At 39.9% G+C, this 71,509-nt stretch overlaps 4 protein-coding genes and 1 long non-coding RNA gene across 6 annotated transcripts in view; 2 read left to right on the top strand and 3 right to left on the bottom strand.

The window, feature by feature from the left end:
• Window positions 1-3,608, top strand: part of metrnla (meteorin like, glial cell differentiation regulator a) — a 5,983-nt gene extending 2,375 nt beyond the window's left edge. Inside the window, exons 2-4 of the mRNA XM_085352542.1 lie at window positions 1-10; window positions 2,863-2,922; window positions 3,062-3,608. The exon at window positions 1-10 is cut by the window's left edge and continues 379 nt beyond it. Coding sequence (XP_085208668.1) covers window positions 1-10; window positions 2,863-2,922; window positions 3,062-3,375 — 384 coding nt within the window. The 3' untranslated portion in view covers window positions 3,376-3,608. The remainder of the gene's footprint in view (window positions 11-2,862; window positions 2,923-3,061) is intronic.
• A 10,373-nt stretch (window positions 3,609-13,981) lies between these two features.
• On the bottom strand, window positions 13,982-19,981 carry atp5pd (ATP synthase peripheral stalk subunit d). Its single transcript, XM_085352541.1, has 6 exons — window positions 19,915-19,981; window positions 16,778-16,916; window positions 16,362-16,458; window positions 15,573-15,644; window positions 15,329-15,391; window positions 13,982-14,241 (listed from the first exon to the last, which is right to left on the bottom strand). The coding sequence occupies exons 2-6, from the start codon at window positions 16,897-16,899 to the stop codon at window positions 14,110-14,112; spliced, it is 486 nt and encodes a 161-aa protein (XP_085208667.1). The 5' UTR covers window positions 16,900-16,916; window positions 19,915-19,981; the 3' UTR covers window positions 13,982-14,109.
• A 2,947-nt stretch (window positions 19,982-22,928) lies between these two features.
• Window positions 22,929-34,583, top strand: LOC146633816 (medium-chain acyl-CoA ligase ACSF2, mitochondrial-like). The gene is made up of 16 exons (XM_085351666.1): window positions 22,929-23,104; window positions 29,944-30,139; window positions 30,647-30,775; window positions 31,350-31,403; window positions 31,566-31,684; window positions 31,830-31,992; window positions 32,123-32,218; window positions 32,754-32,905; window positions 33,001-33,089; window positions 33,176-33,252; window positions 33,343-33,450; window positions 33,536-33,687; window positions 33,772-33,913; window positions 34,088-34,198; window positions 34,286-34,354; window positions 34,448-34,583. The coding sequence occupies exons 1-16, from the start codon at window positions 22,983-22,985 to the stop codon at window positions 34,496-34,498; spliced, it is 1,830 nt and encodes a 609-aa protein (XP_085207792.1). The 5' UTR covers window positions 22,929-22,982; the 3' UTR covers window positions 34,499-34,583.
• A 630-nt stretch (window positions 34,584-35,213) lies between these two features.
• On the bottom strand, window positions 35,214-43,009 carry ndel1b (nudE neurodevelopment protein 1-like 1b). 2 transcript variants are annotated; one of them, XM_085351665.1, is made up of 9 exons: window positions 42,887-43,009; window positions 40,611-40,707; window positions 38,862-39,015; window positions 38,177-38,325; window positions 37,945-38,081; window positions 37,668-37,835; window positions 37,496-37,587; window positions 37,216-37,361; window positions 35,214-37,080 (listed from the first exon to the last, which is right to left on the bottom strand). In XM_085351665.1, the coding sequence occupies exons 2-9, from the start codon at window positions 40,694-40,696 to the stop codon at window positions 36,990-36,992; spliced, it is 1,023 nt and encodes a 340-aa protein (XP_085207791.1). In that variant the 5' UTR covers window positions 40,697-40,707; window positions 42,887-43,009; the 3' UTR covers window positions 35,214-36,989. The 2 variants fall into 2 exon arrangements, with proteins under 2 accessions (XP_085207791.1, XP_085207790.1); XM_085351664.1 differs by having other exon boundaries at window positions 40,611-43,009.
• An 11,942-nt stretch (window positions 43,010-54,951) lies between these two features.
• Window positions 54,952-58,112, bottom strand: LOC146633814 (uncharacterized). The gene is made up of 5 exons (XR_014906163.1): window positions 57,893-58,112; window positions 56,301-56,563; window positions 56,036-56,207; window positions 55,531-55,651; window positions 54,952-55,226 (listed from the first exon to the last, which is right to left on the bottom strand). It is a non-coding gene; the product is annotated as an uncharacterized LOC146633814 (long non-coding RNA).
• Window positions 58,113-71,509: the final 13,397 nt, after the last annotated feature.

Here is a 71,509-nt window from a genome sequence, read left to right as displayed (position 1 = left end):
TTGCTCGTTGGTAAGATGCATCTTTGACATCTTTAGTGATACCCCTGAAAACTGCTGCTTCTTTGATCTGTGTAGCTCCTATAAAGGCCTTACTTTAGATTCCCTCTAGAACTGAGTGCCTTTGTGCTCTGCCCCTGTGGTGCACACCGAGCACTAAATGCAGCCATCTACTGGTGGAAACTTTTATTAGGTTGGACTCTAATAGTAGGAAACTTAACATTTGCTCCAGCACACTGCAAATACTACATCCAAAGACTTTTTTTTCTAGTAGCATTGTGTTTACATTAAGGATTTTTTTGGGGGGTGGGGGTTCTTGTCAAACTCATATTTTCACCGTGAGGATTAAAAGGTCAAAATCGGCTTTTAAACTTTAGTTTTTCGGGATAAAACGTTCACCTCTCAGCTCATGGATTTGACTTGAACGTTGCACTGTAAGCTTCTATTGTTTTCTTTTTTCTTCTTTTTTGCCTGGCTTGTGTGTGGAGGGGCACAGTCAAACAGAGGGCCTCCAATGGAAAAACAGCCGTGTATTTTCACGCTGCGTACCTGCCAAACCTGCACATTTTCAAGCTGTGCAGCTATGTTTTTTTTCCCTTCTCTTCCACCTAAAGCAAAATATGAGCAGTATCAGGCCCACATCTGTTTTTACGGCTCTCTTGGTTCACATATTCACATCCTGCGTCATTATCTGGCACAGCAGACAGAAACAGACAGAGAGAGGGTTAAACGTAGAGTAGGAGTTGTTTTGACCGCATTAGCTCGCTCGGCTCAGCTCTGTAGTATAATCTGCTGCTGTAATGTGGCCTGAGATAGCACTGGGACGATTCACAAAGACATTGGTCTCGTGTCATCTGAAGCCTGGAGTCACAGATTGATTGCTGCTGCTCCTCCTTCTTTTTCATGTTTCTTCCTTTCCTCTTCTCTCTGACCTACTGTGCTGGGATTGAGTTGCTCACCATCAAATTGGAATGTATCTCCAACCAGATGTTGGGAGGAACTTCTAGGACCATATAGGCTTGTATTTCCCTTGCTGTCACTCCCTTAACCTCCCTTTCAGCTCGCTTGACTTATTCTCCCTTTTCCTGTCTTCAGTCTCACTATTTCCTACTTCTTAATTTTCTTTCTTGCCTATTTATCATTCTCGTATTTTTCCTTTTCGTTCCCCCCCCCCCCCCTTCCTAGTTGTTTGAAGTGGGTTTCGTCTCTGCTGAGCGGTATTAGCAAGTTGTGCTCCATTACAGTGGAATGCATCTGGTCCCAGATGTTTCAGGGACACTCTAATGTGCCCCTCCACTCCCTCCTTTGCCACTCCTCCCATCCCTCATCCCTCTGTGCTCCTGTGAAGTGGTTCTGATCAGAGTGGCGCTGCATGTGCAGAGGGCCAGAAAGAGATGCTGACTCGGTTCTCAGCCCATTCCTGCGGTTCTATTTCATGTTTGACTTCCTTGGAGAAAAACATAAAAAAAAAACCAACCTCTGCTCTGGGTGAGGTTGGCCTCTCTGAAGTCTTGGCTCTCCAGCTGCTACTAAGCCATCCAAGCTTGTGGCTGTTTGACCCTTGAGCCCTCTTTAGTGATGTCGCAGTGCCTTGTGTTGCTACACTAGCTGACCTCAAAGATCCCTCACCTCTGTACACCCATCATCAGACAATCCAGCTAAAAGCTAAAAATAAGGTTAAGCTGCGCTCCTAAATATGACCAAGGGTGAACATCACCGCTTTGGCAAGAAGTCTTATTAGATGTATTGCACACACCAAATTAATATTTATGCTCAGTTTTATGACTGGTTGTGCAAATTAGGGTGCTTTCCAGTGCACTGGGCCCACCTGAGTTAACATTTTTTAAACATTCTTCCACTTATTTTGTGGTCAGACGACTGCTCCTTCCTCACCCTCAACCCACTGCTGACTAGACAGTCCTCTTTTTGCTCCCACTCCTCCTCCTACCCCCACCTGCTTCAGAGTACTACTAAGGAAAACCAAAGCAGGTCTAGGGGTTAATAAAGGCATTCTGGTTAGGACAGCCACAGGACCACCTGAGTCAACTAATCACGGAGTTGACTGCTCTCATTAAGGGCCCTTTCTACTGCTATAAAACAGTCTGGACGAGGGGGCAGGCTGAGTTGCTGCTATGCAGACCCCAATCAAAGGTGAAATGGTGCCTGGAGCAGACTTTTAAATAATTGATGTGGGCTATTGTATTTAATTCACATTTTCTTTTTGGAAACTAAATTACCTGCACTTTAATTGCCCTGTGCCTGTGTAATGCAAGATGTGCACGAAACCGGCAAAATCTATCCTCTGTTTGCTTCTTCTGAATGTGGGCCCCCCTTGATGTTATAGTTGCAGTCTAAGTAGGCCTGCTGGAGTGCTGTGAGAGCTCAGGTCAGATGTAACCTCTACTAGTTTTGCTGTTCTTATACCCGTCATCTGGTCCTTGTTTGTCATGGGGTGTCAAGGGGTTCCTGTTTTGGCAAGGGAAGCTGACTGAACAGCTCCCAGGAGCATTAGACATGCGCACACACACACACACACACACACACACACACGCACACACACACACTTAGCTTTTTGAGTTGTGCTTACTATCAGCAGCGTGCCTCTGTCTGGTGTATAACTCTGAGCTCAGCTGAATCCTGGTCTCTCATTTCTAAATAAATATTCATTTGTCAGGATGGAAATGACTGTGACCCTAATTGTCTGTATGTGAGGAACACTTACTCAAACACAGCCACAGATGTGTGTTTACTGGAAGTCTGTGGGCCTGTTAACACGATTTTTATCACGCCACATGCATTTTTTAATTTTATTTGCACACCATTTTTCTCTGAACTCATCCACCCTCTTTCTTTATTTCCACATAGCGTCCTGTCAGCCCTGCAGTGACACTGAAGTGCTTCTAGCTGTCTGCACAAGTGACTTTGGTAAGTGCTGTTTTGAAGAATTATAGGCTTCCTGCTTCCTGCTGCTGCATGGTTGGCGTCGATGTCCAATACAAACACACAGTTTGAAATATTGCTGTTACCAGTCTCTAAATCCCATCTTCCTGCTTGGTTTTTCCAGTGGCACGAGGCAGCATTAGGAAGGTGGATCAGGAGGAGGAGCACTCATCTGTCACTGTGGAGATCAGTCGCCTTTACAGACAGAAAACCCAGGTCTTTGTATCTGGGGGTGTCAGGGTACGGAGCTGGACTGGCCGTATCAAAATGCCCCTTCAGTGTGGGGTGAGGTCCGGTGAGGGGGAGTTTTTGTTCACTGGGGCCGTGAGGTTTGGGGAAGCCTGGATGGGCTGCGCACCACGCTACAAAGACTTCCTGCGGTTGTATCATGAGGCACAGCAGCAGGGCACCAACCCCTGTCACGTGGACACTAACTGAGCAGGTCATCTGCCCACATTTGGAGATGGAACAAGCCCTCAGTAACTGAGGAGACTGGCCCAGTGGCCCAGAGCCCCTCTCCTCTCCTGCTGCGCCGTGACTCTTTGGAGACAATGGCTGGAGCTGCTGGATGTTGCCAAGCAGCGTGCTAGCCGAACGCCGGTGATGCAACGTGGAATGTGTTCAGACCGCCTTTCTCACGCACGAGGAATCGCAAACTTTTAAATGTAGCAGACCCCATTTGGTTTTTATGTGTATAAAATGTGAATGAATATTGTACATTTTGAAGCTCTGTGTGCTTTGTTCAAAACAAAAACAAAAAAAACGTGATGTACAGTTCTGAATTTATTTCCTATGACAGATGTATAAAATGAAAGACTCTTATTTTGTTTAAAAACGTATTGCAGTTTAAAACCTGAGTTATTTTTTTTCAGGTTGTACAATTGTTTAAAAAAAAAAAAAGAAACCAAAAAGTTTTTTTTGTTTTTTTGTCACTGAGAAGAATAAAAACTTTTATTCCCATGTGCATGCTTACATGTGTGATGTTTGCATACTCTTCATGTATACAGATGTGTGTGTGTGTGTGTGTGTGTGTGTGTGTGGTGGCAGATTTTAGACAAAAGTATTAGTAATCGGAAGATAATTATTTAACTGCTTTGACTTTGACTAACTTGAGCTTTTATTTCTAATTTTATATTTTAGATAAAACTATGGTGGCCTGTAGGTACAAATACAAAACACAAAGGAATGAAAAGCAAAGCAACATTTGAGAAAACAAAAAAGTAAAGACCTCTTTTATTTAAGAAGTGTATCAATATCTAATCTTTAAAAAAATGTTATAAACCAAATTATTAGAAAATAATACTCATTGATAATATTCAATCATTTTGGCCATAATGAACCTAATTTAGGGACACAATAGTGCTCTAAGCCTAAATGCTGCAATTTTAAAGAAACCTGGTGGGTCAAAGTAGCTCAAACAATATTCACAAAGCTGTTAAAGAGTTTCATTTTCACCTGATTCTCCATTGGAATGAAAACGCAGTCATACGGTGTGCATTAGCTTCTTCACCTCAGCTTTGAGCTGAGACTCTCTGCCAGGGGTACAGAGAGATTGATATCAGAGAGTTGGGGTGGATTCCTCTGCACTGGTTCCTGTGGTGATGGGGTGGCTGTGTGTCAAGGTCGATGTGAAAGGCCCCTTTGTTCCAGCGCAGCAGTCTAGTATGGGAGAGACGACTGAAGACAAACCTGAATACAACCCTGTGACGGGGCACGCAGCATAAAGTCGCGCTCTCCAACCACGCTAATTTTGAATGACGTGCACAACTCTGCTCAGGCACCACATTTAAATGAAAGCCTTTCATTTTCATCACCTCTAAATAAAACACAAAGAATTGGAATATTGGAACTTGTAGCTGTGCAGCACCAGCTGATGCAGCCTGTGAGCCAAGCCTGTTGAGATGACATCCAGTTCATGGCCAAGGCTCCTTTTGTCTGACTTTTCACTTTAAACGGAAATGCACCTAGAATGTCTTTCAGTAAGGTGCCCCACACGGACAATAGCTTTTCCAGACAGCACTGCCCATTGAAATGAATGTCTGGATTCCAGCTAAAAAGCCAGAGGTCCTGGAATTGCTCACTGGGAAATGCAAACAGAGTTTCTATGGTAATGATTCCTTACTGTGAACATTTTTTTGCTCTGGCTTTAAGACCAGGAGCCATGGAGTTAGAGGAGCAGGAGGAAGAGGAGGGTAAGTGGGTATTATTTGACTGCTGGGTCCTTCACTGGTTCTCAAAAGAACCCTCTCTCCTTTTTCCCGGGCCAAACGGCATTTTCATTTCAGGTAACAAACACAGAGTGTTCAGGTGTTTCCTACGCACACTTACATCTCTACATGACTGCTGTGCTGTGTACCCTTTCATATAAATTTCATATAAGTATCTATATCAGGCAAGCTGTACACATCCTGTGTGTTATGAGGATATTTTCAGAGTTTGTATAATTTGGAATATATTCTTTCTTTCTTTCTTTCTTTCTTTCTTTCTTTCTTTCTTTCTTTCTTTCTTTCTTTCTAGTACACATTGTTTCTTATCCTTTAAAAGTTAAACAATTAATTAAAGGGGAAAAAAATCACAGATTAACCAATATCAGGCCAGGGTGCAAAGTTCCACGGGATGGCTTAAATCAAAAAGTGTTTGATTATACATTAGTGAAGCAGCTTTGCAAAAAAAGAAAAAAGAAAAAGAAAAGAAGCTATCAACAATATAAATACAATTATGATGACCATCGTGTATATTTTCCAGTCAGTGTAGCCAGCTGGTGAGCAGTTCTTCAGAGGCTCTCGTGTCATGAGGGCGTGCATTCAATTAATGCATTGCACACATGCAATCGGTTAAACCTTCTTGGGCGAGGTCAGATTTTGTTGTATTACCAGTTGAGAAGGATCAGTCTCAACCAGACATAAATATGTGGAGCCATTGTGCTGTCTGCGTGATTCAGCCAGAAGTCACTGCATGGTCATCTTGTGGGTGGAATTTTTTTAAAAAGAAGGGAAAAAACTGCTGTTGAAACTACAGCCAGGGTGCAAAGTCAGAAGGAAGGGCAGTCAAGTTAAAGAGCAGGAGAACCCCTGCAGTAGGATGAGGCCGAGTTTCTGAGTTTCGTGTAGTGGTTAATATTTCGGTGCCTCTTTGGGAAGTGCTGGAATGTGGGGAATGTGTTGACTTCACACACACATGCATGCGCGGCAACCCCCAACACACCGCCGCCTTGATTAGCCGGAATCAATAGAGTCTCTGTGGTTTTTCTGTTTGCATGCATGTGTGCGTGTGTGTATGCTAGTGCGTTAGTGTGTATGCCTCCACTGTGCACGTGGCTCTAACCCCAGCACACATAAACACACCGCCCCAGTGGCCAGATAGCTGCCACCCACACTGAGCCACAACTTACTCTGCAGCTGCAGTCCCAACGCCTCCAAGCTGACACAAATCTGCCGTGACACTTCTGTAATGCAGTCACATGTACACGGTGAACATAGTTTATCCGATTTTAAATCCATTTAAAATTTGCCCTTTTTCCTGTCTATTTGTCATGTGGAATATTATTATGCCTTTTATATTGTTTAGTGTTCATTTTATTTGATGAAACTGACTTCAGTTTATGGATTGTAGATGTATGTTTATTATACAAAATTACAGTTCAGCTGTGTACAATTTTCTAAAATTGTACATTTGTTTCGACCGCCTTGTTTTTTGACAGCTGGCCTTTGCTGGATGGGTTTTCCTTCTCTACTAACTACTTTAAAATGCTGCTCCATAGTAAATATACTGCATTTCTATAGTGGTTTTCTATTTCATTCTTCTTACAAGGTTCATTCACCCTTTCACACACACATTTTTACAAAAACTTTTTTTTCTGTGCCTAACCATTTTGCCTAACATTCACACACACACACTCACACTTAGATGGAAATGTCAGGGGCAGCTCGGTGTTTAGTATGTTGCCCAAGGATGCTTCAGCATGCAAACTAGAGACGCCAGGGATAAAACCACCTTCTGGTTATTATATGACCAGCCCTACCTCCTGCCCCAGCTGCCCCAATTGTCAGTCACTTTTTATCTTCTTTGAAAATTTCTTCTTCTGTGATTATTTAAGTGGGATATTTATCATGTTGGAAAATTTACCTTGTGCTGTTCATCAATCTCCTTTTCATCGTATCTTACAATATTTAATCTGTGCCCAGAGCTCTGGTTTCCTTGTGGACGCTGCCTGAGAATTAATCTCTTCAGTGCAAGGTTACATAAATCAAGAAATGCGTGTGTGGCTGTTTTCAAGGATAGCTGATAGTTTGTGTTTTACATAGTTGTGTCTTACTGCTTCATTTGTGATGTCTCGCATCTTTCTGAAATCTCACAGTTCAGTTTCTGACTTGTTTAGACCGTTCCTTTATATGTGCCGTAGAGGTAAAGCAGATCATCAACTAACCAGAGGTTGGTGGTTTGATCCCTGGCACTCCAGTCTGCATACCAAAGTATCCTTGGGCAATATACTAAAGTCTGAGTTGCCCCTTTTTCACTGACTCATTCACATAAGTGTGAATGTTAGATAGAAAGCACATAAATGTAGAAAAAAAGTGATAGTATGAGTGGGTGAATGTTGTGTAAAGCACATTTATGTAAGTGCTTTCATGTATTTAGTCTAAACTGCATTTGTACTCACTGTTCTTGCAGTGGTCACAGTGGCACAAAGGTTCTACTTTAGGGGTCCTTTTTGATAAACATACGGCCTGCGGTCCAGAACCTGCCCACCAAATGAACTAATCTGGCCCACTAATTTGAAAAATGTAGAATGTTTATTTGTTACACAGTAAAAAAAAATCTGTGAATTTACTGATAATTTATTTTGCTTTTTTAGTAAATAAAGCCCATTTTTCCCACAGTGTAAGCCCAGAGAGCCACACTGCAGTCTGCTACTGCAGCATTTCTTCATAATGTGGAAAAACTGAGACATATTGCTAAACACCTGCTTCATCTTTTTAAAGATATCCCAGGGACTGTATGTGTAGTTAAACACATTTTACATGTTAGCGCTTAAACTAAGGGAAGCAGGTTTTTTAATAGCTTGTTGGGCAATAGCCTTACTGTTCCCGCGCACTTCAGATGAAACCGGGCTGTATGTGGCAAATTATAAACGAGTTCTCACTCCTGGTCTAACCTGTTTGCTTATATTGATGAATAGAATAAATTGCTCAGTTTTGCTGCACTCTGCATTGTTGTGCATGATTGCAATCCCACTTCAAGACATACAGAGATGAAACCTTAGAAAAAGTGGTTCAACAAGCTGTTAAGGCCCCTCCCTGCATGATTATTAATCCCCAGTGGGTCATGAGTTTCCCAGTCATAAAATTCCTTGCAGTCACCTCCCCCAACAAGGCTGCATGGCAGGATTAAAGACTAGGGTGTTGGGTGTCTATAGCAAAATGCAACTGCAGGGTCAGAGCATGGCCCTGCATGTCTCAGTATCAGGTATCAAAGAAGATTGGGAAATAACGTGTTCCAACGTACTAAATGTGTAGTATGCATTAAGCAAACCAGACGCTGTCTTCATCAGATGGTTTGGAGATCACCGTAGGTTCGTTTTGGCTGATGGTAGCCTGTCAAGACAAGGTTTCGCTCCATCTTCTAGTTGGCAGACAAGTTTTGGGATCACATCCAGACAAAAATACAGAGTAGCATTGGCCAAAGTCTGCTGATGAAAATAGAGTTCATGCACGTGATAGAAAAACGCCAGACTGCTATGTTTTATCATGTAGATGACTCCCTCTTGGCTGATGTCTGTATTATGACTAATTATTTCTGTTTGTGTGAATGGTGATTTAGTGCTGCAGTCTGCTCCTACAAGACAGCCTTTTGTCCTAAACCGTCCTCTTTCTCAATGAGTGACTGTGCGGCTGCTGTCAGCTCACATGGATCCCAGAGGCAGCGTCGAGGTGCCCCGTTCCCTCGGCAAACATGCCAGTGTCCTCCAGAGTGGGGGGTCCCGCTGCAAGGAGCAACTCTGAGTTCCCCCCACAATGCTCGGCGGCCCAATAAGGGAACAGAATTTGGCTCGGAGGACGTCAAGCAAACATGCAGCAAATGGCACTTTTATTTGCTTGCCGTCACATCCCCTCCCCCAGCGACCTTCATTTACTGGGATCCACAGTGCCATTTCCAGCAGCCCCATGGCAACAGCAGGACTTGTCAACAGGGGTACAACTTTCTCATGATGTCACCGTGCCGTGAATGATTTGCAGCCCCTAGAAAGTTGATGAAACTCCTTGAACTGATATTTTCTTGCAAACACAAAACAACACAAGCTTTGGATTTATAGATATGAAGCTTCACTTTGAACTGGATAGAAGGAGCATATTTTGCATCAAGTTAATAAGAACACGGTCCTGCTTTCTTTCATTCAATGATGCGATACATTGTAACTGGAACATTATAGAAATATTCACAGACCTGAATGACAAAAGCCCATCCTGTCGCTACACCTACCCTGACTCAATCTTGCCTTTGAATGAGCGTGTTGTTGTGTGCTCTATACAACCTGTCATTCATCAGCACTTGCTTCTTTTCTAATTGTGATAATGTGACCTGCTCAGGCCCCATTGCTCTCAGGCCTGTCAGATGCATCGGTCAGAGAGGAAGATCTCCTGTTTGCACAGCCCAGTGAGCACCAGTTGCTTTGCCCTGTTGGTTGACTCCTCCTTGGTAACTGGGCCAACCCACTTTGACCTCTGACCGGGGCTGTGGCCTTTGGATAGGTGGAGAAAAAAATGGCTCCTGCCTAAATTCAGCCATTAAATTCTGGAGTAGACGGGGCCATGCCCTCTAGCCTCCAAAGGAAACACACATTTTAGGGCATTGTGGCATGACAAAGATCATCAGCCCATGGCGGTGCAAGTGCAGAGCGTGATAGATTGCATAATTTAACATGTGACATTTGATGGATGTCCAAATGAGGGCTATAATAGGTTGTGTGAAGGATAGGTAGGAAGTGAACACTTAGATTTCCACACAGGAGCGGATGTGAGCTGTTTGCTCTGAGGACAGAATGATGGATCGATTCTGAATGGGGGACAACGGCACTAAAGAGGATCTAGGTGCATCCTCCCTGTGTTTAATATACAAACATTACTGTTTGTCCGGACAGCGAGACAGTTTCTAAGGCTAACACAATTCAAAGTAATATGTCAACAACACTGAACAAACCAAGAAATGAATGTGGCAAAAGTCACATTTAGCGAGGTAACAAATAAACATGTTTCCACCCTCATTGACTAATGCTCCACTGCTCCATTCGTGTCAAACAATCCCAATAACCATGCCAGAGTCCTTGGATCCAAGATTTCTCACAAAATTGCGTAGCCACCCCTTCTTTTCTTTTTTGTTTTCAAGGAGCCACACTTTATTGTAATATTTTAAAGTGTGCTTGAGTTATAACAGTTCTTCAGGCTTGTAGTTTTTCATTGGTGATTAAATCCTTTTTCACTCATTTTCAAGCCAGTCCTTGTACCTGACTATTTGAAGCCACTTAACGTTGCTCCATGAAGTGTTTAAGAATAAAAAGGCACCACACTCAAAAGTCCAACCAGTGTTGTGTCTACATACAAAAGGCAACTTAGGAAAATTGCATTTTAAATGACTTTGTTGCTAACAGCCTGTTGCAAAACAATAAATTCTTCCCTAATTTTCAAACTTAATCTACAACTAATGATCATTTTTGGTTTTTTTATTTTTATTTTTGCCCCCCCAAAAAGTGACTCCACCCAAAAATTGAAGAAACTGTAAAAGTGTCAGGCCTAAGAACTATCTGCAGTCGATGAACTATATCTGAAAATGATTTTCTTAAGAAATAGGAAAAAAAACTGAAGCATCAGATTCACAATGACTTCATTTTTCAAACTGAGAAATTACAAGAAAGCGAATAACAATACATGGCTGCTCGTATTTTCACATTTACAACATAAAGAATGGAGGGGTGACTTAAGACTTGTGAATAGCACTTTGGATGTTTAAGATATTTTCTTTCACACCAAGATTATGCCCTCCAAGTCATCTTGGCTCAGTTTTTTAATACACATTGGTGTTGAAACATCTTATACTCTGTATTCCAGGTTACATGCCACAGGAGAGCAGAGGGATTTCATTAAAATCATTACTGGCTGTAAAACAGTGCGCCGAGTCCTGAGCCGTGGCAACAGTTAATAAGCAGACAAGTGTTGGCAACAGCTGAATGGTCAGCTGGGAAAAGAATGGCTGAGGCAAGGGAAAGTATAACTACAGGGGGTCATGCACTCACACTTGCATATGTGTGTAGCTGTTTCGCATAGTAGCTTAGCACAGGTGACTCCCACTGACCATTAATCACAGTCGGGGAACCTGTTGTGTTGCACAGCAGAACAAAAAAATAAGAACACAGTTACAGACCGAGAGGGGATGAAACACATATGTTTGTGGTCTCATTTATCAAGAGAAAGAAAGAAAAAAAGCATGTTTTTATTTTCCCCCTGCTTTGTTTTTGCCAACAATTTATCCCCACTGACTTTTTTTCAGACTGTTTCCTTCTCTTTTTCAGTCTCACTCTTTGGTATCTATTCCAGAAAACTGTGTTGAGGCTGTATGCAAAGGTGGCAACACCGTCACGTCGAGTTTGCCCAGTCGCAGACTAAAGAGACAAGCGCTCTGTAGTGTGACATGCTGTGTAGATTTTGTGAGGATTATCACCGCTCCACTGTGGAATGTCTTACTGGGAGAAATCAGAGTGGATGGATGAGGCCACGGGAGCCCACTCTGCTAAAAATGTGAAGCGGGCTGAAGATTTCCATTTCTAGTTTTTGTCTGTAACTACAGCAAGGCCGAAATGTTAATCTTACTCTTCATTTTATCTTTAAATTGAATCGTTTTAACATATTTATTCAATATTCAGGAGAAGACAGACTGAGGTTTCCATATATTAGAAGTTTGGTTTGATTCCCAGCTCCTCAAGTCAACATGTCAAAGTGGGTGATTGTGGCTCTGAGAGCTTTGAGTGGTCGAGCTAGACTAGAAGCATAAATGCAGTCTGCTTACCATTTTGTGTTGCTTTGTGTTTAAAATTAAAATCCTCATGAATCTCCTTTTATTGTGCAATCTATCTGCATGCAATTTTGTGAGTCTTATATTACTGCATTACTCTTTAAGTTAATTACAAGAACTGCTGATGCTCACTGTACTGTAAAGGATCACACTCTTTAGGGACCCATACTACTTACCTCTTATACAAGTAGTTGCAAATTTTAAAATCACTTGTATGCAGATAGCATCCAGCTGTTCTGCTCTTTCCCACCTAACCAGATTTCTAAACTTGCAGATCTAAAGACATATTAGACTGCCATCAAGTGTTGGTTAAAAGCTCATTTTCAACAATTACATTTCTGACTAAACAGTAGCTCAGATATTTAATCCCAAAGATCAAACAATACCTCAGATCTGCGAGATCTTCTGTAGATTAAAATTTTGTGTAACACTGGGGGTTATCTTGGACAGTTACCTGCCTTTAAGGCTTTTATGTCAGGAAGCTGACTTGATCTTTTCATCTCAGGGACACTGCTGAGGTAAGATGAAATGTTTCCAAGGTGGAATTGGAGAAATTGTTCATGCTCTTATCTTTTCCCGCTGAAATATTTGCAACTGTCTACTTAAATGTCTTGAAAAATCATCTTTAAATCAGGTTCAGTCTGTCTAAAATACAGCTAGGGATTTCATATCTCTCATATTTTGGAGTATCTTCACTCTGCCTCCTCTTAGCTTTGGAGTTCTTGTTTTAACTCTCAAAGCTTTGAATGGTTAAGACACCACAGACCCTCTCTGAACTTTTACTGACCTACTCTTCCAAGATGTTTGTTACGTCTTTGAAGCGTAGGTTACTGCTGGTGCCTTGTACTCATTTTACACTTAAGGCATTCTTTTTTGGCATTTGGGAAGTTTCATGTGTGTTCTTTAATATATGTTTTCCTTTTGTGTATTCTTTTAGGTGTCAAGCACCTTGTTACTTTGTCTGTAAAAGGTGCTTTATAAATGTACTAGAATTGCTTGTAGAGGTTTGCCAAAAGTTGGTCATGATTGAGAAAATGTTCTCATTTCATAGTAAATTAGGCTTAAACAGGCAAAAACGCTGGTAGAGCAATGTTTTTACTCTATGTTTCATTGCTGAACACAGAAGGCTCGACTCGCTTCATTATGCTTTTTCAGCCCAATGTCGCCCCCTGCAGGTTCCTCTTAATGCAGCAGCTTTCGTCGGTGTCGTCGAGGTTGGGGTACATTCCCGTACTTATCACCATTAAGCCTGCAGTGATGGGCCGAGTTACATACAGCATTAAGCCACAAACCAAAGCCATAATAATAGTGCAGTGAGAGCACAGAAAGCGGGCTTTATGTTTAAAGTCTCTCTCCAGTCCCAGAGAGACTGCTCGTATTTCCATCTGTGGTGAAATGCGGATTTATACTGTAGTCATAACAAAGCCTGAACAAGACTGACACTGCGTAATAAAAGGGTTGGATGATCATTTGTTCTGCAGACATAGCTGTCCACAAACTGATGGATTGCTTGACTGTCTAACGTAACAGTGTATAGCATGTATTCATACATCGAGGGATTACCTAACGACACACAGAAGTAAATATAGAATAAGGAAGAGCTGCGTCTGCCTTTCTGATGAGGAAAACTGACAAAGACGAGGCATTGCGGGTTCCCCAAAGGCAGCACCGACCCCACGAAAGAGGGAAACTGTACTCTCCTTTCTGCTGAGTGTGACTTGGCCGAGTGTGTGCTTAAAAACTGTGTATCCACAAGGGTCGAGTTTTCAGTGAGAGCCGGGCGATATTTCATACCAAATTTAGAAAGAAAACAGTTAAAGGTATCAAGTTGAGTTCATGACGCCTGGGAAGAAATCCTGTAATAAAATAACAGTTGTTTGCCTGCGAGGGATCTGAGAGGTTGTTTATAATGGGTCTGTGAACACTGATGAACTTTGACGCTATTTGATGACCACAAAAAAAACAAGACAGGAGCCACGATTTCAGGATTTAATTACGCCAAATTACAAAGAAATAAAACACACGATGCTTTCATTTCTTGAGAAGTTGATGTACAGACTTATAGACAGATCTTTCCTCAGCATATGGAATATAAATAGTGTGGTGAATTTACAGATCAGCAATGGGCTTGTGTGGCCAATAAGGATGCTTTTCTTTGTCCAGCTTTGTTTCTGGGAATGTGTCATTCAGGTCTTCAATCGTCATCTGGTCAAATGGGATCATGTTCTTGAATTTTTCCAGCTGGGAAAGGAAGAAAAGATGATCAGAAAAAAGAAAACAAAACAAAACATGGCTTTAATAAACCCTACTAGGCCTTAAGTGGAAATGTCTCAGCCGACTTTTTTCTCCTTCAGAATAAAATGTGCTGCCAGTTTTCCATGAACACCCAATATTCAGAAGCACTGGGTGCTACTGAATATCCACCTGAATCTGATAAATACAGAGTAAAGTGGTTGCCCCATGATCGGAAGGTTGGGGGTTCGAATCCACTGAACGGCTATTCTGAGGTACCCCTGAGCAAGGTACTGTCCCTACACACTGCTCTCCGGGCACCTGCTCAGTGGCTGCCCACTGCTTCACTGAGTGAATGGGCCAAATGCAGAGAAAAAAAACAAGTAATTTCCCCACGGGGATCAATAAAGTATACATCATTATTATTATCATTATTATCACTGACTGTGACTGTGTTCTGGACTGCCAATTTATTTAATATTCCTCTGTCTCTGAATGTGTGCCAGCCTGAAATTAAACTGTGGCTGTCAGAGTTGGTGGAGACACGTATACATAATAATGTATACGTGTATATATACGTATACATTATTATGTATACGTGTGTATATATACATATACTTGTACTTCTGGGAGTATAAGTGTTGAGGGGGGAGCGGAGGCTGCCATTGCAACTTGGATAAATGCTATAATGATTACAGAGTATCTGAAGACTGCCCTTCGCCTCAAACAGGTGGAGCTCCAAACTGCCTTTTCTGCTAATTAATTCTGTGATGTTAACGCTGTGCGCCCCAGTGCACTTTTTCCAGCAGTCACCTGTTGTCTCGGGTGTGGCTATGATACTTTAACCTGATCTAACAGGTGCAAACGTTTTCTGGACCCCTGAGGCAAGTGAAAATCCCGTCATCGCTTCCTGTGTTTCTGCTCCAGCTCCTGACAAACTGCTGCCAGGTACTAACACCTAATGCAAAACCGAGTCAAGTCAAGTAGATGCTAGCGGAAAATAGCCTGATGTTTGAGCTTAAGGAAAGATGGTGTTGAAAAAGTTAAATGTCACTTAAGTTGTCCAAAAATAACAAATGAAAAGTATAAGGCTCACCTGTTTTTCATACTGAGCGATACGAGCCTTGGATGCTTCAATGTAGGCAGTGGCTGTTTTGTTCTGGAAGACAAGTAAACATTACAAAAGACTCATTCATGTGCATGTTCATTATCCGTGTTTATGTTGTGCTTGACTTTTTTTATTTTTTCAAAATTAAACTTTGGATTTTGTCCTTCTCAGCTTTATGTTCAGGATGGGACACACATTCTTACATCCACCACCTCCAAACAGAGGCACTCACCGCTTCCTCCTCCTGAGCATTTATAATTGCTGTCTGAGTGTCTACAGGCTCCGGGACCTTCAGGGCACTGAACTGTGGGACACATTAAATATAAGGTTTATACATTCAAGTAACTGGAAAAAAGGCCACAAGTACGCAAAATACACAAAGCACAGCTGCTAATTTTTTCCCAGTATTTTTAAGCACTGGTTCAAATGTTTCTAACCCCTGTGAAAAACTGTAACTAAAGTGAATCTGGCTGCTGTTTTGGTTTAAACTTTAAAAAATGCTGGAAAAAATGAGTGCAAATTAAAAAGCATGATTATTTTGCCAAAAGCCTGTAACTGGAAAATATCAGTAATATTAATATGACGTTAACATTTTACATTTCTTCATTAAAGCTATCGTAGAGGCACTACGACACTGATTCTAAAAATGTTGGGACACTGTGTAAAATGTAAAGAACAGAATTCAAATCATATTTCATTTGCAATTCGTTGCTAATAAAACATCTCATTTTGTAACTAATTAGGTTAATTGGCAACAGGGCAGTTGCATGCTTGGTTATATAAAAAGCAGCTTAGATAGGCAGAATCTCAAAAGGAAAGGTGGGCAGAGGTTCACCCATCAACAGACTTTTATTAAAAGTGGTAGATTTTTCATATTTGATATGTTTCAAACACGTTTCTAGGTTTTACTATGAATAAAAAAAGGAGCTTATGAGATTTACAAATCATTGCATTCTATGTTTATTTGTATGTTGCGTGGGTGCCAACTTCTTTTGAATCGGTACATTTAGTGCAGGCTTACCTTCTTTTCAAACTCATCCACCATGCCTGCTTTAGCCACAACAGATCTGTAGTAGCTCCAGTCAATAGCAGGAGGTTTCTCGGGTAGAGAGGTGAGTCTGTGAACACACAACAGCTAACTTACTGTCATCACAAGACATGTAAACAGACAAGACATGACAGAAGAGCTCCTATTGACAAAATCTGCACACTTTCACAGATGTATTCTGGGCATACTCATGATGCAATGCCAATAACAGATGCAGAGGTCGTCTAAATAAAGTTAATTACAGTTAACTAAATACTAAGAAATAATACCAAACATGTATGACACGGGTGGCAAAGAATAGCATGTTGGTGACTTCACATCAGGCTATTTTATGGGTGCAATGCGCCTTTGTAAAATGCTGGAACAGGGTTTGAAGACTGAATACACACTTGGCAGCAATGGCATCACTTCGTGTCTTCAGGTTGTTGAACATGGTCCTCTGGTTGGGCGGCACCCTCTCAGCGAAAGCCGTCCAGTCAATGGCCTTCAGTGCAGCTCGTCTCCCAGCCATGTTTGGGAATGTGTGAGCTGAAGAGGACAACAAGACCAGAGACCGGTGTTTCAGATTAACTGGTGTTGGTCAAACAGAACGCAGGGACTGAAGCTGTCACAATTTCAGCTTTACATTTGGATTCCTGTGCTGGTTGTTTTTAATGCAACACTTCAGTCATCAGAAAGACACTAAACAAAATCTGAAAACAAATAAAAGTATTCCATAAAAAGGTTGTACTGGTTTTCATAAGAAACATATTTACATTTGCTTGACTCATTTAAAGATTCTTCTCCTGAAAGTGAAACTCCTACAAATACCTCTGTTCCCAACTTTCAGGTGACAAACTTATACTGAGGCCATTTAGTAAATCCAGCAGCTTTTTAACATCAAAAGAAGGCTCTGCGCTGCTGCAGACATTAGTAAATCTGACCCTAAACTAGAGCTGGGCGATATGAGATTTTTTCATATCACGATATGTTTTTTTCATTTCAGGCGATAACGATATCTATCACGATATAAGCCAAATAACTATATTTGTAAGATTTAAATGTGCCGTTGCTCACAAGTAAAATGTGAAATAATCAGCAGCTTGTTTTTATTTAAAATTCAAATTCAATTTTTTTTTTTTATTTGTCACGTACACAGTCATACACAGTACGATATGTAGTGAAATGTTAAATATTTATTTCCCATAATAAGTTCAACAGGGTAGATGTACTTAAGGAACATGAGACTTTTTCAGATAAATAAAGGCAAATATTGCAAACTACACAAAAGGCAGCCGCTAAAGCGTTTAAGTTTCAAAATAGGACAAACGAAACAGACTAAATGGTCAATTCCACTTAGAAACAAAATATTAATTCTAAAAATAAATCTTAGTTTGTTTTACAGAAGAACAGACAAAACTGACTAACTTTTGTCAATATCAAATAAACTGAGAACTAAAAGGAAATTCTCAATCTCTCCTTGTTGTATAGCTGAGCTTTTCAAACAGTTTTAACAGTTACTTTAGTCTGACAAAAGCCGAATGACGAATTAGCGCTTCCAGTCAGAGACTGAGGCTACGTCCACACGTACACGGGTATTTTTGAAAACGGAGATTTTCCATTTTCGTTTTAAAAAATAATCCCGTCCACACATAAAGGCAGAAATGAAGGAAAACGCTGCTATGAACATGCCAAAGCAGCAGGTGGCGCTAGATTCCTAACCGTGCCTAAATGTTGGCCAATCAGAAGTCTAGAAGCCTCGGTGGGAAAAAGTAAACAAAGCTGGGGCATAGAAGCAGAACCGAGTCGTATGTGTGGAGGGACAGTAACTGTGTGTATATGTAAGCATTTAAACACTGCAGAGAGTAGAATTAACAGTAACAGTATTGTAGAAGTTAATTTCACCGAAACAATAACGTGGCGCACAGTGTGACGCATGCACCAGTTTATTGTATTTCCAGACTTGCTTTCGGCACAGTTTACAGTGCACGCTACTCTGTTTTTTGTCAGACTTGAAATAGCCGAAATACCTTCACACTACGGAACTTCTATGGCTCTTCCGTTTGACAATCTCTCCGGCATTGGAACCATCATCTGTTTTCTCTTCGGTCACGCTCGGTTGATTTTTCTAGTCGGCACACTCATTTCCTCCATTACGCGCTGGCTCCATTACCCGCTGGCTGCTTCCCAAACAAACACACGTGCGGCTTGGCACTTGTGCTGTACATAACAAGTCACGCGACGTGACGCTGCGGCTGTGATTGGTTCGGCTCTGCGCTACTTAATTTGGATTGGCTGACCTTTTTTTTTTTTTTTTTTTTTTTTTTTTTGAGGACAAGAGCGGCGAGGTCTATCGCGATAGCTTAATTTCTCTATCGAGTAAAAGTTATATCGCGATACATATCGTTATCGTTCTATCGCCCAGCTCTACCCTAAACGTTCTTCCATCTTTAAAATGCCAGCCTTTGTAATAAGGGATATTTTTTCACAGGCTTTTCTCATTTAAATCACCCCATAAAACAACAGGGTTGGAACGCAGTGTGCCGCTTTGTAGTCCATCTTCAACACGGCGGACATCCTGAGTCACATCGTTAAGGAGAGACAAGTGTAAGGCTGTTCTCTTTTCCTAAGTCCTGAGAAATTCTCCTATCCACTTTTCCTTGTAAGAGTTTAGGAAAAGAGATTAGGACTAGGATACAGGAGGTACTTTTGGAAAGCATTCCAGGTGTAGTTGTGTCACAGGTTAACCGGGTTTACTGTCACAATGACAGCGTAACATGGGCTGACATCCAATCTGAGTGCAGATACGTGTATGTGTAATTGTATGGTGTAGTTGCAGTGATGATCGATCTCACATCAAAGAAAGCTTTCGGGAATATTTAAAATATCCTGGTATGTTTAAAACACATTGAGCTGGTCATTGTCTAAAAATGGAGAATGAGCACTGAGCATATAGCTGCCGACGTTAGACTGACTGGGTGAACAGCACCATGCAGGGAAACCCGAAAGTCGGTGGAGCTGATCGGTGATGTCATAGGGAAAATATCGGCTTGTGATTTATGTTACAGAAACACAAAGGTGCGCGACCGGACAGAAGGCTTTTTAATATTTATTTATTTGTTTTTAATTAAAATAATGTAATCGTTGTCTGAAGATAATTTTCATACTGATTATCACCTTACAATCAATAACGATGCTGCTTTAACTTTCTGGGTAAAATATTGCTCAGTGAGAGCCATTAAAGGGTTGTTTTTCTTAACAGATTGTTTTTTTTATTTATTATTGTTGTTCTTATTAAAATGTCCCATCCGCACACTTATGTTATACAGCTAACGCAATGTGCCTTCAGTCTAATGAACTTAAAACGTAGCTAAACATTAGCAGCATAAGCATCCCGAGGTTAGCACGCAGTAAACACAGTTTATACGTTGCTGTCGTTTTATTTTTTCTAACATTTTGTGAACAACTTTGAAAAAGATGTCCAAGATTAGACTGTGGCGATTAGTTTTAAGGTTTGTTTTGATAAATCTGAACTTCATGTACATACCAACTCCGCAGGGACAGACCGCCGACAGGAAGCGGAAGACTGTCTTCTTCTTCTACATATATATTGGCGGTTGGCAAACAACTGAAAGGTGCATTACCGCCACCAACTGGTATGGAGTGTGGTCTGGAACATCACTCAAAAAACCCTAAAAAACCCAAACAAACAAAGCCCATCATTAATCCTTTTCCCTATTTCCACCATAAACTCTGGGACCACTACTGCTACACCAGTTTCTCTCCACATCATATTGTAAGCCTTTTCTATGTCAAAAAACACTGCAACTACATTCTCTTTATTTATTTCTGCTGAGTTCATGTTCCAAACACAATACCGGATCCATTGCATTTCTCCCTCTTCGGAACCCACTTTGATGTTTAGATATATAGCCTTTACTTTCTGTATAGTATATTAATCTTTCATTTATCATTCGTTCCATTACTTTGCAGACATTTGATGTTAAAGCGATAGGCCTGTAAATTTCCTGGGTGGACACCACCACAGCCTCCTTCCAGCTTTGTGGCAGTTTTCCACCCTCCCAAACTCTGTTATACAACTCTAACAAAAGATCTTTAGCTGACTCACTGAGTTGGTTTAACATGATATAGCATGCCTGATCTATTCCTGGTGCTGATAATTTAGATTTCTAGAGTACTCGATGTAGTTCTGTCTTTGTAAAAGGAATATTTAATGAATCATCTGTATCCTCTACCAGTTCCAATAAGTCTCCATTCTCTGTAATTGTCATTTCTCTTCCTCATCGCCCTTCCTTACTAACATTGCCTGAACTGTGGATGTTAACAAAAGTTTTTGCCAACACATTTGCCTTTTTCTCATCTCATGTTACTACTCCATCCCTCAAGATTGGATAACGATACTCCCTTTTCATACCATTCATCCTTCTAATCATTGACCAAACATTCTGTATTTTTGTCTCCCTCCCCACTGAATTACAAAAACCCCTCCAGAATTCCCTCTTTGCATTTTTAATGGTTGTTTTTACCTTAGCTTGTCATCTTTTATATTCAGTGAAATTCTGAAAATTGTGATTCTTCTTTAATATCTTAAAAGCCTAATCACTTTATCACACTTCTTCGTCCACCAAGGTACAATTGTCTTCTTCCTTCTACCTTCTTTCCTTTTTATCACCCTGCTTGCCGCCTCTAAAACTGCCTCACAAATAGAATAATTTAACTCATCCACCCCCACATTCATATCAATCTTTTGCATTTCTTGATCACTAACTATTCTAAATGTATCCCAATCAGGATCATTAAAACACCACTTCTTCACCCCCTTATATCCTGTTTCTCTATAATCAACTCAATCTCTGTCATTATAGGATAATGGTCACTTTCAGTACCTGCCAGGAACAATTACCTCCCAATGAGTTTGACTCCAAAGTAAGGCCAATTGCTGATTCGGACCCTGTTATAACATTCACTCTTGTATCACTTCCATCATTTACGGAAGACGGTCAAACAGTTTAACTGCCTACATGGCTTAAAATTGCCATCTGCTGTTTGGTGTGTGTGACGATCGTGAATAGGGACGAAGGACAAATAGTACAATGAAACAAAGAAAAAAAAAGAAAAAAAATAGAAATCAACTAAACATAACATTCAATGCTGAAATGAATTATTCTGATAATAAATGCAAGTAAATAGCTGTAATTTGGCATGAATGTGCTTTACTAATTTTTCCAGCTTTACTCTAAAGAGCTGAATGAAATGAACCACAAACCTGGTAATTTTTACAATAAAGTAAAATTTGTAAAATTTTTAGCTGATTTCAAGCCAAAATAAACCAATAATTAATAATCTTTCAGAGACCTGAAAACAAAACACTACAAGAAGAAATACTGGTAAAATGAGAAACTTTATTTTACAACTGTTACATTTTTTTTTTTTATTAAGAATAAACAAATTATGGCCAAACTTTGTGTCGGACAAATGGCTTCACATTTGGCTCTAGAACACTCTGGTATACAGAGAGGTTCGTACTTGAATCAGTGACTACAAGACTCTAGTTTCCAATAGCTGGGAATCGAATAAGCCGTGCTACCATGTTTCTTCAGAGAGAAGGTGCTTCTTCCTGTTAACCCTTCCAAACAACCCATGGTAATTAGTCTTTTTCTAACTGTTCTAATTGTCATGGACTTTAACATTTGAACTGAGCCCCGTAGTGTCTGAGATGTAGCTCCTGTTTTGTTAGTTTGTTTTTTTGTTTTTATTACAGTGCCACTGAGCATTGCATTGCCTGACCTTGGGGTGTATTTGCTGGGGAAGAGTGTGAGATTGTGTTAGCATACACCTGAATGCTCCACACCAGAAAACTGCCAAAACCTCTACTTTTATAGAGGTGCTCATGCTGGTTTTTAAAAAAACAAAACAAAACAAAACCAAAAAACAAAATCTTAGTAGCATTTCACATAAGATGAACATGTGGATAACTGTGAATAATAAATAATCTGCTCTGGACTGCAGTGAATGATTGCACAGACAAGACAGACTGACATTGTTAATGATAGGAGGACAGCTGAGTTACAAAGAAAAATGTTGAACTTTGAATTTAATACTGACTACATACACTCCTAAAACTGTCCAGATTCGCTGTTGTATAGTGTAGGCTGCTCTGTTGTATCAGACAACTGCATTTCTTCTGACAGACTGAGCGATAAGTGATCAGTGATGACTATCAGAAGATCACTGTAGTCCTGGAATACTCCAAGGGGAACACAAGCAGACAATCAAAATTTGGGTGAATATGCTTTTACTTTGTCTTTGGTTTCATGAGCCTGTGGTGCATCATGCACACAGTTAACACTTAATATCAATGAAATCAAAGATTGCAATCCTGAATGCACTGAAATTAACCACTGACATTCACTTGGAAATGATTAACCCTGAATATACACGCACGTCAGCCAGTGAGGGTGAGTGGAAGTTAAAGATTACACATGAAGTAATAAAATCCAGAGCAAACCAGCAGTCAGCAATATTTATTTACAAGACCCAGCATTTTGCAACCTAGATGTATTTTCACTCTACTTAGATCCAGCTGTCAGTCCAATGCCGACACAGATTTTATCCTTGCTGCTCGGATCCTGTGCCCACAGTCTCAGATGTGTGAATGGACTCAAATACAGCAACACGTGGAAATCATGCTCCGCAGCTTTACTGCAGTGGTGCCGGTAAGTTTATGTGACTAATTTTTAGCACATGTGCAATTCTGAGCAGCATAAAGATTCATCATTTTTTAGGTTTTTTCATTGCATTGGCTCTTCAAAACGATCATTTTAATTGCATTAGTCATTTTATGCCCTGATTGTTCTTAGCTTTTAACAGTGAGACTGAGCTTGATTACTGTGCACTGGTGCATGTTTGAATGCATTTTTTATTTATTTGACTTAAAGGTAAATATTTAAACAATCTCTGTTTTGGAGGAAGGAAGGTTCAGGGTTTAAGTAGTCATCATCATGGGCTCATCTGATTAGAATGAGAATAAGCAGTCAATCATTTACAGGTTTTGTCATTTTATTGAATAATGGGTAAAGGAAGGAAAGACACATGGACTGCTATCTCTAAAAAGGACAAAGTATGATTTAAGTGACTCAAAATGATACATGAACTCAGGCGACTCAAAGAGAAACTCACCTCAGCGGCTGCCCCTTGTGGGAGTGAAGAAAGAGTGAGCGGTAGGTGAGTGCAGTCCTTATATAACGAGTGACAGGTGAGTGCAATTAAGGCCAAGCACCACACCCAATCAAAGGTGAGGAAAAGAAACAAGGTGCATCTGGTGAAGTGAATGTGCTAAAAGGTGAGCCTTTACAACAGCTGCCCCCATATTTCTACTGAGAAATATGTTCAAAGGATTAGAGATGCTCTTTTTCACGAAGCGGGGGCAGAGGAATCAGACATGCTACAGGTCTAATATAGTAGTGATGGTGAGATGAAGCCTCATGATGAACTGAAGCTTTCCATCCAATTGGTCGACTCATGGTTCGAAGCATTGTGATGATTCATTTGCTCTACTGCGCCATCAAGTGGACAATTCAAGTGAAGCGGGCTCTTTGATTATAATGATGTGTAAACCTTATGTACATCTGGATAATGACACAATAGTGTTTGGTGCTTCACTTTTTAATAAACTAAAAGACAGAAATCAGATTATAGGATGTTGTTAAGGTTCACAATTGAGGAGGGAGAGTACAAACCACCCTTGGTCCAGAAGCTCTTGGTCAAACAATGATTTTAATGAATACACACGTGTGGGAAGAACACCCTGTACGCCGACAGCAAGTGATCTCCGACTTACTAAAGCACAAACAATTATTTTATAACATCAGGGTTTGTTTACTGATGCCCCTTCATGCGTCACAGGTACATTTTATACATAGATCAGATCAACACCACAATGACTTTTCACCCAGAAGATCATCTTCTATTTTCATGGCTGGTACTTTCCGTTCTTATCTTAAAGTGAATTGTTCCTCTTTCTTGTCGAGACATAACTAATCTCTCCTCTAAATAAATCTAACTAATGTGTGTGTATGTGTTGACCTCACATGCTCTTTGTGTCACCTCTTCACCTCCAGCCTGCTGTGTCTCGTCCTCAAATGCTCTTTCTCAATTCACCTGTTGCACTTCTGACCTTTCACTAGACCAGAGGCTCACTGAGACTATGTGTATGTCTTCTACTAAATAAATGTTTTAACCAAGAACCTCTACTAAAACCTTAATATAAAATGACCTGATATAAGTGTTTTGTAAGCATGTATTGCAATTCCTTCTATGTTCTAGTTTTCCCTCAGCATGTATCACCTGAACAGTCACGTCAGTGAAGCTTAAGACCTTTAAAGAACCTGAACATCAACTCAAATAAGCACAGATATGCAATATGTATAAAATAGTTATAACTGCACCTGGAATACAAAATTATAATAACTTGTATGCATAAACATCTTAAGGCCATCTTAAAGCTATCTGTTACATTGTTAAAGCAATGATCATACTGCAGATTATATTATGCTGGTCAAATACTTTTCTGTTCATCCCCACAATGTGTAGTGTTGTTTATTTATATTTTGGTGTTTATCATTTGTGATATTTATTACTGTGTGCATACTTTATTAGGAGAGACAAAATTAAAAAAAAAAAAAAAACATCTCTTCCTTGCTGGTTCCATCGAAGAAGAAATGCACAAGTAACTATGTAGCACGTACGTAATCCAATTCCACAACACGGTGTGATGGGGAATCAGCTGTTTTCCTGCCCATGTTATTTCGAATCTGGCGCGAACCGGTGAACCAGTCCCTGAATCAGTCACGTGGTACGGACTGCCCGCGAGGCCTCGAACGTCACTGCCTACGTAATCAAAGCAAGCCTCGATACGCGCTTCAGAAAAACGCCCCCGCGATTACCCGACGCACGATTCGAAGCTTCGACACACAGGACACATCACTATAATATAGGTTCAGGGGGTCGACCTAGATAGTGATGGGCAGATGAAGCCCCATGAAGCACTGAAGCTTTTCATCCAATTGGTTCACCCCAACGCGAAGCTTCATGAAGCTTCATTTGCTCTAGCAGGACACCTACTGGACGTAAAAATAATAGCTGGCATGAATTTGAAGAGTGTGGCATTTTGCACACAGCCTGTAAATGTCAACAACAAAAGGAGTGTGTAAAACATGTATATTGTAGTGATGGCAGTATACTGTGTATATTTATAGTGGCAGTATGGGAAATGATTATTTGGAAATGCTTGAAATGGAAATGATCATTTACTGTGAGGTGAGGTGTGGTTGGGGTGTGGACAGTGGTTGTGCTTTTGTAACGTTGAGGTATGGACAGCTACACACTGAGGCTTTGAGCCTCAGTCCTGCCTGTTCACATTTTATTCTGTAAAAACTAAATTTTCACTGCTTTTATGACCTTTTAGTGGGGAGAACATAGCTAGGATTTAATGATTTAACAAATCTTTTGAATCCTTTGTCCTCCACAATGCTAAATGGCTGGGAGTCCTCAATCACCATGCTGACCAGGTCTTCATCTATTTGAGATTGTTCTCCTGAGGAAAGACAATAAAGATAAAGCACAAATATAAATATCACATACGTAACTTATAACAGTTGTATAATATTGTTATATCATTTAGTAACATTACTGCATCCTATATTATCATTGCATTTGATGGCTCACCTGGTCTTGCTCCACAATCGGTGTCCCCCTTATTCTCATGCAAAGCTCTGTAGTGCCTAAGCATGGATAAGGTGTTGTTGTTGTTATATCCCAGCTCCCTGGCACATAGAAAACACTTCACCTTGTACAAAAGTCAAGACAGCTCAACATAAATTGTATTGCACCATCAGTATTATGAAAATACATCTTCTGTAGAAATTTACATACCTTGTTGGGAGGAATAAGATCAAAATGTTCCCACACAGGGGAGGACATCCTCCTCTTCTTAGCTGGCTCCATTCTCTCCTGACTTTCCTCACTCTCATAAACCTCCAAACGGTCTCCAAACTCTCACTAACCGCAACTCTCCATCAAACACCCACATTTTTGAATGAAGTCTGAGGGGTTTATATCGCTGTCATATCTCGCGGCAAAGTTCGAACCACTTCATGAACCAGTCACGTGGTACAGCCGGGCAGCGAGGCTTCGGACGTCATCATTTTCAGCTCCTCCCATAAATGAAGCAAGCCTCGATACGCGCTTCGCGGAAACGCCCCCTCCATTACTCGACACACGCTCCGAAGCCTCGATACAGAACGTCCCATCACTAGACCTAGAGGTACACAACGCAGGCCAGACAGTTCAGGGGGCCGACCATGTAGCCAGCGGTGGCGGCAAAGCAGATCCAAATGCCAACCACGTGGGATGCAGTGGCAGGCCCAGACCTGCAGACCGTCGGGCAGTTTTGCAGGCGCTGGGGGCAATGTACGGGGCTTGGCAGAGGCAGGACCAGGTGATGCAGGAGCAGGCAGCGCCCTGACCACTGGCGGAATGGCAGCCACAGGCAGTGGAACTGGTGATAGTGGCACTGCTGGTGACGACATAGGTACTGCTGATGGTAGAGTATGAGGTGGCTGAATGAATTCAGAGCCATCAGCGGACACAAGGATGTGCTGGAGCGGTTCTCCTGAACTGGAAGATGTGAACAAACATTGGGCATGCGTGGAACTGCTCTGGGGTTGGAAGTCTGTGATTGGACCTTGGAGTGTCCATCCTAAGCAGGTTTTGACTGCTGCAGGAGATCCAAATGGTCCATGTCTAACTGGTGCAATAGGCTAATAAGGTGGGTATGATCAGAGCCTATGAGCAGTAGTGGAGCTGCTTTGTTAATAAAGGTTAATGGGATACCTTGAAGACGCTTGTATCTCCGTTGAAGAGAGGATACGGGGTAGGTGTGGTCTGAAAGTGCTAAGTGACTTGTAGCGAAGGCATTATTAATTGTGTAAGTTTTCTCTGGATGTGCGATGGGAGAAATCTGGAAACTTACAGAAGAACCTTGAATAGTTTCAACTTCTTGATGGACAGTTCTGAGTGATGAGCTTCTCAGCTTTCCCAGTTAGGTGGAGATGCTGAGCTGCAGATGTCAGAAGCATGGTACGTTGGGAGCCATCATCAAGTATTGCATATGTTTCCAGGGTTCTTTTGCCATTATGCAGGAGCACTTTCACAACCTTTAATAGTACACTAGTACAATCGCTAGGTCTATCAAAGTACAGTGTCCTCACTACAGGATTAGTTCCAGTTCTAGGTCTCTGATTCACCTCACATAGGATCTGTAGATGTCTTTCCATGCAGGTGGCACATGCTTTCCTCAGATCACACTTCGCAGCGTGATAAGTTCTAGCACAATGCCAGCACCATTTGTTTCTCTTTATCCAGTGTATTTTCTCATCTTTTGTCTTGTTAATGAACTTGGGGCACTTGCTAATGTGGTGTTCAGGTGAGCAGCAATATGCACATCTTGCCTTAATCATTATGATGGGTTGTGCTGCCTGTACAGGATCGGATGCATTTGTCCCATGTAATATTGTTGTGAGTGGAGAGGTGTACTTATGGGCAGGTCGTGGCTGGTTAAAGGATGAAACGGCACTGTCCTTTCTTGGTTGACACTTTCATTCCATTTGCAACCAGGATGAGAACAAAGGTAAGTCATACATCATCTCCTTGTTCCTTGTAAATGTGCCGTTTGAAGCAACTGGAATGCTCTGCGGGCAACTTTTCAAGTAGGCGATCGACATGGGAGCCACAATTTAGTTCTGTCCATCCTTGATCACCCATAGTGCTAAGCAAACCAACTAAAGCTTGCACACGAAGAGCAAAGTTATCCAGAGTCCGACCATCACCTGCTCTGATAGGAGGAAGCTCCAGTATATTCCGTAGCTCTTTCAATCCTAGCTGTCTTGGTTGCCCATAATGCTCATCAAGAGCTTTGATGGGTGTATTTGAGTGTATGGGTCAGGAGCATAGGAAAAGGAAATAGCTAACCGTTTAGCTTTGTCTACTTTCAGATGATCGAGAAGGACATGATATTTGAAATGCTTTGTCTCATGAGGGTCAAGCAGGTTAGTAAGGGCCATTCGTAACAGCCTATACTGGATTTCATCTTCCCAGTAAGGTCTGGGAAAGAAGGACCCTCAAGCTTATACACATGTTCTAGTGCTAACAGGGTGACTAGAACTAGCAGTAATGGGTACCGAAGGGTTTTGTGCATGCAAACAATCAGATGTAGCTGGTTGCTGCTTTACAGGAGGGTGCTGCCTTGGTTCTGGAATGCAAACGAGAGGTTGAGCGGGGTCTTCGTCTAGAGGAACAGCAGGTTGAACACATGAAATCTGGTGGGGACCTTGCAGTGGTGTGGCCAGGAAATTAAAAGGAGTCTCATCAGGTGTAGGAAAAACTGGTCTAGGCAAACCACTTGAAGGAACTGCAGCATCTAATATTGTTGAATTAGGGAAAGGAGGGCTAGCAGCCAGAACTGCACCAGAGTGACAGCTAACCTGGGGGGGCTGAGAGGGTGATTGACATGTTGCTGGATCAATCACTGGGAACTGCTCATGATGCGTTTGGGGAATGGCTTGTAAACGGCATACAGAGGATTTGCTTTCATCAGATGAAACAGTGTGAATTGAAGATCTGGAGGAATGGGGAGGAGATAATTGAATCATAAATTGCCTAATCGCCCTCATTGTCATCAGGAGTTCCCTCATCACCTCATCTTGATTTGTGGGTAAAGGAGCAGGGGATGTCTCTGGTTGACTTTCTGACTGCCCGTCAGGATCCTGCAGCCCATGTGTGTCTGTGTCACTATGCTGGCATTCTGTTTGACTCTCTGTATCACATCTAGCACTTCTACTTCCGGGATACTGAACGTCATATACTGCTGCAGGTGGGCAGGAGGTCGCCTTTCACGACCGGAACGTCTCAAATCTTCAGTCAATGGCTGCTGTGTATCCATGACGTTAACACTACTCCGGCTCGGAGGACCGTGTTTTGGAGGAAGGAAGGTTCAGGGTTTAAGTAGTCATCATGGGCTCATCTGATTAGAATGAGAATAAGCAGTCAATCATTTACAGGTTTTGTCGTTTTATTGAATAATGGGTAAAGGAAGGAAAGACACACATGGACTGCTATCTCTAAAAAGGACAAAGTATGATTTAAGTAACTCAAAATGATACATGAACTCAGGACTCAACGAGAAACTCACCTCAGCTGCCGCCCCTTGTGGGAGTGAAGACAGAGTGAGGGGCAGGTGAGTGCAGTCCTTATATAACGAGTGACAGGTGAGTGCAATTAAGGCCAAGCACCACACCCAATCAAAGGTGAGGAAAAGAAACAAGGTGCATCTGGTGAAGTGAATGTGCTAAAAGGTGAGCCTTTGCAACAATCTCCTCATTAATGACAATTACGACCTGTGGATTCCAGTTGGGTATTATCGGCAATAATATCACTAAAAATGCACTAAACTCACAGGTCGTACCATCTGATCTCCGAACCCTGTGTTCTATATCAGGGCTCTTCACGTGGACAGTCCTCCTCAAAACCCATCACTGACCACCAGCTATGTCCACGGCACCTCCTCTTTCTCACTACTCCCCCTGACTGTGAGCCAGAGTCTGGATGCAACTGCCCAACGCTGGCCTGAACGGGAAGCTGTGATCTTTGTGCAGGATGGCATCCGAAAAACGTTTGCACAGTTTCAACAAGACGTACGTGATTTCATCCATTTAGCTTTTGCTTTTTCATGCATTTGACAACCCTTACATGTTATTTATATGTATTTAGTTGTTGTTTTAGTGGTTGAATCTGACGTTTTAATCATATTAATATGGGCTTTTCCCATTAAGATCCAAGATGTAGGACCTTTACTGTCAGTGATGACTTTGCATAAGAATCTGGTTGATTGTTAAACCCGATTACATCATTTTAAGAAAAGCATGGACATAAAATGTGGTTCCTGGAAAGTATTAACCTGGTTTGATAGTGACTCTCTGTGCACCATCTGTAGTTTGTCTTTTGAAGAAATTAAAAAATAAGATTAGCTGTGTTAAAAAGCCCATCTTACTGACATCAGAAAGAGACTTAAAAACAAAAAGAAAAGACAGAAGAAGCTTATTTAAGTTTGCTGCTTTTTACCACAGAACCCTGTTAATCATTTTTAACTTTTGAAAGTGTTGTGTGTATTTTTTTTTTTTTGTCATTTTATTTTTGTGCAGGTTGACAAGGCTGCTGCAGGCCTTCTTGCTCTGGGGCTGAAGCGAGGCGATCGACTGGGAGTCTGGGGGCCAAACACATATCAGTGGATCCTTTTCCAGTTTGCTTCAGCCAAGGCTGGAATCATACTGGTTAGTACAGGAGCTGTGTACATGCCCTTGAAACAGCTTTTACAGCACCGTAGCTTGTGTTATCAAACACAGTCAAATGTAAGTGACAAGGACATTGAACCTGGCAGTTGCATAGAGGAGCTGTTATGTAATCTCACAATTTTATGCTCACCAGCTCAAAAGTAATCTGTCATCATCACCTATAGTATAATGTGCATAATAAGACACCTTTCTCACTCACTATGTGTTAACAGACCTCTCTGCATTAAATCATACTTGTTATTAATCTCTGGCTCTCTTCCACAGCATGTCTTTTATCCTGTCTTCCTTCTCTCGTGTGAGGGAGTTTTTCCTTCCTACTGTCGCCAACCTGCTCGCTCATAGGGGGTCATATGATTGTTGGGTTTTTCTCTGTATGCATTATTGTAGGGTCTACCTACAATATAAAGCATCTTGAGGCAACTGTTATTGTGATTTGGTGCTCTTTAAATAAAATTGATTTGAATGATATGGTATGATTTCTGTAGTCTTTTGAAAAAAGACAGTGAAGCTTTGCATGGATAAAACTTTTGTCTTTGAACTGTTATCTTTGCAGGTGCCCTTGAACCCAGCCTATCAGGTAAAGGAAGTGGAGTTCACTATACTAAAGGTACAGTCAGTTGGCCCTATTGGGACAATAGCCTGAAATTGAATAGAAATGTTTAGCCTGCTTACAATTTCTATGCTGTACTTCCATTGGTTACTGATAATTTACTGGATTATTCAAGCGTAAAGGAATTTGAATGTATTTAAACAGATTTGTTGCATCTAGGTCCAGTGTAAGGCAGTGGTATGTCCAACCAGCTTTAAAACCCAGAGATTTTGTGAGATGCTGAGGGAGATTTGCCCAGAGATTGGCACAACACCAGGAGGCAAATTTAAAAGCTCCAGGTTAGTCAGATTCAAATATCCCTCCTCTGCTGATATTAAGGGACTATGAAATCTTTTTATAACATATCACTTTTAAAAAAATGATAGTGTTGAAGTTGAAGCTGTTTAGGATTTGAGACAAAGATATGGTCATGGTTTTTTTTAGGTTGCCATACTTGGAAATGGTGATTGTGACCGACAGCAGGCAGCCAGGGATGCTCCACGTAGATGATGTGATGCAAGCAGGGGAGAGTCGGCACCACAGAGAGCTGATGGATCTGCAGAGCAAGCTTTCCTTTGATGACCCCATCAACATTCAGTTTACATCAGTAACATTCAGTGTTTCAACTTTTTCCAGGGCACACATGTATCATATTGACCTGTAACAACAATTAGAGCATTGAAAACGATCTAATAATCATTCTGCTCATTGTTGTACAAATTGCTCATTTGTATAAGGGTACGACTGGGAACCCAAAAGGAGCTGTGCTTTCCCACCACAACATTGTAAATAATGCCTACTTCCTGGGCCTCCGCGTCGGTTACGGATGGAGAGTAAGTTCATGTACGTGTTACTAACAAGAAGAAAGCACAAATAATAGTGAATTACTTCCTTATCTCTATTCACTAGTGATGGGCAGATGAAGCCCCATGAAGCACTGAAGCTTTTCATCCAATTGGTTCACCCCAACGCGAAGCTTCATGAAGCTTCATTTGCTCTAGCAGGACACCTACTGGACGTAAAAATAATAGCTGGCATGAATTTGAAGAGTGTGGCATTTTGCACACAGCCTGTAAATGTCAACAACAAAAGGAGTGTGTAAAACATGTATATTGTAGTGATGGCAGTATACTGTGTATATTTATGCTGGCAGTATGGAAAATGATTATTTGCGGCAAAGTTCGAACCGCTTCATGAACCAGTCACGTGGTACAGCCGGGCAGCGAGGCTTCGGACGTCATCATTTTCAGCTCCTCCCATAAATGAAGCAAGCCTCGATACGCGCTTCGCGGAAACGCCCCCTCCATTACTCGACACACGCTCCGAAGCCTCGATACAGAACGTCCCATCACTACTATTCACCATCAGCCTCGGGTGCGAGTGTGTGTGCCTGTTCCATTCTACCACTGCTTCGGCTCCGTGCTTGGAGGAATGAGCATGGCAGTTCACGGCATCACGCTAGTTTTTCCTTCCGCAGCCTACAACAGCTGTGCCAATTTAGAGGCCATTCAAAGTGAAAAGTACAGCACCACTCATCTTCACTATCATAAGTGTCCAGCTGTACGAGAATAAGCACTTTCACAGATTACCATCCATGTCTTTTCTTTTACTCCAGGTGCAATTTTGTGTACGGTACCCCCACCATGTTCACTGATCTGCTAAGCCAAGATTTACAAAAATATGATTTGTCTTCAGTTGAAGCTGGTGAGAGACCAAAAGACATGACACCACATTTAATGGGTTAAAATTGGTGTCATGTCTACCCTTCATATTTGCTACTGCATTTTTAGGGATCATGGGAGGTTCTCCGTGCCCTCCAGAGATTGTGAGAAGACTGACAACAGACATGAATATGAAGGAGATAACAGTGAGATGATACCTCTTCAGATAACACTAAAACTTACCGGAGAAGCACGTACCAGCACATAGCAACATATGCAAATCATTTTTCCCCCAGTTATGCTATGGAACAACTGAAAATAGTCCTGTTACATTTCTTGGGTTTCCAGAGGACAACGAGAAGCTGAAGATTAACACCGTAGGATGCATCCTGGGTCACACTGAGGTATAATTTCTTTCCCACACAAACCTTCATCTACACATCCCTCTAACACAGTGACACGTGGTATTTTTGCATGCCTTAACCTTAGGCTAAATTGGTGGACCCCACTACTGGGGAGATTGTCCCTCTTGGGGCCTCAGGTGAGCTGCTGATCAGAGGCAGCTGTGTGATGCATGGGTACTGGGATGAGCCAGAGAAAACCAGAGAGGTGATCTCCCAAGACCGCTGGTACAGGACTGGGTAAGGTGGAGTTTCACATATGTCCCTAGATACACAATTGTTGAGTAGAGGGCAGTGTGGGAAGTGTAGTTGTTGTCTGTACAGTGACACAGCCAGTCTGAACAGTCTGGGATACTGCTCCATTGAAGGACGCATAAAGGATATGATCATTCGAGGAGGAGAGAACATCTATCCAGCTGAGATAGAGCAATTTCTCTACAAGCATCCCAAAGTAAAGGAAGTGCAGGTAAGATTAAACCACTTGGGGGCAGCATATGAGTACTAAGTAGTGTCTCTGTGTGGGTATAGAGCTTAAAAATACTATTTTGGTTGTTGTAAGCAATAAGCAGCCTCTGAGAATACGCATTAATCAGCTGTAGTGTTCGGTATAAACTGTAACTCTTCCTTCCCGTGCTTTCAGGTGGTTGGAGTGAAAGATGAGCGGCTGGGTGAGCAAGTTTGTGCTTGCATCAAGCTGGAGGAGGGTCAGAGTTCCAGTGCGGAAGAGATAAGAGCTTTCTGCAAAGGCCAGGTAGGAAGAGATAAAACATAAGACTGCTAGCACCTGTAACCACTTTAAATTGAAGCATGACTGTAGCTTGCCCCCTCTTGCTTTTAGATTTCTCACTTCAAGATCCCACACTATGTGTTATTTGTGGACAGCTACCCTCTCACGGTCTCTGGAAAGGTAGGAAACGTTCACACCAACATGCCATCTGTTTCCGCCATGTATTTATATACTCATAACACATAATTAATATGAAATGAAATATTTTTCTAGATCAAGAAGAACATATTAAAGGAAACAATGGAGAAGAAGTTGGGCCTTTAATTTTGTGTCCACAGTTGGAGAGCACCTGAAATGCAGAACAGTGGAAACTGGAACATTTCCATGTTCTTTTTAAATTGTAGTTGTGGGGTGCTATATAAATAAAAATTATTACATTGTTGTTGTTGTTGTTTTTAAACCAACCATAAAACTTTCTTAACCAAACTATGAAACTTAAATTGCCGAACTGTTCTGTTTTTTTTTTTTAAGATCTATGACAACACCAATATTTCACTGAATTAAAAGACAAATTGTACCATTGTGCAGTGTGACAAAAAGAACAAAACAAAAAAACCTTTGGGAAAACGATGCTTTGGAAAAGTAAAAGTAAGCGCTCTTTGTGCTGTGTAATCATGAAGCTCCTTTAAACCACTACCACCCTTCTAACCTGGGACACTGTTGAATGGTTAGTAATGGTGCTTTTCTATTCAGTTTGTGCACTCAAAGTTTTTTCTTATTACTAGTCTCATTTACACAGATGTTCAAATTATTGCTCATTTTCTATGTCGAACAAGTTGTAACCTTGTAACATTCTCACTCCTGATGGATGCGCTGGGTTTAATATCTTGTTTAAGGATACTTCAACACAAAGGCTGGAAGAGCCAGAGATCAAACCATCAACCTTCTGATTAGTAAACAAAACCACTATATCTTGATTCACTACTACTGTGTACATTTCAAAAAAAAAAAAAAAAAAAAAGCAACAACACATCCATCATATCAATCTTTATTTAAACAATTTGATATCATAATACAATGGGCTTAACCACCGTACAATAGTAAAACCCATTATCCGAACACATGCCATACAGAATCTGAAATAAATAGGACCTTATTGCCAAATGTCAATATCCACAAAGTGGTAGGCAAAATTGTCATCTATACAAGCTATACACCAACTATAGAACCAATTTAAGTAACAGGCTCCTATTGTGCCCCAAGTGGCATCAAATGATCAACTAACAATGAATACAAGTCTTTGTGTGAGCCTTTAGGGTGCAAATTGGTGACGCTGAGGAATTAAAGATATGTAAGTGAGGGGATGCAGAGCCAAATATGTAAAAATGTAAGTATTGCCAAAATAACATTATAGTTGTTGTTATTAATGCACCATAACTCCAGATAAAACTGAGGGAAAAAAAAAAATCCTTGAGTCAGTTTTAAGCAGTTTGATTTGTATGAGCCAAAAATGACACCCATCAATAATTAATAGCTGCTAACTCCTAACATGTCACAATGAGGTAATAAGCCTGGAACGACACAAAAAAAAAAAAAAATCAATACATTAAATATTATAAAAAGGCAATACTGTTCTCTTGAAAAAACGTCAGTGGACGTCTGCAGAGGAATACACTCGACAGCAGCAGAAACCTGTAAATTCAGGTTTAACCCAGAGGGGAGAACAAGCTGATATTTCCACAAGCACTCCAGACATCAGCCAGTAACAAGAGGAACAACTGCAGCACGGCTACATGGCTTTAAACAGTCAACATTCATTTCGGTCATTCTTCAATTTAAACACATGCAAGAAAAAAATAAAATAAAATCATACAGGAAAATTTCACTTTAAAGTATACTGTGAGATAAATTAGTTAATGTGAACATATCCCTTTTTAAATATAGAAAAATCTAAACAGAAATTAGTTTAACTGTGCAATGCAATGAAACAGAAAAGGAAGGAAAGTTCAAAGGAAGCTGTGGTCTCTCATAGACCAGTTGTCAAGGATGAGTCTTCATATGAACTGTGGAATCACCTAGGTAACCGTGCCAGTTCAAAGTTGACATCTTAAGGTCAAAACATTGCAGTGACATTCATTCAAGCACAGTGCAGTACAGCTTTAGGCACAAGCAAGAAGAGAATGTGGTAGGAACACACACCAGTCAGCCACAACATTAAAACCACTAAAAGCTGATGTGAAAAATGATGATCACCTGGTTACGAAGCACTGTTCTGCTGCAAAGCCCCAGGTACTAAGCTTAACCTCATGGTATATCACTCCCTGATGGTAGTGCCCTTCCTGCTGGAGGAGAACACACCCAGCCACACTCCAAAACAGCTCCTAAACTGCCTGAGAAAGAGTATAAGGCATTGATCTCCAGAGTCCCCAGCTCCCAAACTTACTGAACATCTGTGTGGGAGGCACCAGAAACATCTGCTTCCCGTGCTCCCCAGACACCACAGCTGCTCCAGAAGCCCACCAGGTCCATGCCCCGATGGGTATATACACAATATAGGAAAGTGCTTTCAATGCTTTTTTGGCTGACTGGTGCAAATGACTGCACCTACTCACAGATGCACTTAGAGCTGCAAAACAGACACAAGCCTCTCTTGCACACACCGAGCTAAAAAATTCACACATCACTCCAGCTCCGTTTTCATTCACTCACACACATACACACACACACACACACATACACACCCTCTGTGTTCCCAGACTGTGTTGAGGAGATAAGAGTTTCTTTAGAGCTTTCTCTGGCTTGAGGAGCTCCTCAATCACACACTCAAAGGCAGCATGCCCGGTGGAGACAGGGCTCTGGATGGTGTCATGGAAGTCAAGGTGCTGGGGTCCAATCCATTAACAGTGCTGCAGATGTCAAAAGACATACTCAACATTAGCAAAGATATACACACAGCCGGGGCATCCGATTTTAACATCAAACTAAATAACAGAAGGACAAACAGACAGGGAAAGGAGAAAAGCACATGCTAAAAGACTTACGTTTTGTCGAAGTAGGTAGCATGTAGTGAGTGAGAGAAATTGGTGGCATTGCTGTTGAGAAGCATGCTTTTGTCTGTGGAGTAGTTTTTTCTTGCTGCCTGGTCTTTGGCAAAGTTCCTACAGGCAGCAAGTTTCGACTCCAAAGCCTAATGACAAAACAGGAAATCTCAAATTAGCATCATCATAATTATCTTTCCTTTTAGCGTCGCTGAAAAGACTTGCTCCTCAGTGCAGAGCTGTTAAAATGTAAAGCCAAAACAGTAAAGTGAGTAACACCTACCCCGACTTTTCTCAGAAGGTCGCCAACAATGTTAAGAGCTGAGATTCTTGCAGAGGGAGTCAGAGACGAGTTACCGCAGCCGTTGGTCAGTGCTAGGACATATAAGCCAGAGTTAACTCATATTACAACTTTTACTCAAACAAGAGGAAAATGGAGTAGGAATAATTCTAACCTTTGGGGCTGATAAAAGAGTGCTCTATATTCTTTCCTACAGGTGTTGCTGGGAGGGATAAAGAGGCTTGTACAGCTGAATCAATCTTGTCTATGTCTAAAGTGGGTGAGCTGGGTGCTGACATCCTGTCTGTGGTCCTTTCGCGCACTGCCAGCTCCTGCCTCAGGTCTAAAGAAGGAAAACAAAAAAGAGAGAAAGTTAAGAAACACCGGCTCTTGCACAAATGATGCACGGCCCAGAAAGGGGAAGAATTCATTTATGTGGGCTTTATCTTTACCTCGTGCTTCATCTTTCAACCGCTGCACAGATACAAGGAGAGACTCTTTCTCATCCAGTTCACTCTCCAGAAAGGCATTCCTTTCAATTGCCTGGTTCAAACGGGTCTCAAAGTCTTCAAGAGACACTATTGTAGCCCTACAAAAACAGTGATAAGTATTTTATGAGTGCTGACATGTTTGAGGTAAATGCTAGAATACAAACAGAATTTGCACATTGCACGTCATTCTCACCTTTTTGCTCTCTCGAGGTCATCGTTGGCCTGTTCAAGCTCTCGGACATATTTATGGAGTTGATCCTTGATGCTGCGAGTCTGTCCCAGGTCGTCCTCTAGCAAAGAGATCTGTTTATAACTCTGGGCATATTGCTGCTCCAGCTTTTCCTGGAAGACATGGAAAATGTGCAGATAAGAGAATAGTGAGTCTATAAAGAGAAACAAGGACAACAAAGACGCTACTTGATGAGGAATCTAGTTTAAAAATAACGTTTTATCCACTACAAAGATCAGCATCAGTCAGAACGAATCTCAGGACGGTCACAAGGTTTCAAAGAACATCGTTGTCCGACAGTTGTTAAAGGAAGGCATAATTTATGAGCTCTCTGGTGTAGTTGTACAGTACAGTCACCAATGTGCATAACCAAACAAGCACACTGAAACCAGTGTTCATGTCTACTGTGATAAGAACTAGGCTTGCCTTGCAGTTTTCTATTTTCTTCTTCTTTATCCTGACATCCTATTAAGAAGTGCTGGAGGATTACCTAAGAAAACCCAGATTAACACCTACCATACAAATGAGGCATTAGACCTTGTGTGCAGGATCCAACAAAGATCAGATAACCTCTTAGGTAATCACAAATGACTTTATTAGTGTTCTAGCCAAAGGTAAACGCTTAATGAAGATCAAAAAGGCCCGTTACCTTGAGGTTGGAAACCTCATTCTTTAGCCTCTCGTTTTCACTCTGTAGGTCTCGAAGACGTTGTTCAGCTTGACCAAGTTGTGCCTCCAACTCAGCTTCCAGTTCTCTGCTCCCCTCCTGGAACTCCTGCAACTCCTCTTGGGCTTCATGGCAACTAAATGGCAAAAATACAGAGAGAGTGGGTAAAACCATAAACGGTCATTGTGATAAAAGCTTTCCTGTTCATCGTCCCCCATTCAGTTCTGCACAGCTAACCGGCTGAATGACTGTGCCTATGAGCTCTAGAAAACTGACAGACCTTTGTCCTGCAAGCTGAGCCAAGCCAAGCATGTTCTAGCAGCTTTCTACCCCACTAATGGCCAGAAATAAACCTGTATGAAAGCCAGTTACAGGTTCGTATTTGTAGTCTGGCCTCTGTCAAAGAGGAAATAAGGGTTCAGCTCAGCATTGTCGAGTTAAGCATTCTAAATATACAGCTCTGAAGAGACAGCTGAACTGTGACAGTAGCTGGTTCAAAAATAGGTGAGAAGAACAGGCATGCTGCCATGCATCTCCAGAGTGGAACAGGTTAAAGGTCACAAGCAGGGAAAAAAAACAGGAGGATAAAAGTTATGAAACAGGATGTTTTTACACACTAAATATTGCATAAAATAGTAATTATTTGTAAATGCATTTATGTAAAGGTAGAAAAGAGAGGAAAAGGCTTCTTAATATAATTTATTTTTCTCCTGCCGAGCTGACACTTGGTAACACTGGTCAGCTGACTCTGTGCTGGGATAATGCCTTCACAGTGGCTCCACAGAGCACTGAAATGCATGAATCAGTTGTTGTGTGTTCGACACATACCAGCATCACACATGGTGCTTGATCAGCAAACACAGGGCCCTGTAACATAACTATGTAACCCTAATAGATTAAATTGGCCAATAGTATTCCATACATCAGAATGAAAAAAAAGTTCTATTAATGATAATGATAAACAATGTTGCGGTTGCCTTGTAAATAAACTCAAAATAAAAAGTTTAAAAATATCACTTCAGTGGAAGGATATTCTGAGAAAATGCATGCCCTAAAAACTGCAACACACTATGGCAAATCTACTTGAAGCCACTTTTCTTTCCATGCACTGATGTTTTTTTCCACCATGTGCCCACAGGAATGTCTCAAAGTAAGCAGGACTTTAACCCCTGCTGTGCACTTTTACACTTCTTCTCATAGACTGTACGTCCACAAATAGGAAAGGAAGACTAAACAAATGTCAAATGACACTCTTAAGTGACACTAATGCCCATCCTGTGGCCTGTGTCATTTCCTATTGAGTAAACCATGAAGTTTGTCAGTGCTGATTTCATTACTCTTTTCTGGCCATTTGCCTTATACGGCTAAACACAGCCTGTGTGGAAACTTTTGGCACAAAGTTATTATGTAATCACATCTTTCAAAACTACTGCGCAAACCACATAGTCAGCAAAACAAAGCAGCTGCTTATTATGCAAGGATGAGCATCTACTGTCCCCAAAAGCTGTCTTTCATCTTATGCTATATTTGAAGAATCGCTGTCATTCGATTTCCAACTCCGCTTTCTTTCAAGACAGTATGTTATGTAACCTAATTTTGGCTTAATATCAAACTGAAATGAAAAACTCACACAGGCCTGTTCTTTGAAGAAATGAAGCCATACACACCAACTCATACCATAAATAAATTCAGGCATGCATTGCTGTCAGATGCGACACAAATGCCACCTACCTTTTCTTATATTTGAGGGCTTGGGACTTCCAGTAATCAACCTCCTCATCCTTTGACGAAAATTTGGGAATCATCTCTGTGTCCATGTCAGGGCAACCTGAGGATTGAAGGCACATTTGTATTACATTTACAGATTTTTTCAGTTAGATTAGAATTAGTAAACGGACAGCTCAGCAGTTTTGCCATTTGCATCCTCTGACATGTTAAATCAAGCGGAGCACATTCCGTTCTTATCTCAGAGCAGAGCCACCATCAAACATTCTCCTCATTCATCACTGGAGAAGAAAGGCCCTATCTCAGCGACAGACCATCCTGACCGCGTAACCCTGTGGGATGAGGTCGTCCATCCTCAGTTACTCATAAATCAACAATGCTAAGAACCCCCCCCAACTTAAGTACAGTTTGAAGCAATTACTTCCAAATACCACAAATAATTGATAATAACGTGTGCTCAGTGTGCCAATGCCTTTATATACCTGGGAAATCTTCAGTGTTATGTGCATTAAATTATTAAGTTTTAACCTCTTAGCTCGCTCAACTCATGCAACCTCAACATGACGAGTTCATTTGCTAAAAAGATCAACATGTGAGTCCAGTTCTTACATTTTTCGCAAGTGGGTACGTTTTTCATCTTCCTTCCTGTTTGCAGAGTTACCACTTTAACAGACAGTCGTTCCTCTTTTCTGGTGAGCAATTCAACTCTGATGTATATGGACCTACGCAGCTGTTGTCAGGGAATCATTAAACACATCTGGAAAGAGCTGCTGTTGGCTTCATGTGTGGGTCTGGTGAAACAGCTGCCAAAACCAGCACTACCACTGCTGTAGCCCCGGGAATATTTATAATCTGGCCCTGGATTTTAAGGATTTCCTGCAGATAGGACCAGCAGCAAGTGGACATGACACAGGAAAACCCTGAGCTGAAATCAAATGTGCTCTGATTTTTGTGTAAACTGCCTCGACAAAAGTCTCCTATAAAATAAATAAATAAAGAGAATCTAGTGGCTTGCTTGGCTTGGGCCTGGGTGTTGCTTCTAAGTCTAGACTCAGAGAGATGATGACTTTGACTGCAGTTTCCTTTACAGCATTCCTCAGAGATGCCGTCATGAACAGCTTCCCGTCTATAAGACCCTCACGTGTCAGCGCGCTGCAGACCATAATAACGAGGGGGTAACAGAAAGGGAAATTTTTCAAAGCTTCCTCTGACAAAACATGCTGGATGTCAGGAGACCAGACACAACACTCTAGGGAAGTACCTAAAAAGTTTCTTTTGATTTACTAGACAAAGATCAAACACTACACATCTCTCTCAATGCTAGGATACAGAGGCTTGAAAGGGATCTGGTGCTTTCTGCTAAATCTTGTAGCCCATCAAAGCCCTACACAGGACAATAACCCAAAGTCATATCCTGTACCAGGTAAAAGCAGAGACAGTCAGAACAGGATAGCTCCTGTTATTTTTCATTTCCTTTGGATAGCTCTCTGGTTCATCCCTGGATCTGTTTGTCTACTGCAACAACACCGCTACAGACATGGCCCGAATCCAGCAAAGATCTGGAAATTACAGACAAGGGAAGGCAAGTAAAGAGAGTGCTTCCTTTTCCACATTTGTGTCTCTGTTGATGCTGACAAAGTCACTTTTCCCCCCTCCTGTACAGAAAAATCCTACATTTTTCTTCAGATTCCTTCTTGAAGTTTTGCTGGTTTGTATAGCTTTATAGGGTGTGGTGGCACAACCCCTGCCCTGGGTCCATATTTTGGTCTCCATGTTATGGATTAGCCCACCATACAGACAAACATGTTTAATGAGACAAAAAAAAGCGTAAGATTCAATAAAAAGCATGAGACCAAGAACCTCTTATCGATTATGTGACGGCTGGTATTGATCTCAAATGTATCAAAAGGTCTAATTCAGCCCAGCAGCTACAGGCTGTGATTTAACGACGCTGATGATTTTTAGACGTTTGAACGTGTCGGTATCTGATAGTGGGAGGTATGACCGCACAGAGGCTCGGGCTCACGCCAAAAACTGTCGGCTCGCTCTCGCGTTACAAGTAAAAATGCAGCACACAGAACGAGCGGGATTTAAAGGTGTATGAAGCAAACATTTAAGGTGACACTTCTCGATATTTATCCCGAAATAACCATATAATCTTCGTAACGTTTAGGAGAGTAGTCTAAAAAACACACACACAAATGCCTCGACAGCTGGTTACACGGACAGGTCAAACACTAAAAACGCGTTAGAGGTCAAATTTAAGAGATTTAAACGGCTACCTGCTCATGTCAAGTCGGTCTACTGTTGTCTTCCGTAGCAGCGAGTCGATTTCCAGCCGGTAAAACACCCAACGATAAGCAGAGCTCCTCTTTGCCGGGCCTCGGGTGATACTGACGTTTCCCAATGAGGTAACTGAGCTCTGTTTAGGAAATTGCCAACGCGTCTCCCGGAACCAACGTAAATCCTGACAGGGGCGTACGTGATGACGTGATTTCACGTTACATCACACGTAGGCCTGCTCCTGAAATCCGGTTGTTCAGTCTGACGTCACTAGCCGTGTCTGGGTCTAAACTCCGCTGCAGGTCCATATATCAAACGATCATATGGCATTACTGAGAGTTGAAAAACTGTCTAAAGTCTTTCATCTTTAATAAAATGATCAGCGTTCTGCTCAGGTGTAACAATTGAGTTTAACATCCAGGCATCCATGAAAACGGAATTTATGACATTTAAAGGAGTTAGAAGTTAGCAGGGAGTTAGCTCGCTAGCTTCTATCTAAATACAATATAGCATGTCCTGACTGCGGGGTTTTGGAAACAAATTAAAACGTACAGCTCTGTTATCACTTCCAGCATAAATGAAGACAGAAAACTAAACAGCAGTGACGTTTGTAGGGTTACTGAAGTTGGGCTAGCTGGTATATAATGATGTGCTGCGTGACCGCTAGCGACACAGCTACGTTAGCATAATATAAACAAGCTAACTTTTTTTCCACTCGATAAAAGTTACCGTGAGTGTTCTCGGTGGTCAGGAACAAATGTAATCGCATGGCAGGATGCTGTAAAAGGACCAAACTTCAGCCAGAAGAACAACTGAGATAATCCATCCACAATACGAGGTTAGTCATTCATATACTGCTGCATGGGCTGGGCTGTAGTTACATCCTAAGGTTTTAAAAACTGAGCTTAAATAAATGATTAGCGGTAATAAAAGCCGAGGGAGGTCAACAGTGATCACTGACTGTTTTAGGAGCTTTTTGAGATCAAATAGAAGAAAATACATAACATTAAACATGTTAACAACACAAAAGCCATATTAAACGCAGACTACTTTAGACCCGGAAGTAGGATCCGTCGCGTCATCACTGAACAACCGGATAGATCTTCGCGATTTAACCACACCACACCCTTTTTTCGGACTGAACCTCCACTAAACAATAACTTTTTTTTTTCTATTCCATGAAATGTCGTCAAATAAATAGGCATGATTATCAAACCCCTGCCTATCAAATAATTCAAGAAGAAAAAACAACAAAAAGGGCAAATATCAAACATAAAAAATAAATAAATTAAAAAACTTAAGTAAATAGCATGTAAAGAAAAAATTGTTCTTTTTCACACAAACTACATAAATGACTGTTAAGCTTAAAGCAATCTCAAACTTACAGTACATGGACAAATATCATTGATTATCATGAAACGAACTAACAAATATATAAGATAACAAATATATGTGATAAAGATATCTTTGATGCTTCGTCAGCTTTATTTGTAAAACTGCTTAGTACTGTGATACCTTAGATTGGCCTCTTGTACACCAAGTGATGTGGCCTTTTTTTAAATCTCAAATTATTATTATTTATAACATTTATGTGAACTGTGGTGATACAAGAGAACGGAATACCAAATTGGGACAAGACAGTTCAAGAAACCTTTTTAATTTGAAATCATATATCTATGTTCGTCTTGATAGGATGTACCTTTGAAATAGGTCTAGGTGACAGGCCTAGGTGGTGTGACCCACTACAATGGTCCTGATTTCTCAAGTGGCACCTTGGGAAAATGAATTGTGTTCCTGATGGATAAATATTGAAAATCTTTGAAGAATACTCATAAAAAGCCCCATATGACAACTGAAACTGGAACAAAACACGCAAACCAAAACTTCACAACCAGGGGAACCAGTCAGTCACGTCACTGTTCCCACTGGCAACAGGACCTGTTTTACATAGCAGCTCGTCTCTCCACCTCAGGGAGGATTCTGATTTGCCTCCACTCCAGGTGTAGGTGAGGGAGAGTCAGGGAACAGGAATCGGAAATGACTATTCAAAACAAAAGCAACCTTGAAAATTGTCTTAAAAAGCACTGTACGTGATTTTAAGGGCTTTTGTAGTGCCCTGTCATAACACACGTGGTCTTACGTAATATGCTGTAAACAGATGTTACATATATACAAAGGAATTTTTAACTAACACTGGTAAATTAAGTTAATTGAGGGTTATACCATCATGGTTAAATGTTTTACATAATCTTATAGTCCGAGTTGCCTTTGAAACATTTACATTAGTATTTCATTCTTTGCTTGTTAAACACAGAATACTAACAGGACTTGTTAAGGGCCCCTGGATCCAACCTGGGGTGGATTTCTTACTTGCCTCTATGTTGTGACCTACCTGCCTTACTCATCTCGATCATGGAGGTGGCACATTTGTGCCAAAGGAATGGAAAAGTTCCAGCAGGGATAAATGCAGTTCTGGAAATTGTCTAAGAATAGACTATGCCTGATTTTCAGACTCTATAGATGTGCCTATAATTTTTAGAGTATATAATTTATTTAATATTTATATACTAGTGTGTCCAATTGTTAAAGATTGCCACACTAAGTAATCCCTGCTGCTACAGATTCCTGACCTCTTTTACCATGCAGCTTTCCCCTCTACCCCAGTGGGGAATTCCCTCATGACAGGTTACCCAATTCCAATGACAACATAAATAATTCATTTCTACACTCAAATACAGCACATATGAACACTTTAGAAAATAGTGCCCAAAATGTAAGAAAACAATGTGTAAAACTGTTCTTTAAAACATAACATCTTTGTTCATTCACAGATTTTGTTTTAAATTGTAGAACACTTGTTAAAAACATAGATAAAAAACAAGAGCTTTTCTGCCATTGTCATCTATTACTTAATTGCTTTAATATGGTATGAATAATCAATCAGTAGGAAAAGGTGTAAAACCTATGAAAGCACAACTGAAAGTCCAAAAGTTTATGCCACTTATCTGTGAGCTTTTTAAAATGTTTTTGTTAAACCCCCAAAAACAAATCTAAGAAAATATCGGGAGATAACAGACCATTCATGACCCTAGTCGGGCATGATGAACACTAGAGGTCGCTAAAATTTAACTCCAAACAAAAGTTGATCAGTTGCTTTTCAGTTTTTTTTAAAAGCGTGTAAAAACAAGTATCAAATTGTATAGATATCTAATTAAAATAATTACATTCATAAACTGTCAGTTTTTCTGATGACAGCTCGTTGGGGACGCTTTTTATCTACAATAAGTCAAATATTAATGTGTAATATTTGTTGAAGACATTTCTTTGTTATGGAAAAAATATTAAAATCATCATGAACAATACGAGTGGTTATTTCTAGAACTTTGTGTATATAATTTGGCATTTATCAAGACAAGATTGTTGATTCTTGCTGTCCTGTGAACATCATCGGCGTGGTGACGTTTATTTGTTTGCCGTTTTCGCGGTCGCCTCGTGATTGAGAATATCGCCAGGTAAACTCGTGACAGTTTTTAATGTTTTATTGTTCAAGTGCAATAAGCCTGTGTTTAAGGTGACCTCACAAATGTTGCAGATTATATATTCAGTGTTTATTTGCTGGTTTGTCGGTAGCGGCTCATGAAAAGCAAGTTTGCCACACATCTTTTTCACCGCCACCAGTTAATCTGAAACACCGGTGTTCCAGATTAACTGGATTTGGTCGAACAGATGTGTGGCAGACTTGCTTTTCAAGAGCTGCTACCGACAAATCAGCAAAAAAAAAAAAAAAAAAAAAAAACCGCCAAAGATATCATCTGTGACCCTTGTGAGGTTAACTCAAACACACCCCGTCAGTCTTGATGCTGTTGAACAACAAAATGTTTAAAAATATTGCGAGTTTACCTGGTGATATTCTCATGCACAACGCGATCGCGAAAACAGCAAACAATTAACACCACGCCGATGTTGTTCACAGGACAGCAAGAGTAGACGATCGGGAGAATCTAGTCGTCGTTATCGTCCCCCTCGTACGTTTTATTATTCTGATTTCAGCGTTTTAACTTCTCAACTAAAGCGTGCAGTTTACTTTGTGTGAACTAACATGGACTCGAATCAACCAGCGCCACCTCTGGCCAAGTGCCATAGCCTACAGCCAAATCAACTTGTGACACATCTGCAGCTGGCTCTATCACCACTTTGAATTCTTTTCATGCACAATACACTTGTAACAAAAGAAAACCCGTTGAACTACATGAAATGCAGTTTTGCTTATTTTGAGCTTATCATACGCTTGAAGATTCCAAAATCAGCACTGCTTTTGTTTATATCATTTCACAGCAAAAACATTTGTATTCAACAAATATATTACAGATTGTTTGACTACTGTTGTCACAACACATTTTGTCAGCACAGTCAGCATTCATATGTCTATCCCTATTGTGGAATATATTTTCAATGACCTTTCCCAGGTATGTCGTGCCAGTGGTGAGAGAAGCTCAGGTGCAGAAACTGATCAGTGTGTAAGATAACCAAATTGATACCATTAGACGGAAACACCTTGAATGGGTTACTTAAACATCACTGGGTGAAATGTCACATTGATGCACCAACAGAAAACGTATAGTTCAGGTAACCTGCATGCCTTTGCACTTTAAAGAGACTGGAGCCCCTAAAGGACACATGAAAATATAGACTGATTCACAGATAAGGCTTTTGCACAGAAAACTACATTACCTGCACATTTGAACATGTTTAATTGCGTCACTCAACAGCCGACTCTGACAATCTAATTTTTCCTGCAGATTGAATGTACCTTCTGTGTAAATTGGTACCATGCAGTGTTTGTGGACTTCCCCTGTAAAGAAGGCGACTACAAATGTGTGCATGCCAAATAAACATGGGGGGGGGGAAAGGAGATCCCTGTGGTCTTTGCTTAATGACTGTTTTTAGTGTTGACAATCTACATTGCTGGCATTACATCTTTCAACATGTCTGTGGGTGAATTTGAATGCACTAGGTGTAAGTGCAGCCACTCAGTCTCTACTCAATGTGACCATATGCAGGTGCAGATGTGTCACAAGTTAATCTAGTAGTAGGCTATGGCACTTAGCCACAGGTGGCAGCAGTGGACTGACGCTCCATTGGAGACTGGTCCAGCTGCTATGTGATAGTGGATCTGCTACAAATTGAAGATCATATGCAAGCCCTTAGCCCTTGCATTATGTTTAAAAAAAAAAATTGATTTTGTTGCGGGTCATTTTGACCCGTAGTGAGTAAATCCACTCAGAATTGTCAAAAAACTGCAATAAAACAATAGCAACTTTATTTTCCATTACATAAACATGTAGGACAGACATACAGTTTGACTTTACATAACTATTTTTAGGAACAATTTGGTAAAGGTTTTTCCTTCCTACAAACACATTTCTTTTGAACTTGCCCGATGTTCTCGGTTTTTCAATGTTCAACATTTTCAATTTTGTCCACATGATGGACAGAATGTAACTGTGTGCTTTCTGCAGATGTACTTCTTGCATTTCTCACAAAAAGTGGTTGTTTTAAAACATGAATCTTCCTAACTTAGATTTAAAACAAAAAATTTCTATGTCTAGTCCAGACTCAAAAACAGATGACAAACCAATCGACACGCCTGAGCCACTCACTTTCTTAAATCCACTCACTCTCACTGGCTCTGTTTATTACTAATCACTGTGTAACTGCCATCTCCTTACAAATGTTTACTGGATTAACCACACTTATACAGACTGTCTATAACTACCAACATAGTCTTATTTTTCCAAGGCGTATTTCATTGTTATGGAAAAAGAGAATATTAAAATCACGATGACCAATTGGAGTGGTGATTCCTATTACTTTGTGTATGTAATTTAACATTTTTTGTTTTAACAGATGTAGGCCAAAAATAAATACATGATATCATTTCATTAATGTCAAAGGTTTGCATGACGCACAAACAGACACAATTGAAAGGTACAGAGGTGGTGCTGGTTGATTCGAGTCCATGTTAGTGCACACAAAGTAAACTGCACGCTTTAGTCGTGAAGCAAAAACGCTGAAAGCGGAATAATAAAACATAGGAGGGGGACGTTTCCCCAGCAAGAGGAAAATACTACTAAAATTTATACATACACCTGTAGTCAACCATTTTTTACATTTGCCAACCTAATTCAGTAAATGCACAAAGAGAATTTAGAAATGTAATTATTGTCAAGAGTGAACAAGCACTGATAGTGTAATCTACAGCTGTGGCCAAACGTTTAGAGAATGAGAAGTGTTGTTTATTTACAAAGTTTGCTGTTTCAGTGATAGTTGTATATCACTTCAAACAGAGGTGATCCAGTAATGCTGCACTAATGAATTAGACTAACTATTCACTTTAGCTAAAGTTATTAAGTTAGCTAAAGAGTTGGGATGCTGTGTAAGACATAAATAAAGCTAAAATACAAAGGTTTGGGCCCCGTTTTGCATATTTCCCTACTGTAGGGGTCTCTGCAAGCATACAGAGGGGGTACTCTGAGAGGGTACAAGATGACAACTTTGGAATTCTACTAGAAACAGTCAATCATATTTGTTTGTCAAAGCTGAATTCAGGGCAAACTACGCTAAATTAGCGTTTTTAGCTAACAGCTACAATAAGCATAAAAGTTACTGTACGGCTATTATTTGTTAACATGACGCTTGTTCTTATACATGTAATACATTTATTACCAACCTGAGAGTTTATCCGCTGGTCATTCGACATGACGAATGACTTCTGAAGTCTTAATTCAGCTCAAGACGCTGTAGATTCCCGTCAGTAACACTTTCGGTCCGCTAGTAAAACTTAGTTCTATTAATCTGCGCTTGAACCGGATGTAAGTTCCAAAAAACTGAATTTTGGAACTGAAATTGAATTGTAGAACTGAAACTGAATGGTGAGAAGTGAAACTGAAATTATTCGAGAGCTGAATTTTTAAAGGATAAAATGCAGTTTCAATTTAGTGATGATCATTTTCAAACCATAAATTCAATTTCAAATTAGACTAATTCAAATTCAGTTTTCAAAAGCATTCATTCAAGTTACAATTCAGATTCAATCTGAGCAATTCAAATTGAACTTATTCAAATTCAGTTTCTGATGGCACAGATTTCTGCCCATACTCAGGTTTTTATAATCAGCGACCAACTGAAACCCACGACACGCAACGATACTGCTGTCACTAGGGCTTCCTAAATGAGACTGCATTTGCCTGGTAGTGGTGATTTATTCACACTGGCACTTCAGACAAATTAAGGTAACGTGAAAAACAAGATTACTAAACATCCAGTGTGCTGTAATCTCTCTACCAGACATCAGGCGAAATGATGTGTGGTTGCTCTCCATTACAACTCAGTCATCAACATGCTGGTGACCATCAAATGCTGAGCCCTGTCTTCTGATGTGTTACAGCCATAAAGACACCAGAAGCCCTCAAGTTTCTTACAGCAGACAACCCACACGAAGAACTGACACAGGAGCATCATATAGCGGCACTGGTGCAGTTCACAAGTCCAGTATTAAAAAAACAACCCCCCCCAAAAAGGCTGATTTCCTGCCAAAACCTTTGACTTCTCCACAGAACGGTTTTGTCTTCAAATAGGCTCCAAGTCTGGTTAACAGAGTTTTGAATGTTTAAAGCAATGTGGTTTTCAAGAAGCAGACAGAACAAATTAAGGTTTAAAAGCCCACTGAGCCCAAGCTCCATAAGTAGCAAACCCATTCCCTAACTAGTCTCAACCCTAGTCTTCAGACAGATACTTGTGGTGGGTACTTATGCACTGATTCCACCAGAGCCAAAAGGCAACCAGAAACTGGCAACCTTCTGGTAACCAGGGAAGTGCTCCCAAGACACTTTCTTTAGCCACGTTCTCCATTGCAATAAAGTGAAAACAAGCTGGTTGATCTCCTATTGAGATCAGCCCCTTCAACCTACAAGAGGAGCTTGGCTCATGTCTAATATAGTATACAAATACAGGCCATTTACTCAGTAATAGATACAAAAGGCTTTTGACAAAAATCTTTGAAAACCCAACAAAATAAGGACTACAGCCAGAGTCCTCAAAAGCAGAAATATTGACAAACGCTAAAATGACAAGTCAAACTGGTCATTATCAGTAAATAACACTCAAACCTTAACGAATGAATTGAAGACACAAGCGGAGACACCAGGTATGCGGAGACACCAGGTATACCGATCCACACAAGAGCTTGACTGAAACAAACCAGCACCAATTCTAAACTAAACCACCAGCCCCACCAAAGAAAGTTGATGTCACACCAACTGAGAATAGACAGCAGTGAACACATGATCCAGCTTTTAAAGACTGAAGGCTCAGGTGAACTGGATTAACTGATGACCATCTAATTTCAGCTAATTACCCTCCAGAGTTTGAAGAGTGGGAGGGGCTCCACACTGAGGTTCATTTATACATAAAACTAACAGAATTAAGTTCTCCTCCCAGTGTATTAAAAACTATATTTTTATTGAGCTCATTTGTCATTTCTTTAATCAAGTACTTTTCATAGTTTTGATTCTTATTCATCTTATAATGGCAGTATTTCAATCTTTTAAACCTGTTTAAGTCTAAAAATATATATTTAAATCAAAAGACTAAATGTGTTTTGCTTCTTTATAAAAAGTTAACATTTATCACATTTTCACAGGTTAACTCTGACCAGTCATAACAGTCCATTTCACACACATCTTTATATCATCCACTGCTGAGAAACTTCTGAAACATGAAGAAACTTTCCTCAACGTCAAACTGCTCTGGTTGAAAATTGTGAAGAAACAGACCACCTGTATATAATAGTTGTGTTTTTCTAGCTTTTCTTTTTGTTGTATAAAGATTTTCCTCATTGCTGCACAAAATGTAACTATTGAGGATGCCGTCACTTCATGTTGCAAATAGAGCTGGGCGATAGAACGATAACGATATGTATGTATATGTATTGCTGTGTGGTTGTTGTTGAAATGGTTTTGTGAGCTTTAATCTGAGAATCTGGCGTTTCTGGCAAAACACAGTTATATTTAAAAGTCGATTCAGGATTTAATGAATTGATATCGCTTTATTCAAGCTACTCACCTCACACTTCCACCTACACTTTCAACTGGACCACGGCCGATCAGAGAGGTCCCGCCCCTTACTATCTCTGATTAGTTTAGTCTGATTTGTTGTTGACCACAGGGAAGGTTGCAGATTTTTTTTTTTTTTTTTTTTGCTACCCGAACAGTTGGTCGCACAGGTGCAACCAAATATGCCACCGTGAGATAAAAAAAAATCAGCACTACTAGGCAAAAGAGGCCTCCACAGATGAGCTGATACGCCGTACACCCCGGAGCACGGTCCTCGGTTATATTGACAGTAGTACAGTTGTCTGTGGTCTGTCTTCCTTGCCTGTTTCCAGTGGAAATATGCGATTCACTTGCAGTAACTGTCTGTTCAGCGCCTTGCTGAGAAATTTCTCTCAGGTGTGGTGACACCCAGTTACCTCCGTGGCACACAGCACCTGTGGAGGTGTGCGGCACTAACTGAAAACAACCCACAGGGAGAAGAAGAGGGGCCTCCTGTGTGTGGCCTTCATCTGCTGCCAGGTTTTCGCCGTCTTCCTTCTGTTCATCATGATTAGTGGGGTGACAGCAGAGAGGACAAACGATGGATCCTTCAGTCTGAGCGACCACCAGTATTTTACTCAGGCAGTCCTGGCAGAGGACATGCCTGCAGACCAATGTGCTTTTTGCAGCCAAAATAGTTTCAAAGCATATGGAGCCCTCCTGTGAGGCCTCGTGTCTGTTTTCCTGTGTCAGTGCCATTTTCCTGTTCTAGAATTTGTAGGTCACTTGTACACTGCAGTGCTCTTCAAGTTCTTCTGTTCTCAGCACAAGACTTTCTGTCCTTTTTTAATTGTATAGGGAGCAGGGGCCTGTACAAAGTGATGGGAAGGGGTGGCACCGACCCCACCCTCAACCACTTTCCCAAATCTGATGTCTTGACTTGGTGACCCACTAAAATTCACTAAAATTTTGAAATCATAAATAACATAATGTTTTGTAATTACATTTTTATCAAATATTTTAAAAAACATTACATATTTAAATGCAGTTTTCCCCTGAAATGCTTGAAAATGGTTCAGTCCAATCCCCAACTCTAAACACAGCTGTATGAGTGTTGTTGAGCCAGTATCTCTGGTAGTGAACCCTCAAAGGTTATCAATGTTGTTTGTACCTGAATGTGTTCGTATTTTAACCCTTTAAGACCTACCATAGAACCAAGTCCGCTAGAGCTTATAGTATATTTTTACATGCTGTGGAGCCATTTTTTGGAGCATTTCAAGTTGCTGTACATCAATACAACTATTATAGCCCAAATTTTAATAATATGTCTGCATTAAGTGCATAGTAATTACATAAATTGCAAAAAAGTGCAATAAACTACAAAAAAATTGAAAATCGTTTTTGATTTTTTAACATATATTTCTAGTTAAAGAAATTTAAGAGGCTTATCCCTCAAAACTGTAAATACAAAAAAGTTGCACAAACTAGTTTCCCACCAAAGGAAATTTATTTTAAGTGTCTTCATAGTTTTATTTTTGAGATACACCAATTTTCATTTACTGCAGGAAAAACGAAAATAAATATTATAGTGCAAATTTGCAAAATAACAGCATATGCATCAAAATAAAATATTTCCAGCAGTGCAATATGAGTCCTCAGCATCCCAGAAACAACACAGAAAGTCATAAAGTCAAACATAACTTTTAAAAACACAAGTATAGGCTCATAAGGCCACGATGGTAAAAAACGACATTTCCGCAAAATGACGTCACTTCCGGTTTCGGGCAGGTCATGCGGTCATGTGATAGTTCACGCTGATGGACGTAGGAAGTGTTACAAACAGCTGATCGGATCGGCAAAGCGTGTTTCTGGAATATTATGTTTTTGTTGCTGCAAGTGCTTTTTATGCAGTTTTTGCAAAGCTATATGTGGAAAGAAACCGTGACCTAGGACAAGCTGATGGCATAAGATGTAAGTACAACTCCTCCGGTTTCATATGCAAAAAAAATTATTGCGCTAGCTTACGTGGTTGCAGTGCTACCGGGATTTAAAAATAGTTACGCAAAATGGAGCGTGTCCGCTCCAACCGGCTTTCAATCAATCAATCCTTTATTTGTCACATGCAAATATAGCAGTCCCTCTGAATATGGATTTGAACAAATGACAGACTGGCTGCCTAGGACTTTAAACAGTAGTCTTTAAAATAAATTCAGCAACTACTAGTGCTATTAATAACAATAATAGTTATAATTATCATTGCCTTTCGGTCATTATTTATGGTTTTCCAAAGCAACATAAGTCACAAAATGCTTAGAATTACATCAAACTGGGTTTTAAATTACTTATATTATTGCTTGATGTCATCACAGTATCATTTGTTTGTGTCATCTCATAGATGCAGGGTATCAGGGTATTTGTTTCTTTTCATTGAGTTTCATTAAGTTTCTCATGTTGGGCTGGGACATTAGGCTCCATGGTTTTTGTCCTCCACATGGAGTTGTTTTTCTTTTTTTCTTGTAGTCTGTTAGCCGTCTTCATTTAACCTTTGATTCCAAACTCTTTTTGTTTGTCTTGATTTTTTAACTTGAAACACTGCAAGTGTCTCAGGGGAAAAGCCTAGCTGGACCGGCTGGACAGACAGAATCACATCACATAGAATCACATTAATCCTTCCCAACTGCTTGTCTATGGACTGTGGGAGGAAGCCAGAGTATCCAGAATGAACCTGGTACATGCAAACTCCACACAATGCAGCCAGGCTCTCCACAGGTCAAACGTAAAAACTTTCCTGGGTACAAACCATGCTGGAACTTCAAATGTCTAAATAACACTGAGCAACTTGTGTGGTGTATCTTGCAAATGTAACAGATGAACATTTCCAGTCAAAGTGCTGAATAGTGGATATCTTTAAACCGTACAGTGAAGACTTCCTCTTGTTTCATTGACCCGAGGACTGTCCTTCATGCTGCCAACATCAATGCCATACACTTGATGGTCTGGATGAATGTGTAGAAGTTGTCCAATGCCTTATCAAAGGACACGGCAAATTAAAAAATGTGCCTTGAAAAGTTTTGCCTTGTCAAAACCTGCATCTCCCATCTGTGTCACACAGGGAATGACCTTTTGATCTAGGACAATGTAGAAACTTTGGGTAGAAACTTTGGATGATGTTCTTTCTTTCTCCAACCCACAGGACGAATGGCTGAGTGGGGCCAGCCTTAAGAAAAGCCTCTGTGCTACCTCCCACCTGAGGGAGAGAAAGAAACCAAGTGATTCACATTAAACAAAATTGATAATCTGATGTTGAGCCATTGCTGTTTGAAATTATGACAATATTAAAATGTTTCACTCCGCGCGCACAATTATTTTTGTTTCAATGTGTACATTTAGTTTTAATAGAAACAATGACATGTCAGTCCTGCAACACCAAGCTTGTCTGGGATAGATACATCTGCTGCAGGTTGGATCACCTTGCCATCTTAAAATATCAGCCGTTGATAATTTGCATCTGTTCTCATCAAAAGAGAAATATACAATTCTAAAAAGCATACCTTGATGAATTTCATTAGGTGGTGAGCAGCATCTGATGTGCTAATCTTTGAAGACGTCCTTCCCTTAGATGATGGAGTGAAGTGAAGCAGCAAAAGAGGGCAGCCGCCTCGCAGTCCCAAACTACAGAATAGAAATTAAGATCATCACAATTACTGTCATTTAAAGGACCACAGCAGTCATTTTTCCACGTTATGTAATACCATGATGACATTTTAGACACCTGATAATTTTTCTAATAAGGCAGTTTTCCAGCGCCTTGGTATAAAAATTCATTTCTAGAGACTTAAAATCTTCTGGCCACCAAGTGAAGTAGATATCGAGTCATAACAATAGTAAGATTATGTAACTTTTTTTGTGTTCAAACTACATTAAATGTCATTTCAGGTTTAACATGTTTGTAAGCTTGTTTTCATACCATACAGAAATGAGTGATATATTGTGTTGTGGGAATTAAGCAAATGCTGTAAAGGCATGCAAAATCTACCATTTCCAACTTACACTTACCAGCCTCGTTAGAGTAACGCTGTGCAGAAATGAGCAGCTCATCCAATTCTGTACTCTGGGACAGATTTTTGCAATCTTTGATGATCCTTGGCTTGAAGAATGTTGGCCACTTTGCAAGGAACTTACCAGACACTTCCTCCCCAAAAAACAGCATTGTGAAGTCTTGGTCAATCTTAAACACAAAGTGTAACAACAGAAACAACACATTAACAAGAAAACAAACAAAGGAACCACAAAGCAGTCATTAAATTATTTTATGCCTTACCAAGCCAGGTGTATCCAGAAATCTTGGGAAAAGGTCCAGGACAGTAGAAGCTATGGCAGGTTCTTGAACCACTTTTTGCCTATGTTGAAATGTCACCTTCATGTTGTCTTTGACATGTTTCATGTCAGTTGAGTGCCTCTTCCTTGCATTTATCACCTGACAACGGCCTCACATTTGAACACAAGTTGCGAAGAGTCTTGGGGCTGTCTTGAAAAGCTGACTTTGATTAGTTCATCTCTTCTCGGGAACCAGCATATCACCACCTGCCAAGAGTAAAATAAGGTCCAGCATATAACACCATTTCTTTGCAAAATATCTAGCATGTCTAGTCCCTTTAGACTGAGTTAAAATAAATTTTGTTAAGAAAAACATCCTTGGTCCATTTTTTAAGTAGTACAAGCTGTGTAACATGACTGCAATACAGTATTCTCTCAACTATCACAGGGGTTAGTAGGAACCATATTTCTATTTTATTATTTTTTATATATTTTAAGTGATAAAAACCCTCCCCACAAATATTCCTGACAATGTAGCGTTTGGTTTGTTCGTTTTTAAATTTCAAATATTGTATAACAAGACAAAACTGCAAATATGAACGCATCCCCCCCTCTCCCTCTTAACTAACCGATGCCTTTAATTGAACTACCAAATTAACACAATGGTCCTCTCTTTCTGGTCAGACACTTTGCAGCACTTCTGCTGTAATTTTATTCATATTTAACAAAATAAAAATGCAGAAATAAGTGTACACATTAGTTTTTGACTCTCACTGAACTAACAAAGCCAATCCCTCCACATGTTTGTACTCTCTTGTTACCTCGGCCAGGTCCGCGGCTCTGAACCGTGGTAATGACACCTCTGGCCAATATGCTGGGTTGTCGGGCTTGTAGCTTTACTGTCAGCGAACACAGTGTACAGTCGAATCTTAACAGCTTTCTTACAACCAGGCACTCATTTTGGCGGCAGTGGTTATTATTATATTTACATGCGCTCTTCTTCCATTTCTCATCGGTAACAGCTCTTACTTTCTCCCTCTCTCGCGCTCAAACACACAACGGGAGGGGCAGTTCCACACGTTCTCCCCGCAGCACGGACTACACTACCCATGAGGGCCGGTAACACTCTGCCCTCATTGCCTTTATATTAAATCATTTTTGGATAATGACAAAAAAAAGTCACTTTAAGGGCCAAATTGCATTATACTTCTTCACCTCACCTGACGTGGGCCGCAAGTGGCCTTTGGGCCACGAGTGGCCTCTGGGCCGCGAGTTTGAGACCACTGACCCTAAGGCTTTGGCAGTTTAATTCGAAAATAAATAAAAGGCATTTAATAAAAACTGTGAAATATATTAACATGTAATATTCATTACAGTCTGCCAATAGCCAGATTATGCTAAATGAATATTAGGAAAGAAACTGGTACTTTGCAGAGTTCTAGCTAGCAGTAGCCCAGCTTAACAAAAACAGTTAAAATTCAAATATGACACTTAAAGATGATGTATTTTGATATAAATACTATTTCTTTTACTAGTTATCATGTTACTTGTTCTAACATCAATCTAAAACTTAATATTTAACCGAATAAAACTTACCGCATCAGCAAGAAAAAATGGCGACCGAAGATTCTGGATTGCGAAGCTCCACAGGAAATGAAGGTGTGGTCTAATTTAACACCCACAGTGTTAAAATGCAGTAACGACTAAAATCTACACTTACACTTTTCAGGAATCAACTCCCGATGTGTTATTTTAACTCGATTAAGTGTTGAACTAACTCGGAACTCTGTTGAAATCTACTAACACTGAAAAATCAACACTGGCATTTTTGCTGTGCAGATGGTGGATTCCAGCCAAGGACTTTCTTGCTGTGCGACAGCAAGACCATTTCCCCCCAAGAAATGTCCCCTTCTACTGCTGTAATCTTATGTTAACTTTCTCAAATAATGCAGGTCAGCACACACATTAGTGCTGGAACTGGACTTACTTGCTTAAGTTTCAGGTTTTACGTGAATAGTGAGGCACAGATCCAAGAGATGGTCATCTGTGAGTCTTAGACCCACCCAGCATTGACATGGATTGTTTTGCTAACCTACAGCAGGTCTATCTGGATACTCAAACATCTTGGTGGAGGTGTGAGAAATGCACTAACTAGAAATGATTGTCCCACTTTTCGTATAGATTTTTTGCTGTTGTTTTCTTTATTTCAATTGAGACATTTTGTCCTAAAATACCTGAGTTTTTATTGTCTTTTCGAGGCAATGTTTATTTTTTTGTTGTTTTTACCTAAATGTACTTTGTGATTCACAAATGTTTTTCATTATGAAGCTAATGGCGGCATTGTCCGTCAGTTAGGTGCAGTTTGGTTTGTGAGTACAGGAGAATTATGCAAAGATTTTACACTCAGTTTCATACACAGTCTGGAAAAACTCTTACTAGCTATTACTGTTTTTCAGTTCTGTGATTCCCTCTACTCTAAATCTGAGTAAGTCCTATTTTTATGGTCGGGTTAGACTTCTGAGTGATAATCCACAGGAACCCACGAATATTAAAGATACTTTGACACTGTTCAGCTGTCGTCATACACATTTTCTAATATAAGTTTTAACATTGCATTCACTTCTAGTGAACTTTTCGCATTTTGTCATTACACCCCACCCCAAGCCCCAGGGTGGAGGCCAGAACCCCTCCTTAAACAGGTGCTGTTTGTTTAAGTCAATCATCTACTCCTTGTGTCCCCTAGAACTTAAACTATTACACATTTACACTCTTGTAAAATAAGAACACTCAGCCACTTAAGGAAAATTTAAGCAAATTGTCTCTGATTTCTTCTTTAGACAAGAAATACTCACACCACCTTTTTTTGGACGACCTCATGCTGGTATGCAGTTGTCTGAATGAAACGAACAACAGAAACAGGGAGGAAAGAGGAAAAGAACATAATAAAAGGACCTGTTTTACAAGTCAGCTTTCCCCCTCCACACCTGAGGGATTATCTCATTACCTGCAGGCTGTGGGCCTGGGTATCAGGGCTGGTGAAAGAATATGATGTAGGTTTCCAGTATGCTTTAAATCAATGCTGGGTGGGTCAAAGACTCCCGACACCCTGACACTGTGATCATTAAAGTGCCTCACCAGTCAGGTAAAACCTGAAACTCCAGTTCCAGCACTAAGGTATACATTGACCAGCACGACTGAGTAATCCAAAAATAACAATTCAACAGTTGTAATAAGAGGCCATGTTTGGGCTCAGAAGCTGACGCTGTACAAGAATAACGGAATGAATGACGATTTTCTATTCAGTGATAAAGATAAACAATATTATCTGACACATTACTTGTTTAACCCTCTGGGGTCCAGGTTTTAATGGGCTGTTTTTCACTACTTTTGATTTTACCTTTGTATTTCTCCTTTAAAAACTATTTACCTTGACTAATTTGACTTTAAAAACCACAAACATGTTTAACGAATCATTTTCATAACTTGAAATATAAATTTACATTTTTTTTTAAAATTTATATTTCTTTTTTTTAAAAAAGTTTTTTTGTACAACAATTTCAAACCACTAAACTTAAAATAAAATTACAGAACAATTAGGTGTCACAATAAGTTGCCACACAAATTATTTGTGCTATTTCAAAAAAGAGTTTGTCGTAAAAACAGAGTTCCTGTGAACGCTGTCCTTAGAAAGTGCAGTTTTTACAGTTATTTCACTAAATGTGACGATAGTATTCAGAAAAATGCATCGCCTATGCTTTTAAATTACATTGGATTAATTAGATTTTATTTAGATTAGATTGGTTTTATGTGGCCTATCAACACAATTATAAACTGTTATATAGTTTGGTGTCTGCACTTTAAATACAAGTTTAACTGAATCTTAAATTGGTCGTGTGATTTGCACATGCTGGCGTTAAATAATCTAGCTAGGCTAGCCCCTTTAGAGGACAATATCAGATACTGGTCATTGAGACTCATACCATTGTGTTTAGAGGTGGGGGTTGGACTGAACCATTTTCAGGAATATCAGGGGGCTAGCTTCTTTTAAAAATTATATTTTTTAAATATATTTTTTATCAGCATAAATGTTGTAAATGCAAAACATTATGCTATTAAATATTTTATGATTTTATTCCATTTTATTTGGACACCTGTGCGAGGCATCCGATTTTTTGGGGGGGTTATGTGTGGGTAGTGCCACCCCGTGCCACAACTTTGTACAGGCCCCTGCTCCACCACACACTTTAAAAGGGCAGAAAGTTCCGTGTTGTGAACAGAAGTTGGAGAACACTACTGTACCAGTAATCAGCTGATTTTACGACGGAATAATGGCACTGGCAGCAGAAAATAGACACGAGGCCCCACAGGAGTGTCCTGTATGCTTTGAAAATGTTCTGCTTGCAAAACGCACTCTGAGCTGCAGGCACGTCTTTTGCCAGGACTGCCTGAGCAAAATAATGGTAGTCGCCCGGAGTCGAGGATCTATCATTTGTCCTCTCTGCCGTCAAGCCACTTATCTTAACAAAGAGAACCCAGCTGACGATACCTTGGCTGCAGATGTGGACACCACACAGGGGGTGGCTCTTCCTCTCCCGATGGGGTATCTTGTGATTGCGGCGAGGGCCTCCATAGACGGTGTGTTGCGTGGAGGAAACTGGATGATGCGTCATTTGAGGACACTTTCTCGCCGAAGCAGCAACCAAACGGTCATCTACAGGAATGGGTCTGAGGTTTTCATAATCAGCGACCACGTGAGACCAACGACATGCAGCGATACTGCTGTCGGAATTCCTGCTGAACCTCCTGATTGTCAGGTCACCAAATCCGTCTGCATTTGCCTGGTAGTGGTGATTTGTTTGATCGCACTGATGTGGCTTCTGGTGTGGCTTCTGGTGAGTCACCTATGAGGATGTGCAGACTCCAACATCCATTCTCAGGACTGACACATTGCCTCACTTTGTGATAACGGTAAGACTTTATTATTTACTATGTTCTGTAGTTTTTTTTCTTCTTTTCCCTGTTGCGTTTGACTTGTTGGGTGTACACAGTTGAAAGGAGAGAGTTAATGAGCTGAGTCAGCTCGTGCTGACTTTAACTTGTAGCTTGTTCTCGTCCCTCAGACATTTTGTTATAACATTGTTTCTGTCTGCAGATGCATCAATCCAGTCTCCTTCCAGAGGACCTGTGAATGGGAAGCCCCACAATGAGCTGCTATCAGGAAAACCGACGATTATTTATTATTATGTTTAATATTTTATATTTTATAGTTTGACTTTTTCCAGTAATGACTGGAAAAATGAAAAAAAAATGTTTAGAATGCTTTTTTCATTGTTTTATGAATCGCTGTGGCCAACAAATTATGTTTGAAAACGTCAGAGTCACTTTATAAATACCTATTGCTGCACTTTGTATTTTTATATATTGCTTGTTTATAGTTGATTCAAGAGGCCCACACCTTTTCTACAGTTGGTCAAGATTAAAGATTTTAGAACTCTGGTTTTGTGTGTTGTAATAAATACAAACAATAACTCTTTGCATAAATGGCTTATGCAAAGAAGAAATTACACACACACACTCTAATCAAAGCTGTGTGTGTATCTATACACAACACACACACACACACACACACACACACGCGCACACACACACACACACCTATAGTCAATCATTTTCAGTTTGGTACCCTCCAGTCTTAATCTGATTAACTAGTTGGATTAATTGTAGTGTCTAATAATCACAGATTTAAGAGTTTTATAAGAATTTTTATTTATTTTTAACATCTCCACTATTCTTCATGGCAGTGGTTAAAACTTCAGTCATCACAGCAAACATCACACCTCAAAACCATCTAAGCCACAGCCACCTGTGATGTCTAACTCCTGTTGGGATAGATTATGGATGGCTTTGAGACAACATGATTTGCTGCTATAAGAATAATACTGAATTGGATGCACATAGTTCTGCACCTAGAAAAATGAAGTGTGATCAAATATTTCCAGTAGTAAACAACAAATCTCATGTGCCTACAGAAACAACTCACTCGTATAAGTCTATGGGTAAACTTCCACAGACATCACACATCATGCCCATGATGTATTTGTTAAATCTTCCCATTGTGTTGTTTTGTTGTTTTGGGTTTTTTTGGCTGTTTTTTCTTTGAGCCATTTTAAAGCCACATGGCTGTACTTGTTGAAATGTCCTACAAGCATGTATTTGATCATTTAGGTTTTAAATATAAACATTTTCATCTCAAGCCAGCCTTTTTATGTTTTTTTGCGTTTGTTTGGGGGGGTTTTTTCAGAAAAATGTAACAATTATTTTTTAGACTATATAAAAAGCCACATGCCTTATATGCAAAAGTATATTTACATGAGAAAATTTACACTAAATGAAATCAAATTTGCAAATTTGATGACCTGACAATGGCACATGGCAGGATGAACTATCACACATGAATAACTAAAGATAAAATGACCTAACAACAGGTCATGTTTTACAAGGGGCTCCTGCCTCCACCCTTGGGCTTGGGGGTGGGGTGGAATGTAGGAATGTGAAAGTTTCACTAGCAGTGAATGCAATGCTGGAAATTATCTTGGAAAACTTGCATGAATTTAAGTAACTTGAATGGCTGAGAATCTCCAAAGACATCCACTAAAAACAGTATAATATATATTTATAACAGTATTAGGAAGAGAACATCTTTGGATTGTAAAGCTCTAAGGTTATAAGCAAAGATTTATTTTTTTAATCATAAAAATAACAATTGTTTTTTTTATAACTTTTTATTTATCATTTTACAGTATGGGAATACAAAACTTAAGGTCAGCATGGGAGACATTCACAGTTCCAGTAATAGCATCTACTTACATCATGGTAATATTCATTTATTCAGTGCAAAGGGGAGTACACAACCCATTTTTCCCAGAGCTTCTTAAATTTCTCGAGCTCGAGTCTAAGGACAAAGGTAAGCCTTTCCATTCCAAAAATTTCTTCCACTATCCCACGCCATTGGGCCCGAGTTGGAGGGTCTGCCTTTAGCCACCTACGGGTTATGGCCTTTCTGCAGCCAGCCAAAAGTATTTTCAATAAATAAATATCTTTATGTGGGAGTGCCGTAGGCAGTTTGCCAAGATACAACGTATCAAATGAATAGTCTATTGTAATCCCAATTATTTTGTTTATCTCAAGGGCCACCTCCCCCCAATATGGCTGAATCCTTGGGCAGGCCCAGAAGACATGAAAATGGTATGCCATAGGGGTTCCACAACCTCTCCAACATAGGCCCTGGCTCTGTGAGCCTGTTTGCCGAGCTGTGAGTTTAGGAGTGTTAAAGAATCTCACTACATTCTTCCAACCAAACTCTCTTAAGGACCTTGAATTTGCAGTGGTAGCCTGAGACTCACATATTCCCCACCAGCTGTCCTCCGAAATTCGTGAGCCTGATTCCCTCTCCCATTTATGCTTAATGTACAGCGTAGAGTGATTTTTAGAGGCTTGTATACTACCGAATTTAAGTAACTTGAATGGCTGAGAATCTCCAAAGACATTCACTAAAAACAGTATAATATATATTTATAACAGTATTAGGAAGAGAACATCTTTGGATTGTAAAGCTCTAAGGTTATAAGCAAAGATTTATTTTTTTAATCATAAAAATAACAATTGTAATAAACTAAAAGCACTTGAAAGTCAGAGTGAGTTATGGCTTTAATTGGGATTTTAATTAACATTTTAAAAAGTCAACCAGGTTGGTTACAATTTTAAATGTGCTTTATTTTAATAGAACTAAGATAACCTAAGATAAAAGGTCAGCCCTCTAACCAAATACTACCAGAGATACCTACTCAACAACACTCACACCATTGTGTAAGGTTTGGGGGTTGGTAGGCAGCGGACTAAACTAATTTGAAGTCTGTGAGGAGGGATAACGTCTTACATATATCAAGTGTTTTATATGTTTGATTAGCACAAGTGTTTTAAAAGGAAAACACTGTGTTGTTTAGTATTACATAGTTGTTTTGATTTTTTGAGGGACACCGGGTTAAGACAGTTAGGGGTATACTGAATAACTCCCACCCACAGTGGTACCCCGTACTGAAACTTGATAGAGACCCTTGGTCCTGCACACACAGACTAAAAGGGCAGAGAGATCTTGCTAAGGAAAGAATTCGGGGAGCACTTCACTGTAGCAGCAGCAACCCAAAACTAGTTCTTGGCCATACATCTTCAGCAGAAGCACAACAAACGAGAACAATGGCTGATGAGGCTGCTGATATAGATCAGCTTGAACCACAGCCCAGCCAAATCCACAGTGACTCTCAGTTTACTGGGCTAGACTTTCTCTTGATGCTACTGGAGATTTTGACTATTTTGCTATCAACCATTTGTCTTTCGTTTGATGGATATTTTGGCTGTTTCCAACTTCCAGATATCGAGGCCCCAGAGAGGTTAGCGCAGATTTTGATAATGGTAAGGCTCTTTTATTCATTCATTTTTGTATTTATTTAATCACTACATTTATTGTGCTCTGTATTTTTAAGAACAAAAAAAATTGATGTAACTTAAATAGTGTGGCTGTTTGTCTCAAACATGAAGCAGGGGGGTTTGTTTAGAAATTTCATTCTGGAAGTTAATAAAATAACAGAGCCTTTTATGATGTTTATTAAATGTGAAATTGTAAGTTTTCTTAAGTTGTTTCTGGTTCTTTGTAGATGCATTAATGAAATATCCTGCCAGAGGTCGTGCAGACAAAACAGAAACGTCCACAACAAGCTGCAGCTGCTGATTCTTCAGTATTTGTGCTCCTGACAAGTTTCCAACACACCAGGATATTTTGTGTCTATACGTTTGTATTACAGCCTACAGGCTTCCTCAGTAAGATCTACAATTGCTGACAGTAATTTGTTTCTTAATGTATTAACAAATGGCCTTGTAGTGTAGTGGTTTACACATTGCCAATTTGATTCTGTGAGAACCTTTGGGCTTACATCTGGAAGGGGATGTAGTATAAAAATCTGCCAAGTAAAACATCTGGAATGGGCTGTTGTGGTAATCCTTTGTGTACAAGATAGCAGCTGAAACTCATTTACAAGATTGGAAAGTATTACAGTACAGAACCTAATGGAGGCCAGTAATTGTAACTACCCAAGATCCAAGCAGTTGGAGGAGCCCTTGGAAACCTGGAATGAAGAGTTTGTATCTGTTTGCCATTTTTATTTCTAAATAATTGAGATCCAAATAAGTTGCCCGAATAAATCAATTGTGTGACTGTACTTTGATTAAAATAAATAATTAAATACTGGAGCCTTTCTTTTATCACTCATTCAAAGTTAGGCAAAATGGTTTAGTTCACCTCACACTCCACTAATTTAATCCTAATAATTTCCTTAGGGATTAATAAAGTATGCTGATTCTGATTCTTAAGTATTTTTTATTCATCTTAAGGCATGAGAAAAAGATTTTTGAACTTCATTTTTTTAAACATACTTTTCAAAGAGTTTTTTTTTTTTTTTTTTTTTTTTTTTTTTTACATGTGGACAACTGGCTGACCACTGTGTGTGAAAGGGTTAAAAGTTGTGCTGTGAGATAAGCAGAGCAATTTGAGGAAGCCAACATGTTTATTTATCTTTAGCGAGTTCTAATTAAACACTGTTGGGTAGCATACCGACATAACATATTCATATCTTTGTAATTCCAGTATCAGAAAGAGCATTAGACCACACGAGTATGTCATCCCTAACTCTTGTGTTTGAAACCATCAAAGGTTTCAGCACTGATAGAAAAGCCACTCCTGTCCTTTATGTGGAATATCTGCTCCAAGTGACTCAGGTGCTTCTTGTCTCTTGATGGCTATAATATACCAGCAGTGAGGGCTTACTTTGCTGCAGTATGATGGCTACCAGGATGTTGTAATGAGAGCATTACATTAATGTGTGCCCGGAACACATTCTGAGCACACCGTCCTGGCTGTTTTTACCTCTATTACAGTGCAGCATCACTGCATTCAACCTTGTGCTTTGGGTACAGAAACTGGTTCTCTCTTGGTTTGCGGTTTGTTAACATATAATGGTAATGAGCAAAGGTAGATTTTGACTTTCTTATGGTCTCTCTTGAAGCACCAGTGAGTATGACTGAGCCTTACCATTGTCAGTGTGAGCAAACTTGTCTCCATGTTTTGTCTCTGACCCTTGCTGGGCCTATTTTGACACTGTGGGTTTTGACCAGGCAGCAGAGCTTGTCTGCAGATAACAATGTCTTTCGTGCAAAAACAGATTGAAAAACCGATTCTGAGCATACAGGATATTGTGTTCCATAATTTTAAACAGCAATGTTGTCATGTTTATTGTACATGTTCAGTAGCTGGGGAAGAAACATTTACAGCATATTGAACATTCTTGAGTCCCTTTGGCTATCTTCAGTATCAATTGCCTACAGTATTGATACTATTGTCTTCAGCCTTGTACTTGTTTGGGTACAACAACTGGATTTATGTTCTTCTTAAAATTGATCTCAATAATTTAAAAAAATAGAGATCAATAATCAGTCATGGTTGTATCTCTGAAAGCACCAATCATAATTTGGTCTTACTGTTGCTGGTGTGGGCAAATATCTTGTATCTCAAGATCTGTCTTGCGAATGGACACTGGAAGTCTGCAGCCAGGACATCCTCTAAACTGGTTTACCAAAAGCCATGCTAGCACAAAAACTCCTACCACAGAGCGGTTTTACTGCTGAGAGGAACAGAGAATGAGTCAGACATTGTTTTAGCAAAATTACATACAAACTGAATATTGATTCAGCTGGGTGCCATAATCCCAGCAATACAACAAGAATGCGTCTTGGCACCAAAGGAATTTTGATTTGTAGACATGCTTTTGGCTACGATTGTCTTGTCAAAATGCTGGTGGCCATTCATAGTCATGAAGGCATCACAATTATTTGTGCTGTCTGCTAACATCTCATTTTCGAGTGTCAATCATCTTACACACTTGCAATAAATTAAGGTCTACCCAGCACGTGTCGACCTTGACGCATGTTGACTGATGCATTCTGAGCACAGCCAATGCTTGAAACTTTGGCTTGTGTAGTTATTACTGCACAGGGGTGGTAAGTGGCCTCTTTTTACACTCCCTGCTTCCACTGAGTTCAGATGATTTTAGAGGACACATAATGGGTCATCTGGTTGAGAATTTACTTCTGAGTCATGTTTGACATCTAAACAGGAACAACAAATCCAGGCAAATGGAAAAGTAGACTTTCATTACTAAGAAAAATATAACTGTCTTTACTTGATGATTGCTTCAAATGCTTGTGAAATCACAAGTTAACATCATACTACACTGCCCTCTTCTGTTTCAGGAGGATCCTGTCATCTTTAGGACAATGATATCTGAAAAATATCTGAAGGTAGAGTACTTGATGTTTTAAGATGGAGAGTAAGATGGGAGAATCATATCACCAATATAAGTGCACACAAGTATTTGCTATATTTTATGACTACATTAATGTCAAGTTTGTAGTAAAGAGGTTTTGAAAAGATTTGCATCATAAATCATAAACTATAATAAAATAACTTTCTGAGGAATAAATCTGACTCAGTATGCAAAGTTATTTTGTGAAAACATCGTTTAACATGATTGAAGTTAAATTTTATATAACTTCAATCAACCACCTGAAACCTTGCAATTTTTTTTCTATCAAAATTCCTCTTCTGTTCCTGTTGCTCTGTTTTATCTACTCTGTTTACCATACTCATCTTTATATATCTCCATTAGATATCATCCGTTAAATTTTGTACATCAGTGCCAATTTAGGCAGGTTCATTAATGAGTTAAGCTATGCCCTCTACAGGATGTCCCTGGTAGTGACATATTTCTGACACATTTCTTTATGCCAGCGGCCAAGTTAAAAGTATCCCAGTAAATACATTTAACTCTTACTAGTGTTCATATTCTGTGCCTTCACAACATGGTTTGAGTTCATTTTGACCTAGGCTAAAAACTCCCCCTGTCAAATCCCCTCAAATTTTGAGCTACAGATCTGTTTAGGATGTTTATAAAGCCATGTCTGTGTATATAATAAATGGATGATTAAGCTTTAATGGTTTCAAGAGCAGCGGAAATTTTTTTTTAAAGGTTTTACAATCACTTTTAGACAAAGCAACTATTGTCACACAATAATTACTATAATTTTAATCTAACTTATTTAAGAATAAATGGAGGAAAGACCCTGCTGTTATTTAACTAAAAAATCACCTTACCGTGATGTGATGGTGCTAACTACTCTACTACCATACCACCCTTTTTCAGGTCACATCTCTGGGTCAAGACACCCTCCAACCTCTGTATGACCTCTGTTGCATATAAGCAACACTGTTTGTAGATTCACCCATGACCCTTGTAAGACCAGCAGATGTCTCTGCAGGAACCCATTGGAAAAAAAAGTTTCAAGATTCATCTAAAGTCTTAATTTTCTTCATTTAACACTGACTGGATCTGAAAAGCTTTCAAATAGATGCTGGTTAAATTTTTACCAGAATAGTCTCATTTCGGGCTGAAAGAATAACAGAGTTTCTGCTGCTGTCAAATATCAAAACAGGTTAAACCTGACCCAAACACAATGTGTTAACTGTCTTCACTGAGGACAAACTTGCTTGACCAGTATGTGCATGTATGTCATTGACTGACACATATGTGCACTGACATTAATGAATAAATCCACAAACTCAGTAGATGCAACAAATATCTGTGCATAAATTACAGTATATTCTATTGAGTTTTGGGTAAATTCAACTTAATTCAAATCGGTTTTATTTATATAGCCTTGAAAGTTGCCTTGAAACACAGGACTTAGCAGTCCTTTGTCATGGGTCACTCATTTGAGACTAATAAACACCACATTTCAGCTGGGTATGAAGTTTGGAAAGACATTTTGGAAAGACCATTTGATGGTACTGATTGGGAGTGATTGTTAAAATATATACAATCAGTGTAAGTTGAAAATTGTAAATATCAGTGTATCATCATACATTATGTTTTTTGCACAGTTTTGTCATCTAATGCCATCTAACTTTTAAGGTACAGCAGCCTCAAGACCTAATACAGTTAAACATGTAATTAGTTGTCATGAAATTATATATAAGCTATAGATAATAAAATTACTTTTCAAACCAGTCCTAAAAGTGTTTATTCTAAAGTTAGGAGTCTAAAAAATTGGAAGCCAGCCCTCAGAGGTCTTAAAAAAAGCAGTTTTTGATACTTAATTTCGACCTTAGTGTTATTAGCATCAGAAGTGACTGCCTGTTTAATTCATATCCTCTGCCATAAATACACAGCAGTCAGTTCTATTTCATATTTACTTTCAAAGGATTATATTTAAAAATCCAACTTTTCATCAAAAATAACTTAATAGTTTTACGAGACTTGTTTGTGATTTTCAAAAAACATTATTCAGCATTTCGATTTAAAAAAATACTTTTGAATTAAATGTAAGCATCTCTTACTGAATAATTATAGCTAAAAACTTACAAAGCACCATTAGCATGGCAGATATATTTTCCTTATATTGAAACATTGCTACACTTTGTTCATTAAATGCTGCTTTCCTTTTCTACTTAAAAAATACAAATCCTGCATTCAATATATCTGACATAAGATAAATACCTTAAGCACTTGAGATAATATATTTTATGATGGACAGCATATTCAGTATATATTGCAGCTGGATCTAGTTTATATACTGATCTGTGGCTTAGCTACATTCACACAGCAAAATGTACATATCTCAAAATAAGGTATCAAAGCTTTTCAATACTTGAGTACAGTGTACATTGTTTCTCTCTAATATACCCACTTCATACTAGCAAAGCATGTAGAATCCTATTTCAATTAAAATGTTTGTACCTCCATCTGTTACTGAGGAGGAAAGAAAGCCCCATAATGTTTTTCCTGACGAGCTAATATGTTCAATTTACATCTGAAAGGTCTGAGAATGGCAGTGCTTTATATTGTGCATTTTGTTAGTCGCACTGAGAAGTAACTGTGTTGTATCCGTTTGATGATTGACTGGACTGACTTAAGATTTAATGATTTTCTTTCTTAAGTTTGTATCAAGTGCTTCAGGTTCAATGACCTTCGACCCCTTGCAGTAAAAGCAGAGAGAAAAATACATAAAAAAAATTTTCCTAGCCATACGTAATGTAAATAAATATAGTTATCAGCCTGTGTTGTTAGACTGATTGCATGTTTACTTGTGTCATTAGCCAATATTGTAGCTCAGAACATTCAAAGATGTTTCTACAATAATCATATAACAGATGCTGCAGTTTCACTTTGATAATCTTTGATAATTAAAGAGAAAAAGACATATATAGACAGTTCTCCTCTCAAATGGTTTAATTTATGTAAATATTCTATGTCTAAAAACACACACAGTATGAACATGTTCACTTTTTGCTGTCAATAATTCGAGGCTATTTCTCTTGTGCTCTTGTATCATCACAAATGTATTCTCAATGTGGGGCCATCTATCAATATGGAATCCAGTAACAGGGTATATTATCTAAAAGATAAACTAATACTTTTTAATATTACCATTATGGAGACAAATATATCTGAAAGGAAGAACCCTCTGCAGGTTGTAACTTGTAGGACTGGCTCAGCAAGACAACCAACCCAGAGACTGACAGAAACTAGGAGTGTACGGGTTTCCCAGTATGGTGGTGATAACTGCACAGCACACTGTCAAAATGAGTCTTTGCATTTGTCATGAGGCTCCACCTGCACTGCCATATACAAGTGTTTTAACAGTTTGCTCAAACGTTTAATGTTAAACTTAGTGTATATTTTTAATATATCATTTGCAAGTATGTGTGTTTTTTAAGTTCTATCATCTCATTTTGTCTGCAAAAATAAATAAACCAAGGTCAAGTTCATATTAAATGTACCATTTTGACTTTCTTTTTTGGGCAAATGCAGACAAACTAAACAATCCTGAGATCGGGGTTGAATGTGCAGCTTGGCTTTGCGCACAAAGGTATTTGCTCCTGCTTGGAAACAGGGTGTTGAACAACAAACAGGGTAACACAACTAAAGTTAGCAGCTCTAACAGCAAAGTGATTGTTTTCTTCACCTTTTTAACAGTTCAATTACGTTACTGTGTCCACTTTTATTGGATTTACTATCTATGGGCTGTGATATGTGGTTCTCCAGCAGG

This window comes from Diplotaxodon limnothrissa, linkage group LG4 (assembly GCF_057381915.1).
Source record: "Diplotaxodon limnothrissa isolate DT_005_m linkage group LG4, D_limnothrissa_male_GT1.1, whole genome shotgun sequence".
Taxonomy (NCBI): Eukaryota; Metazoa; Chordata; class Actinopteri; order Cichliformes; family Cichlidae; genus Diplotaxodon; species Diplotaxodon limnothrissa.
Note: the sequence above shows the minus strand (reverse complement) of the source record. Positions and strands in the feature narration are given on the sequence as shown.

Bases quoted from the DNA above. Each gene is read 5' to 3' on its own strand.
- atp5pd (XM_085352541.1), bottom strand. From the start codon at position 16,899: ATGGCTGGGAGACGAGCTGCACTGAAGGCCATTGACTGGACGGCTTTC. The intron at 16,459-16,777 runs GTGTGTATTCAG...GTGTGTTCACAG, and splicing joins AGTGATGCCATTGCTGCCAA to ACTCACCTCTCTACCCGAGA. The intron at 15,392-15,572 runs GTGAGTGCCTCT...CTTGTCTTCCAG, and splicing joins ATGCTCAGGAGGAGGAAGCG to AACAAAACAGCCACTGCCTA.
- LOC146633816 (XM_085351666.1), top strand. From the start codon at position 22,983: ATGCCGACACAGATTTTATCCTTGCTGCTCGGATCCTGTGCCCACAGT. The intron at 33,688-33,771 runs GTAAGGTGGAGT...TTGTCTGTACAG, and splicing joins GACCGCTGGTACAGGACTGG to TGACACAGCCAGTCTGAACA. The intron at 34,355-34,447 runs GTAGGAAACGTT...ATATTTTTCTAG, and splicing joins CTCTCACGGTCTCTGGAAAG to ATCAAGAAGAACATATTAAA.
- ndel1b (XM_085351664.1), bottom strand. From the start codon at position 40,726: ATGTGCCTTCAATCCTCAGGTTGCCCTGACATGGACACAGAGATGATT. The intron at 38,082-38,176 runs GTGAGAATGACG...CTGTTTTTGTAG, and splicing joins GACCTCGAGAGAGCAAAAAG to GGCTACAATAGTGTCTCTTG. The intron at 37,588-37,667 runs GTTAGAATTATT...TATATGTCCTAG, and splicing joins CTCTTTTATCAGCCCCAAAG to CACTGACCAACGGCTGCGGT.